We start from the raw sequence: 72,089 nt of genomic DNA on the forward strand, positions 1-72,089 counted from the left end.
CGAATAGATTTCAACAGGCTAGATCATACAAGCCGGGAAGGCAATTCAATAAAAATTGGAGGGGAACACAGTCCTCCTTTCTCAAGAACAATAAGTCAAAGGCTACAGGAGGAGCACAGCAGAAGTCCAGGCCTTTTTGAGGGTGCGTCCACTCAGACAATACAAGTGGGGTCGAGACTACAGGCCTTCTGGAATGTCTGGGTGGAGACAGTACAAGATCCATGGGTGATAAAAACAATAAAAAAAGGACATGCTTGGAAATTCAGAAAATCCCCCCCATTGTCAAGATTCAGAGAAACTCGTCCTCCACAGGATCTTCAAAAATGTCAAATCCTACAGCAATACATAGATTCTTTAGTGGAAATGAATGCAGTGGTTCCAGTGCCATTGAATCAAAGAGGAATGGGAATTTATTCTCCATTATTCTTAGTTCCAAAAATGTCAGGCGGTTGGAGACCAGTGTTGGACCTGAAATTTCTGAACAAGTTCATAATAATACGTCATTTCAAGATGGAATCGTTGCAAACAATCATAAAGATGGTAAGAGTGGGAGATTGGATGACAACAGTAGATCTAACAGACGCCTACTTACACATCCCAATAAAGAAGTCTTTCCAGAAATTCCTGAGGTTTGCATTCAACAATCAACACTTTCAGTTCCGAAGTCTCCCGTTCGGAATATCTACAGCTCCTCGGACTTTTTCGAAAATACTATTGCCTGTAATAGCTCATCTGAGAGAGAAAGGTTTAAGAACATACCATTATCTAGACGATATTCTGTTGGTAAGCCAAAATCAATCAACGCTACAACATCATCTAGAAATACTGTTAAACGAATTACAGAAGCTAGGATGGATAATCAATTATCAGAAAAGTCAATTAATACCGTCACAAGACATGATCTTCCTGGGGGCTCGGTTTATCACTTACCAGAACAAAGTCTGCCTACCAGACGAGAAGTTAGCATTAATTCAAAAGAAAGTAAAGACAGCTTTATCACAAAGGACGCTTTCGGTCAAACAAATCTTGAGCTTGCTAGGGACCTTTTCATCTACAATCCCTCTGGTCAAGTGGGCCCACTGGAATCTGAGGAAGTTGCAAGCATTCTTTCTTTCTCATTGGAACAAGAGGAACATGTTCCAGAAATTGGTGTTACCAATAGATGTGAAGATCTCCTTACAATGGTGGCTCAGGAGAGACCATTTGCAGAACTGTCATCAGTTACAACAGGAGGAGCCGATACAAGTGACAACCGATGCCAGCCTAACTGGTTGGGGAGCACACTGTCAGAACACCTGGATCCAGGAAAAGTGGAGGCTTCCTCAGACAGGGGTATCCTCGAACATTCTAGAATTAAGAGCAGCCTATCTAGCTCTAAGGGGCTTCAAGCACCTTGTAGTCCAGAAATCAGTCAGCTTACAGATAGACAACACCACAGCAGTATCTTATGTAAAGAAACAGGGTGGGACCAGGAGTCGGTCATTGCTCAGAGAAACATCGCAAATGATGTCCTGGGCTCAGGAAAATCTGCAGAATCTGACAGCAGTGTACCTGCCGGGAGTCCGAAATATATTAGCAGATCACCTAAGCAGAACATTTGCGGACCCACACGAATGGTCATTGAACGACAAAGTCTTTCAAGAAATAGTCCACAAATGGGGAATTCCACAGATAGATCTATGTGCATCACAATCGAACACGAAGGTACGCAGATTCTTCACGAGGTACCCACATCCATTGTCAGAGGGGACGGATTGTCTGTTGCAGAAGTGGAAGTTCAATCTCGGTTATGCATTTCCCCCATTCCCATTAATCACGAATTTGCTACGCAGACTGTTGAGAGAATCGTGCACGATCATCCTTATACTGCCTTACTGGCCGAGAAGACCATGGTTCACTCTGGTGAAAGAGATGAGTGTCGAGGATCCACTAGTACTTCCAACGATTCCGGATCTGTTACATCAAGGGAAATTATTACACCCGGAGGTCGACAAACTGAATTTAATGGCCTGGAAATTGAAAGGAGGAAGCTGATAGCATTAGGGTGTTCAGAAGAAGTGGTCTCTACTATGCTAAAGTCAAGGAAGATGTCAACCAACTCGACATATCATAGAGTCTGGGAAAGATTTATAACCTACGCAGCAAGCAGAGGAATTGAACCACTTTTACCTCAAGTTCAAGATGTTTTAGGTTTCTTACAGACTGGAGTAGACAAGGGACTAAGCCTATCGGCAATAAAAGTACAAGTATCAGCTTTATCAGCCCTCACTAATGAAAAATGGGCTCTTCATCCGCTGATAATTCAGTTTATACAAGCGGTGCAGAAATTAAGACCGCCGAGGAAACCATTTTTTCCCCAATGGGATTTATGTGTTATATTAGAAGTACTGTCCAATGCTCCTTTTCATCCGATAGAAACATCTTCAATATGGAATACAGCTTTAAAAACCCTGTTCTTAACCGCTATTTCATCCGCAAAAAGAGTGTCAGACTTACAAGCGCTAGGTTGTACAGAACATTTGTTACAGTTTTTTCCCGATAGAGTGGTAATCAGGCCTGTATTATCACATATTCCAAAGGTTGCATCATCCTTCCATATTAACCAGGAACTAACCTTACCCACTTTTTCTGCAGAAAATGGTTGTCATCCGCTTGATGTAGGCAACAGTATTAAAGCTTACCTGGAAAAAACAGCCTCATTCAGACAGTCAGAACATCTCTTTATCAATGTTCAGGGAGCAAGGAAAGGCCAGCCTCTTGCTACAAGAACTATTGCAAGCTGGTTAGTAAAATTGATACAGCTAAGCTATAAGATGAAAGGGCTAGAGATACCAAGAGAGGTCAGAGCCCACTCAACTCGAGGTATGGCAGCATCATGGGCATCATTCTCAAAAGTTTCTGTCGAAACAATTTGTAAAGCAGCTAGCTGGTCGTCACCTCACACATTCTTAGCCCATTATCATGTCAACCCTGCATGTTTGACTTCATTGGAGTTTGGAAAAGCTGTTCTATCTGCTTCTTATAAATAAATTTTTGCATTTCCCTCCCTCGTCTCCTGATTTGTTATGTCCCAGGAGTATGCCGCCATTTCTGTCCAGGAAACCGGAAAATTGTATACTTACCTTCCGTAATTTTCCTTTCCTGGATCAGATAATGGCGGCATACGAATCCCTCCCTCTTGTCCATTCGAGGACTGATTTTCACGAGAATGGCAGGGGGGCCTGGATTCCTTTAATTTATAATAAAGATCTGTCCAATCGGGTTCAGGGGGTGGAGTTGAACCCAGGAGTATGCCGCCATTATCTGATCCAGGAAAGGAAAATTACGGAAGGTAAGTATACAATTTTCCGGTTTGTCGAGCAGCTTGTTGGAAGGGGGGTGACGGGGCCGGTAGCAGGATGGCCTCAGCTCTGTCCTCCGTGCTGCGCTGGGAAACTATGGAGCAGAGGAAGCACAAGGGACAGAACCTGTACTATGACCTGTTCCGCTGGAAGCTGCTGCAGCTGCCCCCAGACGTGCACAGGTTCTGCGATCCGCTGCTGTCAGCCCCCCGCAGGAAGGAACTGCTGCACCTGCTGCGGAGCCTGGAGGAGGAATCCAGCTGCCAGCGCCTGCAGATCCTCTTCTCCTTCTCTGTGCCTAGTCCTCAGGTGCTGGACCTGCTGTGTGCCCTGCACTTCCCGCTGGTGTCTGCAGGAGCTGTGAGTACCCCTGGCCACTCACCCACCTGTCTGATCCCCCTACTGTCCCCCTCTGCAGGCTCCTTCATCTAGAAATCATCCTCACAAGGCTTCTCATGTCTGGAGGCAAAGACGGTGTATTTATAGTCTAACTATTTATAGTATGTCTTCTTCAGGCACACCTGTAGAGCGAGCTCCAGGAAATAAATGGATTTTAGTTTTGTGTAGTGTGGGAAAGGGTGACTTGTGTCCATATAAGGGGGAGTTAATCCTTACTTCCTGCCCTTGGAACTTCTATTGTAGGGATGTGAATTCAACTAGGCAGTTTCTTTTGAGTACTTTCACATGAATGGCTGACAGCAGAACACTTAAAGTGACCCTGACGTGAGCACCCAAAAAGTTTAAAACCCACCAGTTTAGAGGGAATCCCATAGAGCCTTCCCAGTCCTCTTTCCGTGTCCTTGTTCCCCTGCTGTCCGTCTGGTGAAATTGTTCGACCCGCAGATTGAATACGTCTTTAGCCCTCCTTGGGCAGACTGTGGATGTACAAGGGGACATGCATACTCCAGAAGACTAATGGATCTGTACTGAACCCATCTTTGAAGGCACTTTGGGGATGCGAGTGCTTCCTAAGCCTGCGGAGGTGGCTATTGTGAATGCGGGGACAGCAGGGAAACGATGGAGAGAGGACTGGAAATCAGTGGTGTAGCAATATGGGATGCAGAGGTTGTGACCGCACTGGGGCCCCTGGGCTAGAGGGGCCCATTAGGGGAACCCTTCATCCATCTTATTAGGTTTTCATTAGTGCTATGCTGGTAATGAACACCTTTATCTGCGCATTGCATAGTGGTAAGCAATGCGCAACCGAAGTACTAGACGAATAGTGCGCTCCTGCTCGCTCCTCCGGGAGCTTACTGTGCAGTAAGCTCCCGGAGACGTGAGCGAGCACCCGCGTGACCATGGGCGCGCAGCCGCAGTCTACATAGAGGAATAATTAAACCGGGACTGGCTTCGGGTAACGGATGATCGTAGGAGGAAGGCATGGGACACGGCAGCTACAGGGGGCGATATAAGCCCCAGGTAAGTTTCAGTTTTGGGGTTGTTTTTCACCATCCGCAGAACCCCTTTAAATAAATCATAAGGCTTTCCATACTTACCCGTGGCTTCCACCAACTCCTTCCCGGCTACATGTCCCACGACGCAGCTTCACTTGCAGCCCGCGGCTCGGCGTCCCTGCCGGTACTGAGGCCGACCACAGGGTCGGGCTCGTACTGCGCCTGTGCAAGCGCCACTGTCAATCATGGCCACGTTGTTTGCGGTGTACTGCGCCTGCGCAGTACACTGTGGACAACGTGCTTGTGATTCACAGCGGTGCTTGCGCAGTATGAGATCGGCCACAGTACCGGCGGGAACACCGGGCTGCGAGCGGAGCTGCATTGTGGGACATGTCGCCGGGAAGGAGCTGGAGAAACCCATGGGTAAGTAGATTGGGGGGGTGGGGTGGCATGGATGGCCTTATGACCCCCCCCCCCCCCCCCGTAGCTGCTTTGTCCCACGCCTTCCTCTTACAATCATCCGTTCCCCGACACTGGTCCCAGTGTAATTATTCCTCTGTGTAGACTGCAGCTGCGCGGCCGTGGCCACACGGTTGCTCGCTTACGTCTCCGGGAGCTACGTGCGCAGTAAGCTCCCAGAGGCGGGAGCGCACTATTCGTGTAGTAATTTGGTTGTGCATTGAGGATGTGTTCCTGGCGCTCTCCAATGACATCACGGTGTGCCCACGTATTCAACACACCGTTTCCTTGGTGTAAAGGCAGGGGCAGGAGTACTGGGCATGCTGGGCTTTTCCTTCACTGATGCAGCCCTCCTATTCTTGGAAAACAGTTTTTGGTGCTGAAAGGCCTTCTTAAAAAGTATTTTTTCCCCACTTTTGAAAGTTAGGATGTTTGTGAGACCTGGTACTCACTGTTGATCATTAATGCGCTTTGCAAATGCTTTGTTCAAAAGGTCATAATTGCTTTTACATGATTTTTCATCGTATGAGACGCTCCAGAATATAAGACACACCTAGGTTTAGAGGGCAAAAACCAGGGAAAAAAATATAATTTAAACCTGGTGCGTCCATATTTCAGGAGCGTCTTGTACATGACCTCCCCCGAATGGTGTCCTGTCTTCCCCCCATGTGTCCTCCTGTCTTCCCCCATGTGTCCTCCTATATCCTCGTGTTACCCCATGTGTCCTCTCTCCTCTAAGTTCCATCTGGTCTGTCAAGCAGCCTGTTCTGCTTTAGAAGCGGTCTCCACTAGTAGCCATGGCCGTTTCTGATTTGGCTGCGGCTCCCATCATACTGCAAAGACAGCCCATATCGCTAAGCTGTGCTATGAAGAGGGTAGGTGCCCCACTGAGGGAACTACATTAGTGGTCTGCCAGGTGCATCACTGAAGGTGAGGCCAGCAATGCTGGGACACCAGTGCTCCCACCACATTGACAACTGAAGTAGCAGACAACTAATGTGGGTACGTAGGGTTAGACACAACCTTCATTTGTAGCGGAGTGCCTATGTTCAGATTTAGATATAAACAAGCTGGGCGCCTTAGAGTGCTTACACAGCACTGGGAAAATATTGGTGACTGCAGAGTGGCTTTAAAGACACGATCAAAGAATCCTAGCAGTAATCTCCATGTGCTGCTATTAGAGAACGTTACTGTACGCCAACTGCTGGATTGTCTGGAGATGAGTGTGTGTTGGCAGCTTATTACAACATGGCTGTTTGAGGCTGAGCAGCCCACAGTACCTCATGACTACTCTCAGGCACAGCTGCTCTCCTGGCAAATACCAGCATTGTGGGCTCAGTGTTGGCGCTGTATACGTGGCATCCTCTTGGCCAAGCTGCACAGTTTTCTGTCTCCTTCGGTGAGCGTGTCTGAGATTTGAATGCATGCTGATTCTGGGGCAGTGACCTGAATACCTTCAGCTTTATGCGCTGGGACCTGCGTGTGGCAAGCATCCACTGAAGTAAGCCAATTTTGGATTGGAATTGTATGTAGATGACCATGTGCTGAAGATTAAGACTTTTTTATTGTGTGTGTGCTTTATTCTCTCAGAGCTGGGATCCTAATAATTATTCTATAAAATAAGCTGCTCTGTAATAATAAACAGGCAATTCGATTTCACCTATTCACATTTTCTACACAGAGAAAGGCCAATACAGTAAAGGCATTTATGCATAGCTCAAGGACGGGTCACTGGGACCTATACAGCCCATCTCCTGGCAAAGAAAAATAAAATAAATCTGTGGAGTGCAAACATATTTGCCTCTAAGTCATTGGTGGGCAAACTTTTTGACTCGAGGGCCACATTAGGTTCTTAAATTTGACTGAAGGGCCGGACCCGAATAGGAGTGAGCACAGCGTGCAAAACGAGCTAACTGTAATGTAACAGTGTAACTCAAAGACAGTGGGCCTGAGTTTACTTCCAAAACACAGTTAGGCAAAATTACCCTAATGGTACTTAGACCACACACACACACACCGCGAATGTCAGCAGCCAGACCTCTTTAGCAGCAAACAACCCAGGCACAGCAGGCAGACCCCTGAGATGGCAAGACGCATAATTCAGCAGAATTCCCTCCCTTAAAAAAAAAACACATTTGGCAGGGTTTCCCTTTAATGTTATTTCTTTATGTCCCCTAATGTCCCTGCATCTGAAAATAGAAACAGTCTACTCACCCAACAGGTGACTCTCGCAGTGGCGTAGCTAAGAAGCTGTGGGCCCCAGTGCAAGTTTTACATTTGGGGCCCCCCAAGCACTCTATACATAACAATTGATACAGCGCACCAAAACCAATCAAGGACAACCACAGGTGCAAGAGGGGAAAAGGAAACCGTGTGTTATTGATTACTACTATTCAACACATCAATAGAAGTGAATATTATCAGCATAGGACCAATAAAGCGCTAATACTGTGCAGGGCTGTGGAGTCGGTACAAAAATCTTCCGACTCCGACTCCCCAGTTTCTGAAACCACGACTCCGACTCCGGGTACCCAAAATTGCTCAGACTCCGACTCCTTAGTCTAATACTTAACAGGGCTGTGGATTTTGTACAAAATTCATGCGACCCCCGACTCCTCAGTTTCTGAAACCACGACTCCGACTGCAACTCCGACTCCGGGTGCCCAAAATTGCCTCGACTCCGACTCCGACTCCACAGCCCTGATACTGTGGCAGAGGGTGGGCCCCTCTGGCTCAAGGCCTCCGACGCGATCGCAACTTCTGCAATCCCCTATTGCTACACCACTGGACTCTCGGCCTCCAACTTCGCTCCTTTTTTGTCATTTCAGCAGGTACTGCTGCAAATCTCCTGCGCTGACAGGTAGAGCAGGGCTACGGGGAAATGGTGCCCAAAACCCAGCACTGGAAACGCAAATAGACTCCAGAGGTGGGCTTCAGATGCCATTTTTCCGTAGCCCTTGTGCCGAAATCCACTGACTCCTGCAGCTTGGAACAGGTGAACTGGTGCGGGGTCCGTTGGATGCTGCAACACCAGTTTACCTTCAGGGGAGGCAAGATCTGCATTGGCGGGCTGGACAAAGAATAAGAGCAGGCAAATCTCCACCACAATAAATATTGGGGTCACGGCACAGCCCTGCAATCATGGATACCCAAAAAAGGAAAGAGGCTTACCAGCTGGTGACAACCCACATTATAAGGTTGTATCAAGGCTTTGGTAGGACATCAGGAAGCAACAGTCTGTCCAGGATCCACCAATTCAGCAATGATTCCTCTCACGAATGGATATCGGTAAACATCATAAAAAAACAAACGGCAACTCTAAGTGTAAACCGTTTAATATAGAGTTTTCATAGTAAAAAAAGCTTAAAAATAGCATAAAAACAAAACTTACATACGGGGCCCATGCAATGGGAACCCCGAGAAAGTTGCACGCGTGTATGGGTCAGCAATAAAGGACAGTATAAAGGTGCCGCCTGTCTCCTTCGCTGGATGAAATAGCCAAGTGTCTGGTTACGGGCCATGGGCCATAGTTTGTCCACCCCTGTTCTAAGCACAAGGGTTGCTCAGTAAGCCGACCTGTTGAGCATTTGGAGCATTAGCAAGTTTTGCCCAACTCCTTTCTGGCTTCAACTAGGATTTGAATCATGATCTCTACATCTAAAAAGCTGCCCTTAACCGGTACACTGTCTAGTCCCACTAGTTTCTGGTCACAATCTTTATTGCTTGAGACCCTTCTTTGAATGCCACTGTTGCCCTTGACCAGTGTAGTGTTTTTTCCCTCTGTAACTTCTGTGCACTTCACTGACAATTGGGTAGCCATCCTGTCAATGAAGGAAGTTTGTTTTCCAGTGCCATAGTGCTGGTGCTCAGGAGGAGCAGGTCACGGCGGCCATCTTGGAGTTCCTGAAGATCTATGATAAGCAGACATTGCCATTGGGGAAGAAGGGAAGCTTGAATTGGTGTAGAGGACTGAGTACCAAAGGAACACTGCCTGAGGAGGTGAGTATAATGTCTTCCTCAGGAGTTTCCTAGGCCAAAATAATCATTCCTGATGTTCTAGTCTAAAGTTTCACTGAAGATTGGAGTCGCACCAATTTTTTCGGTGCAATTTCCATGGGATCTGTCGTTTTCATGTCACAATTTAATTTGCGTTTCCAGTTTGTTAGGGGGGAAAAAGAATAAAGTAAATAGATGCAGGAAAAATGCAGTGCAAGGGCCCAGCTGAACTGTGCCATATTGCTTGTTCTACAGACTGCTATTACTAAAACCTCATTATGTCATTCAGTACAAGCCAACAGGTCTTTTCTCTGTGCAGGGCACCGGTTACTGGGAGTACCTGCTGCAGAGTCGAGGCCTTGATGTGGTGTCATTTGACCAGAACCATATATTTCCACCTGAGATGCGTTATACAGAGATTCTGGTAAGATGTCTACTATACAAGGATTGTGGAATGAGCATGAACGTCATCCCAAGCATTGCAGTATTTCCCCCATGTGTAATGATTGGTGGAGTGCACGCCTGCAGTCTCCTCAGTGCCTCCTCTTCACTCATCCTCCCGGTGTTGTGTGCAACTCTTCATGCTTTGCCAGGGCTTTTTTATATTCACAGTACTGTAAATTTTTTTACCTTTAGTTTTGTGAGTAATTGTATATTAAATCTAGAAATAATTTCAGGTGAAACTTGGTGGAGGTTGGAGCCGCCTATAGTAACACAAGCTGTATCTGAGGACTGGTGCACACCAAGAGCGCTTCTGAGCACTTTTAAAAACTCCAGCACTTTTGAAAAGGGCTTGGCTAATGTATTTGAATGGTATAGATCACTTCAGAGCGATGTGATTTTCTTCCAAACGCAAACGGGGGTCCTGCAGCATTTCTGCTGACTTCTGAGGCGATTCAGCCTCAATGTTAAGTATAGGAAAGTGGAAAATAGCTCTGAAAAGGGCTAGGGCGATTTTCCAAGCGTTTTTGTTACAGAAGCTATTCAATTACAGCTGTACTGTAACAAAAAATAAAAAAAACGCTACTCCAAAACGCTCCAAAAATCGCTAGGCACGATTACAAAATCGCTAGGCACATGCTTAGAATCGCCTAGAAAAATCACTTCAAAAAGGGCTGAGCATTTGCGATTACGCTAGCGCTTTTTGGTGTGTACTGGCCCTTATGCTGGATAGCAGTGGACTAAGGTAGAAAAGGTACCAGTATTCCTACCGGGGCTGTGGAGTCGGAGTCGTGGAGTCGGAGTCGGAGCAATTTTGGGTGCCTGGAGTCGAAGTCGGGGAAAAAATGCACCGACTCCGACTCCTAATGAGTTTGTAACTGTAATTAACCACTATACCCCCGCCCGTACGGATTTCTCCGTCCCTTTTTCCATCCTTTAACTGCCAGGAACGGAAAAATCCGTACTTTGCGCACTCTCGCCGCTGCCCGCGCTCCCACTCGTAAACACGCCGCCCGCCGCTAGTAAACACGCCGCCGCCCGGAGATCAATGAACGGGAAAATCCATTCCCGTTCGTTGATCTTAGCCCCGCAATGATCCGCTGCTCTCCGATGGGCAGCGCGATCATTGTGAAACGATACAAACTTACCCAGCCTCCAAGTACTTCCTCCAAGCTTCCGGCAGGACGCTTGGAGGTCGCATTAAAGCAAAAAGTTACTGTGGCCGTCTTGTGGCCAAATAGTAAAACTACACCCTACACATTTTTCACATACAAATAAATTACTTTTACACAAAAAATTAACTCATTACCTCCCACACTCCCAATTATTTTTTTTTTGTAATAAAAAAAAAATTAAAAAATGTACAATAAAAAAAATACATAAATAGTTACCTTAGGGACTGAACTTTTTAAATATTTATGTCAGGAGGGTACAACACTGTTACTTTATAAACTATGGGCTTGTAATTAGGGATGGACGCAAAACTGAAAAAAATGCACCTTTATTTCCAAATAAAATATTGGCGCCAAACATTGTGATAGGGACATAATTTAAATGGTTTTATAACCGGGACAAAAGGGCAAATACATTTCATGGGTTTTAATTACAGTAGCATGCATTATTTAAAAACTATAATGGCCGAAAACTGAAAAATAATTAATTTTTTTTCCCACATTTTTCCTATTTTCCCATTAAAACACATTTAGAATAAAATAATTCTTGGCATAATGTCCCACCTAAAGAAAGCCTAATTGGTGGTGGAAAAAACAAGATATAGATCGTTTAATTGTGATAAGTAATGATAAAGTTATAGACGAATGAATGGAAGGAGCACTGAAAGGTGAAAATTGCTCTGGTGGTCAGGGGGTAAACCCCCTCAGTGGTGAAGTGGTTAAAATAGAAAATATGATAAAATGTTCTATTTCTCAGATAATAGTCATTAAAAATAATGTATATATACAGTAATAGCTGTGTTCAGTCCACAAAAATAAATAAACCAATCAAAATTAGTTACTTGTGCTGCTTCAATAAAGCAGTCCCCTTATTTTTTAAGTCAGATATACATATCTGATTGTGACTGTACAGTATATATGATGTGTACACAGGAATCTTTTATATCTATCTATCTATCTATCTATCTATCTATCTATCTATCTATCTATCCTGTAAGTATATTGATGCTGGTTTATGGCTTTATGCAAATGTATGCACTCTCTTTGCTCATGAAATCAAATAAATTGATATTATGTTAAAATTTGGTTTGGTGACTATGAATTAAAGGGTACCTGAGGCGATTTAAAAGAAAAGCTTTATACATACCTGGGGCTTCCTCCAGCCCCCTTCAGGCCATTCAGTCCCTCGCTGTCCACCTCCACCACCTGGATCTTCTGCTATGAGTCCAGGTAATTCAGCCAGTCAGAGCAGTCTGGCTACGTGCCGCTTCCACAGCCAGGAGCGTTCTGCACCTGCACAATAGTGCTGTGCAGGTGTAGTATGCTCCCGGCGGCGGAGTGTGTGCATGCGCACTACACTAGACTGACTCAAGTACCTGGACTCATAGCAGAAGATCCAGGTGGCGGAGGAGGACAGCGAGGGACTGATTAGCCTGAAGGGGGCTGGAGGAAGCCCCAGGTATGTATAAAACTTTAATTTCATCTGTCTCAGGTTTACTTTGTTACACAGTAGTACTATTCTCTACATATGCTATCCCCACAGACCTGCAGGGAATCCACTGAGAATGTTGTGCACATTGAACACAGAGGTGTTGTCTATCACCCATAAACCTTGTTCAGATTGTGCATGAAGAATGTGTAATAGAGGAAGAATCTCATCATTCCCCTGCAGAGTACCTGCACCTCATTCTTACATGTACCCACAGTCACATTGCCTAGGGCCTGATCCATGTTCAGATGTGTAATAGAGGAAGAATCTCCTCATTCCCCTGCAGAGTACCTGCACATCATTCTTACATGTACCCACAGTTACATTGCCTAGGGCCTGATCCATGTTCAGATGTGTAATAGAGGAAGAATCTCCTCATTCCCCTGCAGAGTACCTGCACATCATTCTTACATGTACCCACAGTTACATTGCCTAGGGCCTGATCCATGTTCAGATGTGTAATAGAGGAAGAATCTCCTCATTCCCCTGCAGAGTACCTGCACATCATTCTTACATGTACCCACAGTTACATTGCCTAGGGCCTGATAGATGTTCTTTGTTCCGGTCTGTATCTTTTACAAGTACTCTTACCAAGGACTAGTTTTAGTCTAAAGGGAATAAATATAGTAGTCTCCATATCCTTCTCACTGCAGTTGTCTAGTAAAATTCCTAAGCGTTGGCAGTTAAGAGACGAATTTCACGTTACATACTGTTAATCAACAAAATTGTAATATGCAAATTAGAGGAGTCGGTGTAATCCTAAACTGAGGAGTCTGAGTCGGTGGATTTTGGACCGACTCCACAGCCCTGATTCCTAAAAGAGGAACTCCAGTGAACATTTTAGTGTTGGCAGGTGATGTAGCTGCTGCATGGTTTTTGGCAGTTGGAAACAGCTGTAACAGCTATTTTCCACAATGCAACAAGGTTCACAGACAGGAAACTGCCAAAAAAAGTATGTACTTTTCTTGTGGGAGGGGTTTCTTGTGGGAGGGGTTTCACCACAATATCAGTCTTGCAGCGCCCCCTGATGGTCTATTTGTGAAAAGGAATAGATTTCTCATGTAAAAGGGGGTATCAGCTACTGATTGGGATAAAGTTCAATTTTTGGTCTGAGTTTCTCTTTAAAGAAGTGACATTCACATTCAAGGTTGTGGTGAAAGCTTCTCAAATTTTATTATACACACGCACACGATCCAACTCTTTAATTTCAGGTGTAGAAAATTAACTGGCTGTTTGCTGGCACAACTTTTTTTTTTTTTTTTTTTCTCCCTTGTTTCCACAAGAGGTTATGGCCATTCAGTAGGTAAACCTGAAGTCCATGCAAACCGCTAGATGCACAGTCTCTATAGAGAACTTGAAGTGAGAAGGACACAGAGGTAGACCTCTTGCTGCTGTTTGGCTTCAGCTTTGCTGAGGGTCGGATCTTATTTAAGCGGATGCAAAACGGGCACGGTTAGTGTATCCGCCATCCATTTTGCATTTGCTTGCCCCATTTTCTCGTTTTGCTCCATTGCCTGCCCATTTGCTTAGATCACAACTCACTTGTCCTTTTAACCTCCCTGGTGGTGCATTTCTGTCTGGAATTAGGAGTCAAGAGCGGTACATTGTTTTTCAAGAATTGTAGGCCTCCAATTAAGTCATAACTCGCCAAAATATGCCAGAATAAAAGCCTGGTAGACATTCTGCATATAAATAAAAGACTAGAACACAAATGTATGAATAAACTTAAAATAGTGAAACTGTATAAATAAGGCAGGCAGAGAGTAGTCAAAATCCAGGCAGAAGTCGGTGCAGGCGGCGGGCAGAGAGTAGCCAACATCCAGGCAGAGGTCGTTGCAGGCGGCGGGCAGAGAGTAGCCAACATCCAGGCAGAGGTCGTTGCAGGCAGAGAGTAGTCAAAATCCAGGCAGAGGTTGATGCAGGCTGAGAGTAGTCATTTTAGGGTCATTTTAAAACGTTTCAGACCCTAAAATAAGGAAAAAAAATCATGCCGCCAGAGTCTCTGCAGCAGCCCCTGCTCTCACTCACCTCCCTGGGCTCCAGCGTTGCAATTTTACCTCCGTCTTCTGGGTGGTGCTGTAACTCTGTAGTGAGATTGATGACGGCGATCTCACCAGAGTGATTCAGAGCATAGGAGGACAGGAAGGAGAACGATTACCAACGTCTGGACCCCCCGGGAGGTGAGTGAAAGTGTACGCTGTAGTCTGCATTGAGCTCCAGCTTCCCTCGGCTAGCCCGAGCTACACTCGGGATTACCGCCAGAGAGGTTAACTGTTTAGACCCCAAACAAGCAGGTGTGTGTGATTCAGACAGTACTGTAGCCAAATAGCTCATCAGGGCTGCCAGGCAACTGGTATTGTTTAAAAGGAGAGAAATATGGCAGCCTACATATCCCTCTCAGTTCAGGTGTCTTTTAACCCTAACCGTACTTGTTAACCAATGCCTAACACGCCCACTACCCTATTCTCAAGATTAATATAAACCTTTCCTGCTGACCATTTCCATCCAGATATGCTTAACACTATCCTGTGGTCCAAAGCTAAGGCATAAAACTTTTCCCTTTCTTTAACCTCCTAAACAAGCAGGGCCAGTTCTGGCATGAAGCAAGGTGAAACGTTTGCATCAGGTGCAGAGATTTTTGTACTGTGAGCAAGGCGAAGAGGTCATTATTGGGGAAAAGCAGCATGTTGTTCTGTGTGAGGAGTCTGACAGTGAGTCAGGAGGGGGGAGGCAGGAGAGCAGCAGTGTTTCATTTGAATTAAATGAATCTGAGTAAATTGTCGGATGCTGTGTGATCATTCCAAATCGGGAAGGGGGGGAGGGGCCCTCGGGCAGCAAAAAGTTTAGCACTAGCCCTGCAAATAAGCACTAACTCTGACCCATGAATTAACTGGACACGGAGGTTACCCTCATTATCTGAATCCCCTCAAAATGGTAACAGCCAGTTAGGAGTCGCAACACTGCATCCTCCATGACAAAAAGTCATGTGTATAAAGGAATGGGGCCCAGAGGCCCTAGGGCGTGATTCTACCACTGTCTGATGCTGTTCATCTTGGAGAGGTAAATCTGTGCAGTAAATACTACATAAACTATTGCTTTATAGCGCATGTTCAATCAGATGCAAATAATTCAGAGCAGCTGTTCTTTTTTTCAAGTTGCAGGAATTTGCATACAAATCTGCAGCAAGGCAGAATGAATTGCACCGCATTGACTATTGCTAATAATTTACATGGCCATGCTAACATGGATACTGGTTGCAAGTAGGGGCGTAACGAAAGACCCTGCAAGGGATGCAGCCGCAGGGGGACCCAGAAGTCACAGGTGGCCCCGTTTTGAGAGACTGACAACTAAGGGCAAGGAGAGAAAAAGCTTTCTGCTCTCTGCACAATTGTTCTAATGACTGCATCTGCTCAGCCACTGAAAAGGAATCATACAAAGTTTTGCAGACTAAGATTTTTAGACAATCCCTATTTAGTTTTCAGCAGAGTCTTGTGTACAGGGTTGTTCTACCCCCAGCATTTTTAGCCCTCCCCAAATGCTGTGTACTGTAGTGATGCTGGAGGAGTCTGGGCACGGAGAGAAAAAGCTTTCTATTCTCTGCAGGTTTGAGGATTGGCAGGAGGGTGCACCATCCAAAGTTTCCAGTGATTTCTAGTTATACCCCTGGTTGCAAATGTGCATGTTTTATATGAGACTGATTCAATTGTGTTTTGTGCTATTGGCAATGTCTTTGCTTTTGCTTTCCTGCTATACATGAATGTCATTGGTTTTATTTTCTAAATCTTAACTGAACACAAGTGATAAAGGAAAAGCTGCTCATTGGATAGCTTGCAGATGCATGCTGTGTGTGTTGGTATTATTCTTTTTGTTGTCACACCAGTTACAGGACCCAGGTTCAGCTACTCAACATACAACTTGTTATGTCTAGACTGGAGGCCCTGAACTGCTAGAGAACTATCCAGACAGAGCCCTGTTCCTTGCCTGGCCAGATGCAGATGGTAAGTTGCCTTTACGCTGTCATCAATCTTAAAGGGTAACTTAAAGAGTAACTGTTAGCCCCAAAAATGAAATTTAAATCTGTATTGCAATGTTTTATTTACTTTTTAAGTGAGCCAAAAAGGCAATGCAGAAGTTAAAAATCAATCTAATTTTTTTACTATGTAGCCTTTTCCCCAAGCTCCGGACGCAAAGCCGCATATCAGATACTGCTGAGCATGCAGAGCATGCCTATGTCTGCCCGACCCCCCTCTCCCCCCCCAGGACCAGGTGCCGATATATTCTCACCCCAAACAGCTGACCGCTCTGACACGGAGAGAGAGCGGGAGCACTTCCAGCGCCGCCACCGCAGAGCAGCCGCCGCCGTGCATCATGCACGGCGGCGGCTGCTCTGCGGTGGCGGCGCTGGAAGTGCTCCCACTCTCTCTCCGTGTCTCTGAGCGGTCAGCTGTTTGGGGTGAGAATATATCGGCACCTGGTCCTGGGGGGGGAGAGGGGGGTCGGGCAGACATAGGCATGCTCTGCATGCTCAGCAGTATCTGATATGCGGCTTTGCGTCCGGAGCTTGGGGAAAAGGCTACATAGTAAAAAAATTAGATTGATTTTTAACTTCTGCATTGCCTTTTTGGCTCACTTAAAAAGTAAATAAAACATTGCAATAGAGATTTAAATTTCATTTAAATCAGTTACTCTTTAAGGATAGAAAAAAAAATGAGTTTTACTCACCTGGGGCTTCCAGCAGCCCCCTGCAGCCATCCCGTTCCCACGCAGTCCTGCTCGGAACCTTCTGTCCCCGCCAGCAGCTATTTCCGTTTTTCGGCGACAGGCGCCGACAGGCCTGGGAACGCTAGTGATTCTTCACGGCCACAATAGCAGTATAGAGGGCGCTATTGCGGCCAGGAAAGCGAAAAATCCCTCCTGTTCCCAGGCCTGTCGCCGAAAACGGAAGTAGCTGCCGGCGGGGACAGGATGATCCGAGTGACACTGCGTGGGCACAGGATGGCTGCAGGGGGCTGCTGGAAGCCCCAGGTGAGTAAAACTTTTTTTTTTCCTACTCTTAAGTGTCCTACATTAACGGTAATTCAATTTTTTTTTTTTTTTTACCAAATGCAATCTTTTGATGCGATTTTTTTATGATTGAATTGTATAGAAAATTTGCAGTTTATGAAGGGAATCAATAGTGAATGATTCTTTGGTCGATTGCTTTATAGGATAAAATCAATCCGAAAGTTGAAAAGTATGATCGGAGGCAAAATTACCAAAAAAATAAAAACAAAAAAAACTAAAAGAAAACCTGAACTGAAAATTAAGTCAAAATAAGCATACACAAGTCATACATACTTTCCATGTAGTCTACTCCTCAGTGTCTTTCTCCTGTCCCGCGTCCTGTTTGTTCACTGTGATCAAGGGAATTTTCCGTCCTCCATTTTGAAAATGGTCATTACCCATAGCAGCTTTCTGGTCCGCACACAGTTAAACTGTAACATCGCCCACTTGAGCCATAGGGAAACGTGGACATTACCTGGTACATCAGTTTTCCTCTCAGCTATAACTGACAGCAACTGATATTTTACTGACAGCAACTGGTGTATTTCAGATCTGACAAAATATTGTCAGAACTGGAAGGGATTATTGTCAGAAGAAAATGGTGAGCTTCTGAGAGGAACTGATGGCAAGGTAACTATGCAATGTTCATTTGAAGCTACCTCATGTGTTTATTTGAAATATTTTTACTCAGTACAGGTTCTCTTCAAAGGGGAACTGAAGAGAGAGGTATATGGAGGCTGCCATGTTTATTTCCTTTTAAACAATACCAGTTGCCTGGCAGCCCTGCTGATCCTCTGCCTCTAATACTATTAGCCATAGCCCCTGAACAGGCATGCAGCAGATCTGGTGTTTCAGACTTTAAAGTCAGATCTGACAAGACTAGCTGCATGCTTGTTTCTGATGTTATTCAGATACTACTGCAGAGAAATAGACCAGCAGGGCTGCCAGGCAACTGGTATTGATTAAAAGGAAATAAATATGGCAGCCTCTGTATACCTCTTACTTCAGTTCCCCTTTAATCCGGCCACCAGCAATAGCTGCCAGATGAATTGCGTCTTACCTCGAGTCCATGTCGGCCTGGAGGAGGAATAGAAATTAAAGGAACACTATCAAACCAAGTGGTCTAAAATGACAATGTACAAATAATGTCTAAGGAGCTATGTAAACATTTTCCTACTTTTCATGTTAAATATCAGAGGCAAAAGCTGTCATTCGTTGTGTGTAGATTTTGGCTACGTTTGGAATGTTTCCTTTGCAGAGGTATGACTCTCTGCAGTCTGACATGCTAAAACAGTTTAATATTGAAGCAGTTATATAAAAACAAAAGCCAATTACAAATGTTCATGTTGCCCATAAGATACATTTCCTCTGCTCTCTGTGTGAGAGAGCTCTGCCTGTCTCTGACTGAGCTCTCTGCACACACAGAGTTCACAGATGCACAGTGAGAGAATCCCCCCCCTTCTCCCCTCATGGCCCACTCTGGCATCAGATTACAGTAGACTGCTGTCAGAAAAGTGTGAAAGGAATTAGTTAACAGTAAACAGAGATAAGTATTCAAATGTATACACCAGTACGTAGCAGCACTTCCCAAACATTTCCTATCTCAATTGAAAAAAACATGTTAATTGATAGTGTTCCTTTTAACGGCATCGGGATGTTTGCATGATACGTTTTTCTGCTTTGCCTTTTGCCCAAATTTTTGGGATCCTGAGGTTGCAATTGCATCAGGGCCCTTGGTCCTCATTCCACCACTATATTAGTTTTTTTTTTAATCAGTGCAGTGCTGGCAATGTTCACCTCCTATATATGCTTTGAATAATTGTAATGCTGGTGGGGAATAGGGACCTTTTTTTTTTTTTTTTTTTTTTCTCATTTTCTTTTTTTTCTTCCTTCTTCCTTTTTTATGCGTTCATGTTATTGTTTTGTTTTCAAAACTTCCCTGCGAGTTGCACCTCCTTCCGCATTGCGACAACTCAGGGGGCATAGTATTTAACGCCACCGGGGAGTTTTGCGGAAACGGGAAGAGCTGCCAATTTGCTCACCTGGACCCAACTCACTGGCGATGCGTACATATGTATGCCCTTCACCGTGCATGTTTCTTTCATATTCAAACTAAAATGCAATACTATCTATAAAACAGTTACTAGAACCTAAAGTTATAGATCATCACAATTATATATGGACCGACATCCAATTCAGTATAACCTGAAGTAGTGCAGATCAAAGCAAAAACAAAAAAGGGGAACAAAAAAGTAAACAAGACCCCCAAAAAAATGTGTGTGTATATGTATGTGCGACTGTATACTATGATGTATAACTTCTGATATTTATGTTGTATTTAGTAGTCTACTAGAAAGAATCCGTAAAGCAGCTGTGCAGACAAAATTAAATAAATGATAGTCTGTTCCAAAGAGAAATAAAAGTGAGATGCTTACCTCAGTATAGGGAAACTTCTGGATAGTCCAGAGGCTTCTTGAACCATCCACAAGTCCCCATTTCTGCACTGGGTGCCCTCTGCACATATCTGACAAAGCAAGAGTTTGTCAGGTATGTTTTCGCGGCTGCACTCTTCTCCCTGTACGAGTGCGGCCATACTGCCCATGTGTTAGTATGGGCGCTTCTGTGCAGTAGCACAATGCCACTTGTGCTACTGCAATTTGCATGGAAGCCAGAATTTTTAGTTATCTACATTACCACTTTTAGCCATGTATACAGAGGATTACCAAGGCACTGTTGAACCCAGTGTTTTTTTTTGTTTGTTTGTTTTTTTGCTGGGTTTCTGATCAAGGCCATGGAGCTTCCAGCAGGACAATGACCTGAGTCTTCAGACTTTACCAGCACTTTCTGGGGTTTTGGAAGCAATCAAATTGGAGTCCAAACCTGAATCCCACTAAGCCTCTGTGAATTTCATTTTAAAAACTATAGTTGGATAAAGCTGTCCTCCAGATCTAAAGGAAATGAAGCAGTTTGAAAATATAAGATTTGTCCCGACTGTCAGTGGAGAGGTAATTTGTGACTGTAGGAGGCGCTTGTTTTGGTTGCTTGTAAAGGCTGCGCTACCAAATATTTAACCTAAAGCATGAATAATGTTCAGTCATTTTTATTATGATTTGAAATTATGTGTTAAAGGACAACCGAGGTGACATGATGAGATAGATGTGTCTGTATAGTGCCAAGCACATAAATAACTGGGCTGTGTTCCTCCTTTTTTTTTTTTTTTTTTTTTCTCTGCTTGAAAGAGTTAAACATTAGGTATGCAAGTGACAGGTTCTGTCCGGGTCGGGACTGGGTCAGACTATAGCATAACCCTCACTGATCGGTAATTACAGCCATAAAACACTTTCCTGTCAGTAAATGGCTTCTGAGAGCAGGAAAGGGACAAAAAGGGTCAATAATTCATAGATTTGAGCTCTGGCATACTTTAATGAAAGGTGTCATTGAGCAGAGACAATGAAACAGTAAAAACTTAAAAAACTAGATTTACATAAAAAATAAAACTGTAGGATATCTAAAAAAGTAATTTTGTTAGGAGAAGGAGGATAGATGCAATTGTTTTTCTCATCGGTTTATATTCACCTCGGATGTCTTTGTAGCCTCCCTGGCGGTATGGACGAGCTGAGTTCGTCCAGCAAAAACTTGCAAAAAGTGGTAATGACGAGCTGAGCTCGTCCATGCCGACAGGGAGATTTCCTGTTTCTCTAACCCGCCGGCTGCCTTTTTTTTTCATCAGAGGGATTCCCCAGGATGGCTGGATGCCTGACTGCACGCTGTGGGTAGCGATCTGTGCTACCCACAGCGTGCAGAACAAGCATCCAGCCACCCTAGGGAATCCCTGGGCAGCCAGCGGGGCAGAGAATGTGCGGGGGTTCCCCCTTGTATGCGGAGGCTATGTGGAGGGGGATCCCCCTCTGTGCGGGTGGGGGGATCCCTTTCATAGATGGCTATGTGGGCGGGGGATCCCCCTCTGTGCGGGTGGGGGATCCCCCTTCAATGATGGCTATGTGGGCGGGGGGGGGGATCCCCCTCTGTGCGGGTGGGGGGATCCCCCTTCAATGATGGCTATGTGGGCGGGGAGGGGGGGGATCCCCCTCTCTGCGGATGGGGGGATCCCCCTTCAAATGGAGGAGACAGTGCGCTGCAGTTGTCGCTGGAGAAATCCCTCGGGTGAGTGCACACATTTACTCAACGGGCTGAGACGGGGGGGGGGGGGGAATCGGGAGGGAGGGGGTTTGGAGGGGGGTAGGCCACCCAAATAGCCACCATTTGAAGGGGGATCCCCCCCATCCGCAGAGAGGGGGATCCCCCCCTCCCCGCCCACATAGCCATCATTGAAGGGGGATCCCCCCCACCCGCACAGAGGGGGATCCCCCCCCACCCACATAGCCATCATTGAAGGGGGATCCCCCCACCCGCACAGAGGGGGATCCCCCCGCCCACATAGCCATCATTGAAAGGGATCCCCCTCCACATAGCCTCCGCATACAAGGGGGAACCCCCGCACATTCTCTGCCCCGCTGGCTGCCCAGGGATTCCCTAGGGTGGCTGGATGCTTGTTCTGCACGCTGTGGGTAGCACAGATCACTACCCACAGCGTGCTAGGATGGGGGGGGGGGGAAGACATCTGGCAACCTATAAATCTGGCTAAACACCTGGCTCACTATATACCTGGCTGCACATCTGGCTACCTATACATCTGGGTCTTATACTCACCATTGGCGTGCTGATCCCTCGTCTCGTACCTCTGATAGCTTCCCCAGTGTCTTCTTCCATGTCCCTTGGCGGATTTTGCTTCTCCCTCGGCGATCACATGTCCCCCGTTGATCGGCGCTGATGACACCAAGGTCATCGGCGTTGATGACAACAGCGTCATCAACATCTTGCAGAAAACACTTTTTTAAATTCAATACAATAACCTTTATTGAATTCAATTTAAAAAAAAAATTAATTGCAAAAAAAAAAGGTTGAAAATTATTGGAAATTAATTGAAACACTTTTTGCACAGAAACCCTGGGGAAATTAAACGCCAGGGTGGTTAAAGAACAAACGACACCCATGCTAACCTAGAAATAAAAAACACATATATAAGTAGATAAATACTACTTCTACTTACATCACAACAGATGTATTGTGCTATCCACGTAATGATTCCTGTGAATTTTAAAAAGGAAAAGCAGAAAATCCTATTCTAGGCAGTGGCCATCTTGCCAAGCTAATGCTGACATCATATCCTCCCTGACTCTTGTTTTCCCCCCTCCCTTCTCTTGCTCATTGTGTATTCATTAGCTGCCCTCCTCCCAGAGTCTTCAGACACTCCCACTGAGGTGTATACTAGGAACTACACTGTCTTATCCTCCAATCGTTGAGTCACCTCAGCCTTGCTTGTAAACACAAGTGAGCAGAGGTGTTTCAGATAAGAAAGCTAGGCAGGGAAATAAATGGAAGAGGAGAAATATATTATAGATAAAAAAAACTCCCAGCATTCAACTCTTTGGCACGGTTTTGCAAGTTTTGAATGCAGGATTAGCATCTTTAGCACTTAATACACTCAGACCAGTTGCTGTTGAAATTTGATTTTTATGGTGACAATACCGCTTTAAAGGAAACAAAATCTGATGGTTACTCAGAGCCTTTAGGTTAAAATTATACTTTACACCTACAAAAAAGACACTTATGGAAGACACTTATGGCTATCACAAGAACACAAAGCTTCCCCCAAAGCCCTCCAGTGCTTTCAATGGAGCAGCAGACCCGTTTCTAGGGGCCGTGCGGGCGCCCTGAACGCTATTGGGAGGGGGGTGCTGTAATGGAGGGGGGAGCCGCAGCCGCGGGGAGGGCAGCCCGACCTCTCCCTCCCTTCCTCTCCCCGGGCCGCTCTCTGTGCTCCCCCCTCCAGACTGCAGAGTTAATGCAGGGAAGCGCTCACTGTAAATAGCTACTTACCTCCCAGATTCCAATCGCCGATCACTCACCGCCGGTCTCCTCTACAGAGTCGGGTATACACACACTGCTTCCTGTTAAACAGGAAGCAGCGTGTGTATACGCATCTATGCAGGGCTGCCCTCCCCGCGGCTGCGGCTCCCCCCTCCATTATGGGGGGGGGAGCACGTACCTACCTCACCTATACTGGGGGGCAGCTACCTAATCTAACCTATACTGGGGGCACTTACTTATCTAACCTGTATTGGGGGAACCTACCTGCCTAGCTAGCCTATACAGGTGGCAACTATACTGGCTACCAATATTGGAGGCACCTAACTAACCTATACTGGGGGCACCTACCTATCTAACTTATGCTGGGGGCAACTATTCTGGCTACCTATATTGGAGGCACCCACCTAGCTAACATGTACTAGGGGCACCTACCTATCTAACTTATACCCGGGGCACCCTATCTAACCTATACTGGAGGCACCTACCTGGCTAACCTATGCTGGGGGCAACTATACTGGCTCACCTATGCCTGGCTACCTATACTGGGGGTACCTATTCCTGGCTACCTATACTGGGGGTACCTATTCCTGGCTAACCTATACTGCGGGCACCTATACATGGCTCCGCGAGGGGGGGCGCAATTTTTACACCCTCGCCCTGGGTGTATTTTAGCCTAGAAACTGCACTGTGGAGCAGCCTCCTCTGCAGCTCGTAAACTTAGCTGTTTAACTTGAGTTAAAGGTTAAGTCTGTGTTTGCCCATTGTAAAATCTTCCTCCTAGATTTACATTTTTATGATTTATCATAGATGGCAACATCTATAGTCCTGCCAGGTGATCTGTCCGGAGTGTTTGTTTACTGAGAGTTCTATGCAAAGAGGGAAAAATTGCTTGCCAGTTAGAAAAAGCCATTATTCCCCACAATGCAATGAGGTTCACAGACCGCAAACTGTCAGGACTATAATAGGGGTTTAACTATAATATCAGCCACACATATCTATTATCTATTATCCACACATAATCTATTTGAAAAAAGGTAAAGATTACTTGTGGGAAAGGGGAATCTGCTACTAATTAGGATGAGGTTCAATTCTTGGTTAAAGTTCCTCTTTAAACCATAATACAGGGGTTGGACAAAATAATGGAAACCCCTTGAAAATCAACAAAATGGGCTTGATTCACAAAGCAGTGCTAAGTGTTAGCACGTTTGTGAAAAGCCCCCCTTCACGCCTAAACTCAGTTTAGGCGTGATAAAATCAACTTGCGTGCAAAGTCCCATGCGCAAAACGTTAACGTCGCATCCGATGCACCTTTAAGGTCGCATGGGGTGCGACATTAAAGTCGCACCCCATGCGACCTTATAGGTGCAGGGGATGCGACATTAAAGTCGCATGGCGGTGCGACGTTTTGCGCGCACCAAACTGTGCACGCGCAAAGTTTTGCACGTGGGACTTTGCGTGCAATCTTATTGTCAAAACGGTGCTAACCTACTTAGCACCATGCTTATCACACCCAAAGGTGCTAAGTAGGTTAGCACAGCTTTGTGAATCAAGCCCAATATACTTTAATATGGTGTAGGTCCACCTTTTGCGGCAGTTACAGCCTCAATTCTCTTAGGTATTTATTCATACAAATTGTGAATTGTTTCCACGGGAATTTTAGCCCATTCTTCACTTACAACACTCTCCAGTTCTTGGAGGCGATGGCGGCGGAAATCGACTTCTTACTTTAATCTCTAAAAACGACCATAAATGCTCAATAATAATGAGGTCTGGGGATTGTGGTGGCCAGATGAGATGCTCAACTTCATTAGAATGTTCCTCGTGCCATTCTTTAACAATTCTAGCTGTATGGATTGGGGCATTATCATCTTGAAAGATGGCATTCCCCTCCGGAAACAGTTCTTTAACCATAGGATGAACTTGGTCGCCCAAAATTCCTAAATAGTCTCGGCTGTTAATTCTTCCATGAAGGGAAATCATTGGCCCGTCGGATTTCCAAGAAATAGCACCCCAGATCATCACGGAACCCCCGCCATGTTTACGGTTGGGAGAAGGCAGTCTGGATAAAATGCTTCTTTTGGCTGTCTCCAAACGTACACTCGGCTGGAGGTCGAAAATAAGGTAAACTATACGTTAGAGAAAATCAAATTTTTTCCACTGCTTGAGGGACCAATTCTGGTGGTTTCTACACCACTCTAAACGCTTTGAAACATTTGTCTTTGAGAGCAGAGGTTTTCTAATTACAGTTGTTCTGTGGAATCCAGATTTGTGCAGCTCCCGACTAACCGTTTTTGTGGAAACTGGGTTCTGTAGGTGTTCATTCAGCTCTGCAGTGATTTTAGGAGCCGTAGTCTTGCAAGCTTTTCTAACCATTCTATTTAGAGTCCGACAGTCTCTCTCAGAAAACTTTGACTTTCAGCCACAACTGTGCTTTGCTGAGGACGTTTTTCCTTCTCTTTCAAAGGCAGTCATTACTTTTGAGACAGCACCTCTTGAAATACCAAGCATTCGGGCAGTTTCTGTTACAGTAGCACCTGCCATACGAGCACCAACAATTTGGCCTCTCTGAAAGTCTGAGAGATCTGCCATTTTTATAAATTATAACCAACTTTTGTTTTAAATATCTGTAAAAAAACAATTATTTTAATTAAACATATTAAATAATAAACAAAAAAAATTAACATATGTCAAGATTTGATTGCTTAAAACATGTTCAAAGATTATGATGCAAAAATGTTAGGCGTTTCCATTATTTTGTCTAACCCCTGTATATGTATATTTTAGAGACTTTACACAGCCTACAGTATAGTTTTGCTTAAAGGGAATAATTCTATTACATTCTGATTTGTGTTGTTTGCAGTACTGCATGTATGTATGGTCAGTAGAGGGCAGTATTTAGTCACATATGAGTAGTATTCTGTCTTGTTTCAGGAATACTCTTGCCAATGACACATACCTTGATGGGTTTAGCTGATTAGCTGCATGGGCCACAACTAACATTCTGGTTTCCACTACACATTTTTAGGGTAGACTATTGGATCAGTTCTGTGTCACACTGCAACAGTAATAAACAGCTGAGTACGGGCTTATATAAAAACAAGAGAAGACCGGGAGCCCATCTGGTATATTATCACTATTATTCTGAGTAAGATCTTTAGGTAATTAGAGATATGCTCACAAAGCAGGGTTGCAGACAAGAGGCAACCACTCTACGTCAGCATGTGGAGAAGTATCGTCTCTACTCGGTCTTGAAGTTGTTGGGTGAAGGTCGCAGCTCCTTAAAATTGACCATCTAAAGGTGGTTGACTCCCCTAGCGCGGGGTAACAAATAGATAGCAGAGTAGTAGGCGGCACCCAGACAGATTAGGTATGTCTTGATGTTAGCAATATTTCTTTAAAATAAATGAATATAAATAAACCTGGTCCTACCTTCATTATTCAGTAGGCTTTGGTAAAATAAAAGGACATTTATTGAGCACTAAAAATGACAACACATTTCACGGTGTAAGTCGCTTCCTCAGGTCGAATACAATGCCTGAAGTTGCACCTTCTCCAGTTGTGGGCGCCTAGTGAGTGAGAACCAAAGTGGAATGAGGTCCATGCACTCTATTTTTTTTTTATCTGACTTTATGACTCCACCATTAGAAACACTGGTCAAAAGGTATCCATTGGAGAGGTGCAAGACAAAAACAACTGCTGAAGAAGAGGAACGTAAACCCGTGACCAACATTTCCTTAGAAAAAAACCCAGCTTAGTTATCCCAAAATGTTTCAAATGATGGTCTGTGGACTGATGAGTCAAAAGCAAAACTCCTTTAGAAAAGGAGAACCTATTAGGTAGATAGTGGTCTACTGGTAGATCGCAAAGGACACTTAGGTAAATCCCACACTGACGGGGGAGCGGCGTGCACAAATGGGATCGGCAGTCGGGGGGGGGGGGAGGGGGGGATGGGTGGATGAGGATGAGTTGCTTGGGGGTCAGGGGTCTTGAGCCTCTGTAAACACACGCCTGATTATTGCATGAGGCAGTTGTCATGGGCTGCCTCAGCCGACTTTAGTCAAGCGTGTGTATGAGGCTCTGAAGACTGACTGGATTAGCTGCTTGTTTCAGGTGTGTAATTTGAACACTACTGGTTCCAGAAAGATCAGTAGGATGCCAGGCAACTGGTATTGTTCAGAAGGAAATAATTATGGCAGCCTCCATATCCCTCTCACTTCAGGTACTTTAGGTTTCTTTTATTTATGATGTTGGTTCCTGTAGCTGTACTTTTTACTTCAGTGTTTCCTGTTTTCCAGAAACTTCTCGCTTCTCCCTGGAGTGCCTGGCTTACTTCCGAGGGCATACGCTGTTCCACGTAGGTGAAACGCTTGGTGAAACCTTGTCTTCCAATCCCTGGGGACAATCCACATCACGTGACTTCCAGCTCGCACTGGCTGAAGATTTCTGCTGTGTGAAGCGAATCCGGCTGCCAAACTGGCCTGGCCATGTGGACTCTTTTACCATGTGGAGGAGGAAAAACCCCCAGTTTGTGCTCTGCGATGGTGCTCATTTCCAGTATGTGGACACACAACTGGAGGTAGACCAGTAATGAAAACTAAACACTTGCCTTTCAAGATTCAATACAGCTTCCCCTGGAATGTCACCTGATTGTCGTCTGTGTCATGGTGTACGCTCCCTACCTCTACCTATTGATAGGAGGATCTTCCATTGATTGTACCGTCATGAATGTAGGACTTGTTCAGTGTTGCTAAAAAATCTTCTATTGAGCTGACTTATCAGTTAAAGGGAACCTGCGACAAAAAAATGGCTGCCATTTCTGCACCATGTGCAATGTAACTGTGAGGCTGTTAATCTCATCCAAGCTCTTACTTAAAGTATAAGTGTACTTACAACATTCATCTACCAGACCTACTCCTAATTGTACCCTGATCACTAATACAATTAGGAAGCATTGCTGATTCTTCCCTGCTGGAAAAGACTGTGAACAATAGGAAACACAACCAATGTGTTCTCTACAGTAGAATTACAGTCTGTTAGTACATGCAATGGAAAACCGGTTTCCCAAATCCTTATTGATGATCTAGTTATCCTACCTGTCTTTGACCTAAAGCAATGTTATTTGTAGCAATATCGCAATTCTACCCCTGGTTACAGTCAGCTAGTCCTGGAAGTATTCATCTTGCATAATAATGTAATACCTACTTCAGTAAGAAAGCTTTGTAGTTTGAATAACAGTCTGCTGCTTACAGTCAATGTAGCTTGCTCGCAGAACCTCCCTGCTATAAATCTCATCCTTCTGCACTTGGAGATCAAAGAATGATGTGCTGGCAACTCACTGCGACACAAGTCAGTAAATGGTCAATAGAAAAATAGGGGAGTGCGGTAAATCACCAGTAATATTTTGTGAGCGTACCTACTTCCTCAGGATCTGTGCCAGTTGGCAGTAAACAGAAGTACAAAGAGCAGCAAAGTGTTTTCTGCAGCCTGTAACATGTTCATGCTCTTACATATTCAACATTTTTTTTTCCTGATTGATAATGACCTTGGTTGTGAAAGAACACTAACTAGGTAGAAACAAGGCCAGGCAGTTGCAGTTGGAGTGTGGGACCACTGCCTGTAAACTAAGGCCTGTTGCCTTTTTTAAATCTGCAAATAATAAACTACCTTATAAATGAATTATTTTTGAGCTTTTAAAGGACAACTGACGTGAGAGGGATATGGAGGCTGCCATATTTATTTCCATTTAAACAATACCAGTTGCCTGGTCTATTTGGCTGCAGTAGCGTCTGAATAACACCTGAAACAAGCATGCAGCTAATCTTGTCAGATCTGACAATAATGTCAAACGCCTGATCTGCTGCATGCTTGTTTAGGGTCTATGGCTAAACGTATTAGAGGCAGAAGATCAGCAGGACAGCCAAGCAACTGGTATTGCTTAAAAGGAAATAAATATGGCAGCCTCCATATCCCTCTCGTTACAGTTGTCCTTTAAATACTAAAGCTACGTTCAGATACTATATTTTCTGAGACAAACACAACTGATAATGAAATCTTAAAATTTGAGTGGGGCCTCCTCCTCATTGTGGCTTATTTATTTTGCTAGGATCAATACACACATACAATTTTGATTGTCCAACCATTAACAAATTTTACCACACCCATGCAGTATGAGGGACAATTGATTACAAATGACAATTACAAATGACGCAAGTTTCAGAGATACAACATAGCCTTCATGTTAAAAAATATACACGTGTTTTTTATTACATATTTTTTGTTAACCCCCTTGCCGTTGCAATTCTGGCGGCAAGGGGGCAGCGCAACACTTTAAAAAAATTTTTTAAATCATGTAGCGAGCCCAGGGCTCGCTACATGATAGCCGCTGACAAGCGGTATCCCCTTATCCACTCTGATCGCCTTCGTTCAGAACGGGATTTCCTGCTGGGCTTCCCCGGTCGCCATGGCGGGAATCGGCGGTGAGCGGTGGCGATTGGAAACTGCACGCAACTAGCAAAGTGCTAGCTGCGTGCAGGGAATTTTTTTTTTTTTTGAATCGGCTCAGCGGGGCCTGAGAAATCCTCCTACGCAGGTTACCCCGAGCTGAGCTCGGGATAACCGGCAAGGAGGTTAAATGTTACAGTATTGTATAAACAGGGTCGGACTGGGCCATAACCACTTCACAACTGAGGGATTTTACCCCTGGAGCACCAGAGCAATTTTCACCTTTCAGCGCTCCTTCCATTCATTCGTCTATAACTTTATCATTACTTATCGCAATGAAATGAACTATATCTTGGTTTTTTTTCACCACCTATTCAGCTTTCTTTAGGTGGGACATTATGCCAAGTATTATTTTATTCTAAATGTGTTTTAATGGGAAAATAGGATAAATTTGTGGGAAAAAATCATTATTTTTCAGTTTTTGGCCATTATAGTTTTTAAAGAATGCATGCTACTGTAATTAAAATCCATGAAATTTATTTGCCCATTTGTCCCGGTTATTACACCGTTTAAATTATATCCCTATCACAATGTTTGGCGCCAATATTTTATTTGGAAATAAAGGTGCATTTTTTTTTTCAGTTGCTTCCATCCCTCATTACAAACCCATAGTTTATAAAGTAACAGTGTTAATACCCTCTTGACAAATATTTAAAGAGTTCAGTCCCTAAGGTAACTATATATATATTTTTTTTATTGTAATTTTTTTTCTTTTTATTACAAAAAAAAATAAAAATTGGGGGTTGTGGGAGGTAATGAGTTATTTTATAATATAAAACTATGTATTTATATTTGAAAAATGTTTTTGGATGTAGTTTTACTACTTGGCCACAAGATGGCCACAGTAATTTTTTGTATTGTAAGTGTTATGAGGCTGGAAATTTTTTTTTTTTTTCCCCCACAATGATCGCGCAGCTTCTCATGGAAGCATGCCGAGCATTGCTGCGGGAGTTTGATAAACGAACGGGAACAGTTTTCCCGTTCATTGATCTCCAGGCGAGCGGCCGGCGATGTGCACAAGAGCGGGAGCGCGGTCAGCGGTGGTGGTGCGTGTATCTACGACCCTGGTTGGGAAAGGATGTTAAAAGGGGCGTAGATACACGGTACTGTGGTGGTAAAGTGGTTAAGGGCCCACCAGGAAAGCTTCAGCCCCCCCCCCCCCCCCATATTTTGGGCTCACATACGCATGTACTGTAGAAATTTCACACTATATACATAATTTGTTAGGACATTTAGATTGTGGTAGGGAATAGATTGTGAGCACTTCTGAGGACAGTCCCCAACTGGGAGATAAAAAATAAATGGGTGTCACCACGCACTGGAACATGGACGTGGTCATGATGGGTCATGGGCAGACTTAAAAATACACAAAATAACAAAAAAAAATACACAAAATAAGTAGCGGTGTTATTCACAGAGATTGGGTCCGACCAGATACATTTTAGATAAAATAATCAAGTAGTTACATGCCTCATAATTCACCAAGCAGTCAAATGGCGCAAAATAAAAATATTAAGTAGTCCAGTGCTGTCCAACTTCACGGGCATGAAGGGCCATTTTTTTCCCAGACCACATGGTGGAGGGCCGACCTTCCCCCCCCCAGCCCCCCTCCCCCCTCCCCCCCAAAAAAATAAAAATAAAAATGTAGCAGCAGTTTCCATATACAATGCAATCAGATTGGCAGCAGATTCACCACAAAATGCAACCAGATTGGCAGCAGATTTCCCAAAAAAAGAGGGCCTGGCGGGCAGGTCTATAGGTGTCCCCAGTTTAGGTAGGCAGGTCTATAGGTATCCCCAATTTAGGTAGGCAGGTATATAGGTGTCATCAGTTTAGGTAGCCAGGTATAAAGGTGTCATCAGTTTAGGTAGGCAGGTATAAAAGTGTCATCAGTTTAGGTAGGCAGGTATAAAGGTGTCATCAGTTTAGGTAGGCAGGTATAAAGGTGTCATCAGTTTAGGTAGGCAGGTATAAAGGTGTCATCAGTTTAGGTAGGCAGGTATAAAGGTGTCATCAGTTTAGGTAGGCAGGTATAAAGGTGTCATCAGTTTAGGTAGGCAGGTATAAAAGTGTCATCAGTTTAGGTAGGCAGGTATAAAGGTGTCATCAGTTTAGGTAGCCAGGTCTGTAGGTGTCGCCAGTTTAGTCAGGTGTATAGGTGTCCCCAGTGTACTTAGCCAGGTCTATAGGTGTCCCTAGTATAGGTAGCCAGCTCTATAGGTGCCCTCAGTTTAGCCAGGTCTATAGGTGCCCTCAGTTTAGTCAGGTCTATAGGTGTCCCCAGTTTAGCCAGGTCTATAGGTGTCCCCAGACTAGGTAGCCTGGAAGGAGGAGCAGCGGCAGGCACAGAGCAGCGGGGAGGGGGGGCAGTCCCCACCTGGGGGCCCCAGAGCGTGATTGGACACAACAGAGAAGACCAGAGCAGTGGCACGCAGAGCGGGAATCAGGAAGTAGTAAGTTGATCGGTTCTCCACTCGCTGCCGCTCTGGTCTGCCTACCACTCTGATCTGGAGGGGGAAGCATGGAAGGGGGGGCCCCCAGGTGAGGGAGCTCTGTGCCTGCCGCTGCTCCTCCTTCCTGCACTGTGCCCCCTCCTGCAGTGCTCGGGGGCCACTAAAAGGGAGGCCTACCAGGCGAAATCCCGAGCTCCCGCCGGCCCTGTCCAAACCGGTGTATAAACTATTATATATTGTTTAAAACACTATAAAAGCACATTGAAAACAACTGAAAAGATAGTTTATATTATATGTTCAAACCCAGAGTTGTCCAAAAGTCATTTTTCTATATGTCACAATATTTAACTACCTACAAATTCAACTTGCAAACAATCTCCTGGAGCAGAACCTGTTTGTAAGTAGGGGATCGCCTGTACTATGACCAGATTGTGTAGGTAACCTCTTCTGCAGGGCCAGACTTTCCATAAGGCACTGTAGGCTTGTGCCTTCAGGTGCCCGATGATGGAAAGGTGGCACGCTCCCCTCCCCCTGTGCCTCCCTACTTCCCTGTGCAGAGTTCCGAGCACAGAGTAAATGAGGGGGTGCGCATCCAGCTCTCTGCATTCCACTGACAAGAGCTCCCTTCAACTGGGGGCATCTCAAGCAATCTAATAATTGGGGTTACCTCTCGCTACCTAATACTAAGGTGCACTTGTGCCCACCTATGCTGGGCAGGGGAAGTAGTGGTGTGAGGTCAGCCAGAACAGCTGTAAGTTCTTGAAGGGTGAAGTCTAGGGAGCCAGAACATCTGTGTCTTTAGGCTCCTGTGAAGTAAATCCAGGCCTGCTCTCATGCTATATGGAAGTGGTAAAATTGTACTATAAAAATTGGATGTGTGTACCAGGCTTTAGACTATTGTTGTCCTACTATGGGGCACCTCTTGCTTGTCCTTTACCCCACCTCCTCAGTCGAATTGAACCGCCTATATAGCATTAACTAAACCACAATTATTCCTCACATTGTCACCCAAAACCATTACTAATGTTAGTTTATGTGACCCTTAGTAAAGGATGATGCAATCCAGGCAGCAGCAGCCACACCCTCAAAGCTTAAAAAAAATAATAGTTCTCATACATACGGACAGCACGGTGGCGTAGTGGTTAGCTCTCTCGCCTTGCAGCACTGGGTCCCTGGTTCAAATTCTAGCCAGGGCACTATCTGCAAAGAGTTTGTATGTTCTCTCCGTGTCTGCGTGGGTTTCTTCCGGGCACTCCGGTTTCCTCCCACATTCCAAAAACATACAGATAAGTTAATTGGCTCCCCCTAAAAATTGGCCCTAGACTACAGTACTTACACTACATAATATAGACATGGCAATGGTAGGGATTAGATTGTGGGCTCCTTTGAGGGACAGTTAGTGACAAGACAATATATATATATATATATATATATATATAAATATATATATATATATATATATATATATATATATATATATATATATATATATATATATATATATATATATATATATATATATACACACTGTACAGTGCTGCGTAATATGTTGGCGCTATATAAATACTAAATAATAATAATAGTTCTCATACAGCTTCTGGCCAAGTGATCCACATTTTTTTAAAGCCGTATTTATTGCAGAAGCTTCAGTTAATACAGAATGCTATGTCATTCCTCACTCTATATGTTAGCCCTCAGGCTGATCCTACTCTGGTATTGTATTAATGCATAATAGGATTTTAGTGATAGTTTGAATTTAAAGTGGAATTCCACTTTCAGTAAAAAACACAAATCGACCATTTTTGCCTCCCAATCCATGTTGTAACTCAATGTTCCCCCTGCCATAATTTTTAAAGACTACCATTCTGTCTCTGAAGCACTTAAAAAGATTTGGTGAACTGAGAATGGACCACAAAAATTCCCAGGGCACACCCTTTGCACCTGATAACTCCTGAAAGACTGCGATGTGCTGTAAGCGCCAACATGTTTCACTGATTCCTCCTCTGCTGTAGGTTGGTTCTGCTTCCTGGTTGTGTGCTGCAGTGTCACCCTCTTCAGCATAATGCTCAGCTAATCTGAAAAACCTACAATTTCAAAATGTAAGGTATACAAAATTAGAAAAGGCAGATATCCTAAGGAAATCAAAGTATGTCAGTGGCAATTGCAGACAGAATCGTATGCGTTACCCTGCATTTTCTGCCCTTTTTCAGTTCAGTCAAAGAGTGCTGCCAATTTACCATATCAGTCCAGATATTAAAGATGAGTAACAAGGGCTCCTGCTTTATGCAGCTAATTACTCATGCAGAGAGATGGTACAGTCCACACTACAAAAAGGAGAAATGTAAAGGAGTGCAGCTCCTGGACAGTTATTGGCTATTTGCAAATTGAAATGGAAAAGTTCATTATTAATAAAACTGTGAAAGAGTTGTGTAGCAAAGTTATGTTAAAATGGCACTGAAGTGAAAAAAAACTCATGATATAATGAATTGTATGTGAAACTATGAAACAGAGCAAAGCTAATGAACCTTAAAAGGCCCCTGCAGTAAAACCTTATCTGAAGTTGCCTCTCAATATTTATTTGATGTATAAGTGCTTCAGAAAACAGCAATGCCTTCAGCCCAAGTTGGGTCTTAGAGCTTAGAGAAGATCTTTTGCATAGATAACTGAAGTTTCTTAACTCTTCCTGTACTGGAAACAATATGAGACTCTTTTCTGTGCTGTTAAAGAGGAACTTCAGCCTAAACAAACATACTGTCATTAAGTTACATTAGTTATGTTACTTAAAATAGATAGGTACTATAATCTCTTACCCCCCCTGTTTTAAAAGAACAGGCAAATGTTTGATTTCATGAGGGCAGCCATCTTTTTGGTTGAAAGGAGGTGACAGGGAGCATGAGTCCTCTGTGCTGATCACCCCTCCCAGTTGCTAGGCAACATAAATAACGACATAGGAAATCCCATCATGCTTTGCACAGCATCAGGGGAAAAAAGCCCGGGCAGTTTTCTTTGATGGGTGGAGCTTAGCTAAAAATGGTGCTTTGGTAAGAAAAACAATGTTCTGATGCTGTGAAACTGTTAAAGAAACACCAAGCCTTTTCAGTTCTGCTGAGTAGATTTTTTAGTCCGGAGGTTCACTTTAACCACTTAAGCTCTCAGTCGTTTTCACTTTATGCATCCGAGCAATGTTCACCTCCCATCCATTAGCCTATAACTTTATTACTACTTATCACAATTAACTGATCTATATCTTGTTTTTTCCGCCACCAATTAGGCTTTCTTTAGGGGGTACATTTTGCTAAGAGCCACTTTACTGTAAATGCATTTTAACAGGAAGAATAAGAAAAAAACGGAAAAAATTCATTATTTCTCAGTTTTCGGCCATTATAGTTTTAAAATAATACATGCCTCCATAATTAAAACCCACGTGTTGTATTTGCCCATTTGTCTCGGGTATTTCACCGTTTAAATTATGTCCCTATCACAATGTATGGCGACAATATTTTATTTGGAAATAAAGGTGCATTTTTTCCGTTTTGCATCCATCACTATTTACAAGCTTATAAAAAAAAAAGAAATAGAAATATTTCATCTTTACATAGATATTTAACCACTTGCCGACCAGTGGATTTCGGTCTGATCTGTGCTGCGTAGGCTCTACAGCCTGCAGCACAGATCAGGTTTTAGCCAGGGCGATCAGACTTACCCCCTTTTTTCCCCACTAGGGGGATGTCCTGCTGGGGGGGTCTGATCGCCGCCGGCTCTCTGCGCTTTGCGGGGGGGGCTCTTCAAAGCCCCCCTCCGCAGCGTTTTCGGTGCTCCCTCTCCCTCCCTCCCTCTCCCTCCCTCTCTGAGCTGCGCAGGACGGATTTCCGTCCTGCGCATTGTAGGATAGGCTTCAGCCTATCAAATGACGGCGATCCCCGGCCAATCAGAGGCCGGGGATTGCCGATCTGCCTTACGGCGCTGCTGCGCAGCAGCGCTGTATGTTGTAAACAGCGGGGATTTCCTCCCCGCGTGTTTACATTTTGCCGGCGAGCCGCGATCGGCGGCTCTCCGGCTGTTCACGGAGACAGCCTCCGTGGACGGACATGGAAAGGCCGTTCGAGCGGCCGTTTCCATGGAAACCCGCAGACGACCAGTTTACGCCAATCGGCGTTAGCTGGTCGTCAAGAGGTTAAAAAGTTTAGACCCTTAGGTAAATATTTGTGTTTTTAATTTTTTTTAGTGTAATGTTTTTTGTTTTTTCTTATTAAACATTTTATGTGGGCATTTTTGGGAGGGATGTAAATAGGGTTTGATTTAGGGAAATATATTAGTTGGTTTAATTTTTTTTTTCTTTACTTTTAGATGTAGTTTTACTTTTTGGGCACAAGATGGCAACCTTGAGTTTGTTTACATCTCGTCACTCTAAGCGTACAATGTACGCTTAGAGGGACATGGGAATTAGAAAAAGCGAAGCTTCCGAGAGAAGCTGTCGCTTTTTCTGCGGGGGAGAGTAATCGGTGATCGGGCACCATAGCCCGATTCACTGATTCCTGGATTACCGAATTCGCGGCCGGGAGCGCGCGTGTACGCGCGCGATCGGCCGCCGGAGCGCGCTTGTCCTCCTTGACGTATAAATACGTCAAGGAGGACAAAGTGGTTAATGTTCTATTTCTTAGCTGTACTACACATACAATTCATTACCTCATAAGTTTATTTTCACTTCAGATTCCCTTTAACCAGTTCACCCCCAAGGGTTTTTATCCTAACGGACCAGAGCAATTTTCAGTTGTCAGCGCTCCTCCCTTTTATTCCCTAATAACTTTATTACTACTTATCACAAGAAAATGATCTATACCTCGTTTTTTTCGCCACCAATTAGGCTTTCTGTGGATAGTACATTTTGCTAAGAATTTTTTTATTCTAAATGCATTTTAATGAGAAAAACAGAAAAAAAAAGAAAAAAAATCATTATTTCTCAGTGTTCAGCCTTTATAGTTTTAAAATTAAACATTCTCCTGTGGATAAAACAAACACGTTTTATTTGCCCAGTGGTCCCGATAATTAAACCGTTTAGATTATGTCCCTACCACAATGTATGGCGACAGTATATTATTTTGAAATATAAGTGGTTATTTTTCTGTTTGTTCTGGCCATAATTACAAGCCCCTATGTAATAAATTAAAATTAATTTTCCCCCATAAAATATAGAATAAAAAAAAGCTGAGTCCCTAAGGCAACTATTTATTTTTTTTAAGCTGATTTTTTTTTTTACAAGTGTTTTTTTTGGGGGGGGGGGTTGGAAGTGTAATTTTATTAATGATGTGTATATACTTGAAAATGTATGTGTTTTGTAGGTGTAATATACTTTTTTGCCACAAGATGGCGCTGGTGAACACTCATAGGACGTGTTCACTTTTTTTTTTTTTTTTTTACACACTTTATTAAACTGTTACATTTCCTGTTTATGTGAATGGACGTAGCCGCTGTTCGCGGTCACGTCCATTCACTCCAGGCACTGCGATTGGGTAGAGGACTGTTCAGTCCTCTTCCCCAATCGCCCAGCACGGGATCCCGACGGTAATGGCGGCGGTAGCGGCGGACACACGGCGGTAGCAGCGGCGGGAATGCGCGACGTATTAAAACGTCATGTTGCTGTTAATAGCGGTAAGCATGACGTTTTAATACGTTAGGATGGCGGTAAATGGTTAAAAGTTAAATTTAAAGTCTGTTAAAATCTCTCTGTAAAGTTAGTCCTATACTGAAGTGATAGTTCATGAATTACTTAAAGGTGCTGAAAGCTAAATCACATGGAGGGTTTATATGTCTTTTTGGAAATATTTGCACTGTGTGCTGCATCAACAACTAAGTCTCACTCCCCCTGCGGGAGTCTGTTTGTATTGTATTGCCAATGATTATAATATAAAGATATACAAGAAATCAGCAGATGGCTCCTCTCTTTCACGTTTTAGTGGACTGGTAAATCGAAGAAGTGTACAGTACTTACAATCTCTAATTGTAAACTCAGAATAATGCAGTTATAAAGGTAGCCATATACTTTCCGATTCCCTCCCCCCATCGATATCTTGCCGATTTGATGACTCTGATTCTTCTAGAATAGATCAACCATGATTGATCAAATCATTTCATTGCTCCCGATTGAAGATATCGATCGTCAGTGTGTCGGCAGCGGTGGCAGATCGACAGCCCATAGCATTGCAATGCATTGAACAGTGTAACACTGTGGTTAGATTTTTAGTAGATTTCATGCTGAAATCTGCTTAATCTATGCCTAGTGTGTAGCTGTAATAGATCTCTCTCAGATCAGATTTCATCTGACTGGGACCTATCTGATGGTCGAATCTGGTGGCCACCTTTAATGAGCTGCTTCCTTTGGAGAGATATATGGACCCCTGGCTCAGGAAAATTCTTTCAGGTCATATTTATCTATTGTCTGTATACGGCCTAAAGAGAAAACGTGACCAAGTATTTGAATTTCATCCCAATCAGTAGCTGATACCTCCCTTTTACATGAGAAATCTATTCCTTTTCACAAACTGATCATCAGGGGGCTCTGTATGGCTGATATTGTGGTGAAACCCCTCCCACAGGAAACGGTGAGGACCATGGTCCTGGCAGCTTCCTGTCTGTGAACCTTGTTGCATTGTGGGAAATACCGGTAGCTGTTAACAGCTGTTTCCAACTGCCAAAAAAGCAAGCAGCAGCTACATCACCTGCCAGCAGTAAAAATGTCACCATGTGACAAATGTCAGAATGTAAATCAGGGATTTAAAAGATTTTACAATGGGCAAACACACATTTATACATAATTATTGTAAAAATTAAGCACTTTTTTTATTACATGATTTTCACTGGAGTTCCTCTTTAACTTGCACTCTCTAGTCATTGCTCTGCGCTATACTTCCTGTTCCTAGAAGTGTGCTTCTCACCTCCTTGGCCCAGGCAGGAATAGAAGCTGATATACAGAGATTAACGATCAGACCTGATTACAGATGTGTGAGTGCAGTTTTCACAAAGACCTGAGCATCGGGGAGGGTTGCATGGATACCTCGTTGGGGGAGCCTGGCAGAGTGCAGGGGTATTAGAGCTGCATAGAATGCAAAGTATATTCAGGCTGGTATGGAGAAGTGTTCATAAACAAGACTTTTAGGGAGTGTTCTTCATATCTCTTTAGGGTGGCAAATTCTGTAATGCATTATATTCTCCTTAATTAGCAGGGACCACTTTAGGAGTTCTATTATAGACCTATAAGCATGCATATCCTTTAAAGAGGAGCTGTAACTAATAAAACCCCCCTGGGGATACTTACCTCAGGAGGGGGAAGCCTCTGGATCCTGACAAGACTTCTCCAGTCCTCTGATGGCCCGGCAATCTCCTGCTGCAGCCCTCCGAACCGGGGCAAGGTAAATATTTCCCCACCGCAATCCTGCGCTGGCGCACTGGCGGCTCTCCATTCGGGCTAAGGCGGACATAGCTAAATCAAATTGGATCCGCTCTACTGCACAGTCACGATTCCTTTGCAGGTATATACAGGTGCTCTTTAACCTCCCTGGAATTATGATTATTTCCAGATTTAGGGCTGGTGCACACTACAAGAGCTTTTTAAACGCTAGAGATTTTAAAAGCTCTTGCCAATGCAATGCTATAGTGTATTTTTTACAAAATCACATCGCTCCAGTGTGAACACACACATAGGATAACATTAGTAATAGCTTTTAAAATTACAAAGCGTTCAGAAAAGCTCTTCTGGTGTGCACCAGCCCTAAGGGCCCTTTTCCACTAGAGCGATTGTGATTGCTGAATCGCAAAATCGCAAATTGCTAGTGATTTTCAAATCGCTAGAGTTGTTACTTTATCATAGAAATCACGAGAAGTATTTTCCACTACAGTGATTCGATTTGGAAATCGCTAATCGCAAATCGCAATCGCTTGCTGGAGCGATTTTTACAATGATAATGCAATGCAAATGAAAATCACAAATCGCAATCGCATAACAGAATTAATGAAAAATCGCAATCGCAATCGCTGGCGTTTGTGATTTGTGATTGCGATTGCTAGTGGAAAAGGGCCCTAAGGGACCATTCACACTTGAGCGTTTTGCCGGTGATTTTGGCAAAACGCTCTAAGCGCTAGTGTAATAAAAGTCTATGGGCCCGTTCTTGGGCGATCTGCACTAATCGCCGCAAATTTCCCAAAAACCCGAAACGCAAACACGCAGCCTGCACCATTTTCAGGTGATTTCCCGGCGATCGAGTTTCAGTGCTATAGAAGCGCTAAACGCGATCGCGGAAAAATGGTCACAATGTTCAGTGATTTTTCCGTGTGAAATCGTGGAAAAATCACTCCTGCAAAACGCCGGCAAAAAACACAAGTGTGAAGGGGCCCTAAGGGTCTAAAAGCCTTGCAATTTTTTCACACGCTTTTAGACCCTAAAAACAAGAAGGAAAAAAAAACCCATACCACAGATCTGAAGCAGCTCCTGCATATAACTCACTCAGGCAAGGGATTACCACTGTGAGCTTCGGTATTACCGCTAAGGAGGTTAAGATTTAAATTGCACTTTTTGGTATTATTGGCAGCTGTCAATGTATTTCCCTATGGGAAAGGTGCTCTAACTATGGTCACATTGCACAAGTGTTTTGTTTTTTTTCTATATGTGTGAGGGCTCTTTTACACTACATGCGATTCTGATTTTGATGCAATTTAACATGAGATTCTGATTTTGAATGTGATTACAAATAAATCCTGCATGCTGTGTTTTTCTTCTTGTGTAGCGTCCAGTGAAAATCAGAAATTGAATTTGCGATTTGCAGTGTGAAAGAAGCCTCAAAGTTATGTACCTGTATATTCTACCTAGTCTTGTCATGCTTAGTTTCCAATTTATAATAAATATGCTGACATTATAAAATGAATTTTCATTCAGATTTGCAACCCTGGTTGATACAAGTCAGTGACGTGGACTGTGAGGTGGGAAAGATGTGTAGGTATGTTTGGTGTCTAAGCTGTACATTTCTTTCAGACAGTACCTGCACAGTTACACTAGAAGTGCAGCCAGTGATATTAGAGCAGTGTATTTGTATAGGCACAGTCACTCTCTTGCTGTACAGTAGTATACCACAATAAATAAGTCAAAAATTGTTTAATATTGGTAGTTTAGGTTTAAAATAAAGGTTAGATTAGTGCTAGGTCTGGGTGAGTGGTGGAGCTCAAGTGAAAATTAGGTTTGGCTAAGGGTTTGGTCAGTTTTAGGCAGGGATCGTTCATTTAGATTGTTAGAGTACTTGAGGGAAACAATGACTAAACCTGTCTTGACAGTCTCTGTCTAAATCATACATGTCAAACTCTGGCCCTCAGAGCCATTCAATTTGGCCCTCAAGTGGTTTCCCCACTTTGCATTATGTTTGGCCCACTCTAGACCACCATGGAAGCTATACTGGAGATGAAGCCCTAAAACACAAGAGAAGCCATATGGGGGAGGTAGGGGGGAAAGCTCTAAACACCATGGAACTGTATAGAGGAAGAAGGACCACTAGACACCAGGGAATTGTATAGGAGTTGTGGGGGGGGGGGGTCATTAGACATCTGGGAACTTTATAAGGTAGTAAGTTGGCCAGTAGACATTGAGGTTTGCCCACGACTAGGTCTCGGTGAACAATGTCTGCCCACTTTTTATTTGAGTTTGACACCTCTGGTCTAAATGATGATGATGAGTGTTAGGATTAAATACCTACCTGATCTGATGTCTTCGGGGTCACAGGTGATGCTGCGCCCCCCCCCCCCCCCCCGCGCGATGACAGCTATGTTTCTGAAGACTGCCAAAGCTCTTCGGAAAAGCCTCAGCTTGTGTGGGCGTGGCCATGTAAAATAGGGGGTGTGGCAAGAGGCTTGGCACCCAGTTTGAAGAAATAATGCCCAAGCCCAAATCTGAGAAGAGGCGGAGCTATCACCTGCCTAGAAGGATGACGCCACGACATGTAAGCCACTCCCTATAGGCCTCCATCATTTTGACAGAGCCTCTCATGCCAAGCTCTGTCTGTTTTACCACAAGTACTCTTTAAGGTGCCCATCAATGAGACGAACATGATTGTACAATCCTACTACTTCTATGTGATATGAGGGGCTATCTAAAGTATCCCCTTACAGTTCATTAATTCAGTTTACCTTTCTACTACATAGATTTGAAAGGTTGTACAATCAAGATTGTATTATTGATGGGCACCTGTGGAATACAACCAGCAGTCTTGCCAGAATATTTGTGTCTGTAGATATTTGGGAAGCTGTATAACCCCAGCAAGGCATTATGGATTTCCTGTGGTGCTGTAAATAATAGAGGAGTATGAGCTGAGACTTACCTGGAGGATTTCCAGTGTCTCCTGTTGGATGCAGTGTATGGATGAGCACTAGTTTGCAATGGCAGACAGAATTAGCACTGGCATTTAGCATAGCAGTTCACCAAGCAAACATACCCGTATAATCACATTCAAGGGAGTCCTCATGAATCCTGCAGGTAGATGTACCTTCATGCTTGTCTTTAGTGGATATTTTGAGTAGAGATCATAGATTACAGGTTTACGAACATACCATGGTTTCTCATACATCTGCAGCTCATATCTCTGCCATTAAATATATATATATGGACAGGTACTCTTGCAGATCTGTTGGATATGTGAGCCACTGGTGTTTTTTTATACTACTAGTGTGTGCTGCTTTCAGCATGTTTTAATCTTTGCTAAACAGACAGCCACTTCCTTTGATCGGTTAGTGTTATGCCTCGTACACACGATAAGATTTTCAGGCAGATTTCCCGCTAGATCAATTATCAAAATGTCTGATCTGATTTTGATCTATTTTCTATTCACTTCTATGGAAAATTGATCGAAATCAGATCGGACATGAAAGTAATCGATCTGGCAGGAAATCTGCCTTAAAATCTCATCGTGTGTACTAGGTGTAAATCTTTGGGTGACTGTTGGGTTAGGGTTTGGCTGCAGTGCCTGGTTACCTTTTTTCACTCACAATTGTTGCCAAATCATCATGCGGAAACCTACTATGCCAGTCTCCCAGTGCTGAAATATCAAATGCAGTCGCCTGTCTGCTCTATGATGTGCAGCTGATGCTGAGTGTCAAGAGAATGTCTTTGCTGGATATGCTGATTAAAGTACACTTGCCATTACATGTCACTGCAGAGACATGGGGCCTGTAATCCAGACTCTGCGAATAAAACTGGCCTTTCCTAGGAGGTCAGGATGGCTGCCTCCCGGGTTCTGCAATCGCAGGCATCCTCTTCATTTTCTATCCATATTCAGTTGTGAAATCATTTTTGTTGTTCTGTTGCATGGGAATTTGGCAGAAGACACATTGTTGGTGATATAATGGTGATGGTCAGAAGCAAAAAGTTTGTATAAATGTAATTATGAAATATTTTTTTATTTGTGTGTTCAGTCACTTTAAATAAATGAGTTGTATATAAAAAGTCTTATGAGTTGTAATGCTGAAGGGCAGAAGGGAAGCAGAACCCATGTTTTATTGAAGGGACCACATAGGGAAACAACTGTAGCCATCGAAAGATGGGTATAAAGCAGCTCTTCAGAATGATGCTAGTCACTTATGGAACTGTGCAATATTCCTGTACAGAATAAACAAGAAAGAATTAAAACAAAGACAACATACATTTGTGAGGAATCGCCTGCTATCCTGTCTGACAGGGAAATGGTGTGGTCGTTGGTAATTTTTGTTAATGCTATTTTTTTTCTCCCTAATCTAACATCGGGAATACTATATTTTTTGGACCATAAGACACCTAAAACATGTTCTGTTCAGAGATCCGTGTACATTATGACGATTTATGTATTCTCAGAAGCATTTTGACTCATTTCAGGTTAAAAGTGGTAATACAGCCTATGTAAATCATGTGAATCATGTACAGTGACAGGCCTGCCGTACGATCAGAGGGTTTCCTGTAAGAAAAAGGAAATTCTCTGGGTTCCTTGGAGTTGCTCATCACTTATGCCTCAACTTTAGCATGATTTATTCACGTGTCCTTTCATGCTGCCACCATTCACTGCCATTAATAGCGCAAGTGGCAAAGGAAAGACGCGTGGAAAGCTATCATACACACTATAAGAGTACTTGCAGGATTGGTTGAATTCAATCACAGAACGTTGCCTACTAGTGAAAAAAAGCCTTTGTGTTGCCAGCAGCGAGTGTGGATAGATCCCCTAGCTGTAATGGTTTGCCCACTGAGGAAGGTTTTGTTTTTTTTTTAGTTTTGTTTTTCTTTTGCGAGTGGGGGGGGGGGGGGGGGGGGTAAAACAGGGTATTTTGTTGCTATGGCAGCTGGTGCTTATTGGCAATCCCATAGATGCAATGTTAATTGTGGCTATGAGTTGTTTATGGTGTTGGTTTTTGATAAGCGTTCCAAGTCGTTCAGTGGGTTTGGAAAGCTGCGGTAAGCAGGGTTTTTTTTTTTTGGTGCTGAATAATTGGCAAACCTCCTGAGAGATGCGGCTAGTTTGGCATGTGATGCATTAAGATTGGCAGGCGGACAAAACATTAGGATAGTGTGAGACGGATTCGTTTCTGGGCTAGTGTTTAGTGTAGGGTAGTGTTAGGTGTATTGGCTTGTAATAAGCAGTTCAGCAAGAAAGTTAGTGTTAGGTGCATTGGTACAAGGGATTGTATTAAAGGACACATCTGGGGTTTAAAAAAAAAAAAAAAAAGATCTACTTACCTGGGTCTTCCTCCAGCCCCTGGCAGCCTATCTGTCCCTCGCCGCACCTCTGCTCCCAGCTGGTGTCCCGGGTCCCCTCCATTGTAAAGGTCTTCTGCACCTATGTGTGTGCGTGGCCGTGCTGCTCGCGGTCACGTTCCTGTAGCCCTGAGTGTTCTACACAGGCGCAGCACTTCTGCACCTGTGTGTGCGCTTGGCCATACTGCTCGCGGTCACATTCCCGTAGCCGGGAGTGTTCTGCACAGACGCAGTACTTCTGCACCTGTGTGTGCGCGTGGCCGTGCTGCTCGCGGTCACGTTCCTGTAGCCCTGAGTGTTCTACACAGGCGCAGCACTTCTGCACCTGTGTGTGCGCTTGGCCATACTGCTCGCGGTCACATTCCTGTAGCCGGGAGTGTTCTGCACAGACGCAGTACTTCTGCACCTGTGTGTGTGTGGCCGTGCTGCTCGCGGTCATGTTCCCGTAGCCGGGAGTGTTCTGCACAGACGCAGCACTTCTGCACCTGTGTGTATGCGTGGCCGTGCTGCTCGCGGTCATGTTCCCGTAGCCAGGAGTGTTCTGCACAGACGCAGTACTTCTGCACCTATGTGTGCGCATGGCCGTACTGCTCGCGGTCACATTCCTGTAGCCGGGAGTGTTCTGCACAGATGCAGCACTTCTGCACCTGTGTGTGCACGTGGCCGTGCTGCTCGCGGTCATGTTCCCGTAGCTGGGAGTGTTCTGCACAGACACAGCACTTCTGCACCTGTGTGTGCGCTTGGCCATGCTGCTCGCGGTCATGTTCCTGTAGCCGGGAGTGTTTTGCACAGACGCAGTACTTCTGCACCTGTGTGTGCGCGCGTGGCCGTGCTGCTCGCGGTCATGTTCCCGTAGCCGGGAGTGTTCTGCACAGACGCAGTACTTCTGCACCTGTGTGTGCGCTTGGCCATACTGCTCGCGGTCACATTCCTGTAGCCGGGAGTGTTCTGCACAGATGCAGCACTTCTGCACCTGTGTGTGCACGTGGCCGTGCTGCTCGCGGTCATGTTCCCGTAGCTGGGAGTGTTCTGCACAGACGCAGCACTTCTGCACCTGTGTGTGCACGTGGCCGTGCTGTTCGCGGTCATGTTCCCGTAGCCGGGAGTGTTCTGCACAGACGCAGCACCTCTGCACCTGTGTGTGGCCGTGCTGCTCGCGGCCATGTTCCCGTAGCCAGGAGTGTTCTGCACAGACGCAGCACCTCTGCACCTGTGTGTGTGTGTGTGGCCGTGCTGCTCGCGGCCATGTTCCCGTAGCCAGGAGTGTTCTGCACAGACGCAGTACTTCTGCACCTGTGTATGCACTTGGCCATACTGCTCGCGGTCACATTCCTGTAGCCGGGAGTGTTCTGCACAGACGCAGCACTTCTGCACCTGTGTGTGTGTGTGTGTGGCCGTGCTGCTCGCGGTCACATTCCTGTAGCCGGGAGTGTTCTGCACAGACGCAGCACTTCTGCACCTGTGTGTGTGTGTGGCCGTGCTGCTCGCGGTCACATTCCTGTAGCCGGGAGTGTTTTGCACAGACGCAGCACTTCTGCACCTGTGTGTGCGGGTGGCCATGCTGCTCGCGGTCACATTCCTGTAGCCGGGAGTGTTCTGCACATACGCAGCACTTCTGCATTTGTGTGTGCGCATGGCCGTACTGCTCGCGGTCATGTTCCCGTAGCTGGGAGTGTTCTGCACAGACGCAGCACTTCTGCACCTGTGTGTGCGCGCGTGGCCGTGCTGTTCGCGGCCATGTTCCCGTAGCCAGGAGTGTTCTGCACAGACGCAGCACCTCTGCACGTGTGTGTGTGTGTGTGTGTGTGTGTGTGTGTGTCCGTGCTGCTCGCAGTCATGTTCTCGTAGCCAGGAGTGTTCTGCACAGACGCAGCACTTCTGCACCTGTGCAGAACTCTCCAGGCTACATGAGAGTGATGGCGAGCGGCACGGCTGCACGTTCACGCAGGTGCAAAAGATGCGACCTGCCAAGGTCGGCATCTGCAACGGAGGAGACCTCGGGACACCAGCTGGGAGTGTAAATGCAGCGAGGGACAGATAGGCTTCTAGGGGCTGGAGGAAGACCCCAGGTAAGTAGATCTTTTTTTTGTTTTTTACCTCAGACCTTTTTTAAGCATAGGGTAGGGGAAGGTTAGAAAGCCACCATCAGGGATGAATGATAAAAAAAAAAAAAAAAAAAAAAAAAGTTTTATAACCGAACAAGTATATCGTTAATATTGTCACTGTTCTTCTTATTTTTGGAACTGCACACACCAAGAACTCTTAACGTTAATACAATATACACAGAGCCGGATTTGTACTCTTTACCACCCTAGGCCACTGTCACCAGCCACCCCCCATAGTATAGGTAGCAAAATGACCCCCTTCCCCCTTTCCCTCCAGTATAGGTAGTCAGATTACTCCCTTAATCTCTCCTTCCCAACATTCCTCCTTCTGTATAGGTAGCTAGCTTGACTTCACACAGCAGCAGCCATCTGTGTCATTATTTCTCCACTTGTCTCCAGTGCAGAAGCTTCCTCTTCCCTTCCGTCTCCAATGCTGCCCAAGTCCATAGCCGCCAGACACAATACAAATGTGCACAGAGAGCAAGGTGGCTCCTGCACAGGCAGCCAGCAGCAAAGTACCGCGGTCAGGCGCTCGCCTGATCTCCCTGCATTGCAACATTTGCAAGCTTGTAAATGCTACACCAGTTTAGCCTGCTGCTTTGGTGCCCTTCATCCTGTGGTTCCCTATTCCATGGCCTTTTTGGCCTTGGCCTAAATCCGGCCCTGAATATACATGCAGGTGGGGATCCCCAGAAACACATAAGAATGGACTCGTACTGGGGGAAGTTCACAAAGTCATGGGTGCAAACATAGGTGGCAGATTCACTCATGCTTGTTGCAGACTGAGACAGAGCTGTTTGTTCTGGCCAGCTGCTTTCTGTGATTGAATACAACAGATCCTGTAAGTGCTCCTATAGAGCTTGTTTGTTAAAATTTGCCATACTCTGCATCCGTTGTGCATTATTTCAGCTGGTGGGCAGGAATTTCCTGTACAAACAGATAATGGTTTCATTTGGTGTAGTGGGTTGAATTGGCAAAGGAGCCTGCGGTACATGTGGAGAGGTTTCCAAGAGCACCCAATCAGATTTCAGCTGTTGAAGTGTGTACACATCTTTGATGGATGTCACCCACTGGGAATCAGGACCCACCCCTTTAGGTAACATCGCTGGGATGGGCTACACAGATGCGAATCAGCTGTGTAGCTGAAGACGTGTACTGTTGCTGTGAATGCGTGACATCATGTGGTGTGGGGGGGGGGGGGGGGAGGAGGAGGAATCTGCTGTTGCTGGGGGTGAGTTGATTTGCCAAACGGAGTGATTTTACATGGCGGGTTGGGAATGCCTAGGTACATACGCCTGATTATTGGCTGAGGAAGCCGTTATCAGCCGCCTATGCTGACTTAAAGGAAGCCAAAGACAATAGAACATAAGTTTTATACATACCTGGGGTTTCCTCCAGCCCCATGCTCACAGACCGCTCCCACGCTGCCGTCCTCAGCTGCCTGCAGCTCCGGTACTGGGTCCAATAATTCCTTCCAGCCACGGCCGGTCTGTGCAAGAGAAGTGTGCCCTCTATGTATCTCGCCGGCGACTGCCAGAGAGGTAAGTAGAGAGTGCACTTCTCTTGCACAGACCGGCCACGACTGGCTGAAGTTACAGGACCCAGAGCTGGAGAAGGCTGAGGACGACGGCATGGGAGTGATACGTGCGCATGGGGCTGGAGGAAACCCCAGGTATGTATAAAACTTTTATGTTCTATGGTCTCTGGTACACTTTAAGTCATGTGTGTATGTTTAACCACTTAAGGACAGAGGTGATTGAAATCTACGTTTTGGTGGTTACCTGGCTGGCAGGGTGTAGATTTCAATCACCGCCGCAGCATGCATCTGCCATTTTCGTCGCTCTCGCCGCTGAATCCCCGCTGTGTCTCGCCGCAGCTCACTTGCTCTGCCTGTCTCTATAACGGCAGAGCCCTGTGAGCGGTCAGGAGCCGATTTCATTGGCTCCTGGCCGTGTCTATCAATGAAAGCAACTCCCATAGGCTTAAATTGATACACGGTCAGGAGCCAATGAAAGTGGCTCCTGACCAGCTCACATGACTCTGCCGTCATAGAGATGGCAGAGTGGATGTCATGAGGATCCCGGCGTGCAGCTGTGACGACGGTTGCGTGGGTATATGCAACGATTCGTCGGGATTCCATTGTTATTGTACCAGCGGTCTCTGGTTCTTAAAGAGACACTGAAGCGAAAAAAAATATATGATATAGTGAATTGGTTGTGTACTATGAATAATTACTAGAAGATTAGCAGCAAAGAAAATATCCTCATTTTTATTTTCAGGTATATAGTGTTTTTTCCAACATTGCATCATTCTATAATATGTGCAGATTACACAACACTCAGCATTCAAAATGATTCTTTCAGAGCAGTCTGTGAACTAATGACCTCTCCTCTGGCAGAGAAAAAGTAAATAGTCCAGGAACAGTTGAGATAATAAAAGTCAGATAACAGCCCTCTCCACGACCTTGAAAGTCGTAGCGCTTATTGGCTTTTTTGCATAGAGATAACAACTGGAGTTTCTTAACTCTTCCTGTACTGTAAACAATTAGACTGATGTATCTGATCTTAATGTTTTATTTCTTAGCTGTACTACACATACAAATCATAATATCATCATTTTTTTTCCGCTTCAGTGTCTCTTTAAGGGGGCAGAGGCCGCTGGTACATAAATGGAACCTTAAGTGCCCTTTTCCACTAGCAATCGCTAGCGTTCGCGTTAAGCGATTGCGATTCAGGAAAGTACAAAATTTCCCGGCGATTGCGATTTTGTAAAATCGCTCCACGGCGCGATTGCGCTTGAGTAAAAAACGAATCGCGGTAGTGGAAATTTCCTACTGCGATTCCTATGTTATAACGCAAACTGTAGCGTTTTTAAAATCACTAGCGTTTTGCAATTTTGCGAATCAGCATCGCAATCGCCGCTAGTGGAAAAGGGCCCTTACTGAGAGGGATATGGATGTTTCCTTTTCAACAATACCAGTTGCTTGGCTGTCCTGCTGATCTCTTTGGCTGCAGTAGTGTCTGAATCACACACCTGAAACAAGCATGCAGCTAATCCAGTCTGACTTCAGTCAGAGCACCTGATCCTGATCTGCATGCTTTTTCAGGAGCTGTGGCTAAAAGTATTAAAGACACAGGATCAGCAGGAGAGTCAGGCAACTGGTATTAGTTTAAAAGGAAAAATCCATATCATTCTCAGTTCAGGTTCTCTTTAAAGTGGACCCAAATTAAAAATACAAGATTTCAGAAATAAAATCTATTTTCTAAATTATAATAATAAATAGCAGCATTTTTTTCAGCTGGATTTATTGGAGGAACCCCTCCCTCCCTTTCATATTGCCTGGACAGAATCCGGCAGACTGGTGGAGGAGGTGGTGTCTGGCAAAGGAGGAATTGCTAATGGCTGCCGCCTGTATAACCCTAGTTATGAAAAGAGAAGGGTGAAAAGCATGCACTGAAATGCTCATAGGCTTGAAGGAGTGTTTATTTATCTTTGTATGTGTCAGAGTGGTGCAACCAAATATTTTGAATTAAAAAATTGTTTGGTGTGGGTCCGCTTTAAAGGGAACCTTAACTGAACGGGGGGTAAAGAGTTTTACTTACCTGGGGCTATTACCAGCCCCCTGCAGCAGTCCTGTGCCCTTGGCGCCGCTCTGGAATCCTCTGGTCCCCCGCTGTCACTTAGTTTCGTTTTTGACGACTCACCAGTCGCCGGCCGCCATGCGTATTATTGGACGCATTCACCAATGCAATTAGCGCTATTGCGGACCGCAACGTGTACAAAAATACACGTTGCCCCATATCTACGCGTGCGGAATGCGGCAACGCGTATTTTTGTACGCGTTGCGGTCCGCAATATCTACATGTTGAAATGCCCGTGTGGCTTTGCATACATTGGGCAGACATCAAATCCATTTAAAAAGCGTTTTCAAAGGCATCGGAGTGACATAAGGGTGGCGTGGAGATCTAAGGAGAAAAATGAGGAACAGGACTATACCAAGCCTGTAGCGATCCATTGTGTAGAGAACAATCCTAGGGCCCATCAGCTTAGAGGGGTGGTTATCGAGCAGGTTAAGAAACCGAAAAGGGGAGGAGACTGGGAGAAGAGACTTTTGCAGCTTGAGGCCTTTTGGATTTTTGAGATGGGAACTGTAGCTCTCACGGGCCTCAACAGCAATAATCCACTGACATGTTTTTTGAGGGAAAGATGATATTCTAAATATTTTAAGACATGTGATCCGTATAATATATACATTTTTTGCAGGTTGATATGACTTGTTTTTAATCACACTGTTATATGTTTTTGTGCAATGTTGTCATTGTGACGTTTTCTTCTCTTTTCTCTTCTTCCTATAAATAGGTTATGAACATTGGAGCTTGACTTGCCCCTTCATGAATGTCCCCATGCCACCAGGTGGTGAGTTTTTCTTTAAATTTTTGTGACCAGTTATTTCCCAGTTATGGATTCTATTGTGTCCGTGTGAACATGGGATTTCCCTTTATCCACACTGATAATGACTGGCCTACCGACCATTTGATGAGATACTGTTAGTATCACTGATAATGCGAGTTGCCAGCGTACTGGTTGCTATGGCAACGTTCCTGGTGTGTCAGGAGATTGCGGAATGGAGCGCAGGGCTCCAGAGCCTGATACGCATGGAAGGTAGTGACGATGTATACAGGAAGCCACAGCGTGGATGCGTGAAACGCAATGTGTGTCTCCATTGGAGCGCATGTGTCTTAGGAGGCGGCCGGATGAGTGGGACGCATGACACATGTTTACATGCGGCGGGTCACACGCATGCTTGGCCGCCTGGAGCGCATGACGCTCGGCGGGCGGCCGCCGCCTGATTACGCGGAGCTCACCGATTGGTTGATGCGACGCGTGGAGCACGGAGGCGGCTTTCCAGCCCCGCACTGCACTCGGGGAACGAATAGGATATCCAGTGACAGCATGGACATAACGGCTTGGGGGCAGAGTCTAAATTTAAATCATACTGGCATTTTTACAGCTGGCATCACCTGGGACAGTGGGATCAGATCGAAGGGGTAAGATTCATTACCTTAGTAGTACTGTGTACACTTAATGTTTTTTGGATGCATCAATCAATCTGATGTTTAGTAAGTTTAAGGAGAAGCATAATGTTTACTACTGTCAATCATTGCATGATGTTGTGAGGTCACACATTTGTAGGTGGGGGATTGTGTTGTGCATATGGTATAAAAAGTTGGTGGAGTTAATGTGCTATGTAACCACATGCCTTGATAAAGGGGGACCCTGTGTGGCCCCGAAACAATTTTTGGTGATTGTGTGGAAACTGGCACAATAAATATATGTGCGTTGAAATTTGGTGTGCTGATGATTGCTACTACTTGCCCCGTTCAGTTAAGGTTCCCTTTAAGTAGTTAAAGAGGAGAGAAGATTCTGCTATGGATGGCTTTCACCTTCACTGCCTTGATATGTCAGCATACTACAAGTCACTAAAACCATCATCCTTTTTATTTAAAGGTGAATTGAAAGAAAAAAAAATGATAAACTTACCTAAGAAGAGGGAAGCCTCTGGATCTTGCAGAGGCCATCCTCCTGGAGTGTTGCAGCTCACGGACCCCTGGAACATATCCAACAAGAGCTTGTCGGATATGTGATTGCAACCGTGCTCCTCTTCATGCTCGAGCAATGCTGTACTGCGCCTGTGCAAATACAGGTGTGCCTGCGCAGTAAGCTGGACTCACCAAAGAGGAATGCAGAGGTGAACTAGAGTCAAACTCAATCATGTAAGGGGCCAAAATCTAAAACCTAGCGTAAGTCACAAGCCAATTTTTTAAAATCAGAATTTAACATTTATTGAACAGTCTCAAACTAAGTGGCGTAACTATAGCGACCATGAGGGCCTGCTCCTCCCCCTTCTGCAGAGTAGCGCAGTGGAGCAGTGTAATATTTACCTGCTCTAGCACTGCTTCGCTTCTGCTCTGGTCTTCCTGACAGCCACACCCTCTATGCTTCCTGACAGCCACACACTCTATGCTGCATGCCTCAGGCTCCTGAGCTGGGCCGCCATCAGAAATTTTTGGGCCTCACACTGGGCAAAGTAACTGGGCTCCCCTCACTCCGCTCTGCCCCCACAGGGGGGGAGGGGGTTCGAGTGGAAGCTCAACCCTCCCCCCACCAAGGCAGCACATCTTTAGCTCTGCCCATCAATGTACAAGGACACTGTGCACTAATATGCCAGTGCTCCTAGGGCACATTGGACATGGCAGACGTGAGCCAAAGTATATACTAAAGGATATTGGGGCTTTCAAAATGTTTGCTGCCTTTCCTTTGGCCTGTGGGATGATACACAAGGCGCAATTTTAATTTGTTTCATTAAAAAAGTATCGAACATCTGTATTCTGTATTTGCCCTCTTCCAGGTATGTAAAAATACTTTTAATTCCCCTGAAAAGTTGGCCCTGCATCCTCCTATTATTTTCAACAGCTGGATTTGAATATGAAACAAGAAAGATAACTGGTTACTATGGACAACAGCTACAGACAGTGGCATACCTAAGAAGCTATGGGCCCCAATGCAAGTTTTACCTAGGGCCCCCCCAAGCACTCTATACATAACATCTGACACGGCACACCAAAACCTGCCAAGGACAACCACAGTGTCAGAGATGCAAGAAGGGGATGGGACACAATTTAATGATTACTACTATTTAAAGAATCAATAGAAGTGAATGTTACCAGCACAGGACCAATAGAGAGCTACTATTGCGGTTGCCCCGGTAGGGTCGCAACCTCTGCACCCCGTATTTGTATGCCACTGGTTACAAATACCTCCCACACATGAGACTCTGGGGCTGGGCAGTGGCGGACAAAGCCAACCTTTGCAGAAGATATACAGGGGGTCCCATGTGAGTGGGAGTGACCATAATAGATATTGGGTGGTTCCAAAAAGTGTCAATAACCTAAAAGTATGTGAACCTACACTGCATTCTGTAAGCACTGAATTAATGTAGCACATATTTTCTACTTATTCATTAGGTCTCATACATGATTGGGCCACACACAATTATCGCTGCTCCTCATGCAGCAGTGTCACACAGTGTTGCCAACTGCCCGTAAATTTACGGGCAGCCCGTAATTTTTGATACAAATTAAGCTGCCCGTGAATTCCGTAAGGAATTCAGCAGCGTCCGTAAAAGGGCGGCCGATTGGCCGCCCGCTCTGTTGCAGGAGGTCAGCAGCGCAGTGGAGGAAGAGCTGTGGGCAGCGGTGGAGAAGGGGGGCAGGTGGAGAAGGGGGGCAATCTCCCCCCCCTTCTCTCACCTTAGTGCTCTCCCTCCCTCGCTGACTGTTCCCCTCCTGATCTAAGTGACGAGTGGCTGGCAGTGGCGTTTGGCAGCGGGCGGGACTTACCTTCCGTCTCGCTCCTGCGCCGGAAGTTCTGCTGCTCTGGTCTAGACCAGACCAGAGTAGCGGCAAATCATCCCGCGCCGGCGACGAGACGCAGGTAAGTTCCGCTCGCTGCCGCCTGCCACTGCCAGCCACTCAGTCACTTAGTTCAGGAGAGGAGAGCGAGCTGCTCCCCTCCTGCTTTGGGGGGTCACCTGGCTACCCATGGGCACATATACATCTGGCTACATCTACTGGGCACATATACATCTGGCTACATCTACTGGGCACATGTAACCCTGGCTACATCTACTGGGCACATATACCTCTGGCTACATCTACTGGGCACATATACCTCTGGCTACATCTACTGGGCACATATAACCCTGGCTACATCTACTGGGCACATATACCTCTGGCTACATCTACTGGGCACATATAACCCTGGCTACATCTACTGGGCACATATACCTCTGGCTACATCTACTGGGCACATATAACCCTGGCTACATGTACTGGGCACATATAACCCTGGCTACATGTACTGGGCACATATACCTCTGGCTACATCTACTGGGCACATATAACCCTGGCTACATTTACTGGGCACATATAACCCTGGCTACATCTACTGGGGACATATAACCCTGGCTACCCATGGGCGCATATACCTCTGGCTACATATACTGGGCACATATAACCCTGGCTACATCGACTGGGCACATATAACCCTGGCTACATCTACTGGGCACATATAACCCTGGCTACATATACTGGGCACATATAACCCTGCCTACATATACTGGGCACATATACCCCTGCCTACACATACTGGGCACATATACCTCTGGCTACATATACTGGGCACATATACCCCTGCCTACATATACTGGGGACATATACCTCTGGCTACATATACTGGGCACATATATCTGCTGGCTACATATACTGAGGACACTGGCTGTTTGCCATTATGTGCATTTACTGTTGAAAAGCTGTCTCTTATGTGCATTTACTGGTGAAAAGCTGTCTCTTATGTGCATTTACTGGTGAAAAGCTGTCTCTTATTATGTGCATTTACTGGTGAAAAGCTGTCTCTTATTATGTGCATTTACTGGTGAAATGCTGTCTCTTATGTGCATTTACTGGTGCAAAGCTGTCTCTTATTATGTGCATTTACTGGTGAAAAGCTGTCTCTTATTATGTGCATTTACTGGTGAAAAGCTGTCTCTTATGTTCATTTACTGGTGAAAAGCTGTCTCTCATTACGTGCATTTACTGGTGAAAAGCTGTCTCTCATTACGTGCATTTACTGGTGAAAAGCTGTCTCTCATTATGTGCATTCACTGGTGAAAAGCTGTCTGTCATTACGTGCATTTACTGGTGAAAGCCTGTCTCTTATGTGCATTTACTGGTGAAACGCTGTCTCTCATTATGTGCATTTACTTGCCATGCCCACTTTAGTCGCCGCAAATTTCCTCGAACGTGTTGCCCCCTACCCATTTGACTGCCCCCTCATATGTGCCAGTCTAGAACCGGCCCTGTACCCCTGCCTACATATACTGGGCACCTATACCCCTGGCTACCTGTTCTGGGGACATCTCTCCCCCTGGCTACCTGTTCTGGGGACATCTATATCCCTGGCCACCTATTCTGGGGACACCTATAGACCTGCGGCTACCTATTTTTGGGGAACCACTGCTGTCAGATTAAATGTATTTTGGGGAACTGCTGCCAGATTATGTGTATGTTAGGGGAATCGCTGCTGCCAGATTACATCTATTTTTTGGGAACCACTGCCATATTATCTGTATTTTGGAAGAACCTCTGCCAGATTATATGGATTTTTGGTGAAATGTTGTAAGATTACATGTATTTTGGGGAAAGGGGGGGGAAACACTATGGCAGAGCTCAAACTTCCCTGGCAGACCTTTCACAGCAATATTAAAATCATGTATATTTGGCCCCACCCATGACCATGCCCACATTCTGTTGCGTGGCCACCATTTTTTCGGCGCGGCACAGGGGGTTTTGTCAGTAAAAAAAATCTTTTGCCAGTAAATTTTTAGGTATTTGGCAGTAAAAAATAACGTGAAAGGTTGGCAACACTGGTGTCACAGATGAAAATTTGTAAAATTTTAGTCTCATCTGACTAGAGCACCTTCTTCCACATGTTTGCTGTGTCCCCCACATGGCTTGTGGCAATCTAAAAATGGGACTTCTTATGCTTTTCTGTTAACAATGGCTTTCTTCTCGCCACTCTTCCATAAAGGCCAACTTTGTGCAGAGCACGACTAATAGCTGTCTTATGGACAGATTCCCCCACCTGAGCTGTAGATCTCTGCAGCTCGTCCAGAGTCACCATGGGCCTCTTGACTGCATTTCTGATCAGTGCTCTCCTTGTTCGGCCTGTAAGTTTAGGTGGACAGCCTTGTCTTGGTAGGTTTACAGTTGTGCCATACTCCTTCCATTTCTGAATGATTGCTTGAACAGTGCTCCGTGGGATGTTCAAGGCTTTGGAAATCTTTTTGTAGCCTAAGCCTGCTTTAAATGTATTAATAACTTTATCCCTGACCTGTCTGGTGTGTTCTTTGGACTTCATGCTGTTGTTGCTCCCAATATTCTCTTAGACAACCTCTGAGGCCGTCACAGAGCAGCTGTATTTAGACTGACATTAGATTACACACAGGTGCACTCTATTTAGTCATTAGCACTCATCAGGCAATGTCTATGGGCAACTGACTGCACTCAGACCAAAAGGGGCTGAATAATTACGCACACCCCACTTTCAGTTATTTATTTGTAAAAAATGTTTGGAATCATGTATGATTTTCATTCCACTTCTCACGTGTACACCACTTTGTATTGGTCTTTCACGTGGAAATCCAATAAAATTGATTCATGTTTGTGGCAGTAATATGACAAAATGTTGAAAACTTTAAGGTAGAATACTTTTGCAAACCACTGTAAATAGCGCCAACATCTTACGCAGCGCTATACAGAGTATATATTGTCTTGTCATTAACTGTCCCTGGGAAGAGCTCGCAATCTAGTCCCTACTATAGTCATATGTCTATGTATGTATCGTGTAGTGTATGTATCATTCTAAAGCCTTTTTTTCAGGGTGAAACCAATTAACTTATCTGTATGTTTTTGGGATGTTTGAGGAAACCACACTGCTCAAAGAAAAACCCTAAGCCCTAACCAAATCAAAGGGTGTTTTGCTTGTGACAACAAAATTGCCAGAAATGGCATTGTTAAAGGTGATCTTTAGGCCTTAGGCAAGTCTCCCTAACACTGCTACTGCATATAGAGCGCGTCCTAGTGGCTGCAGCTCTGGCGCTTTGAGTCCGCCAGGAGAAAAGCGCGATATAAATGTTATTTGTCTTGTATTTGTCTTGTCTTGCTCTCGGTTGAATTTGAACCTGACTCAAGAACTACAATGCATTAGCTCCATCCTGCTTCATATCATATCTTTTAAACAATGTATGATCAGATTGCATCTTGCTCTTTGTAGATACTGTTCCTGCTGGACTTATAGCTACCTTAATTCCTATTGGGAATGCAGGGGCAGTAGGAAAAATGCCATTGGTATATTGCCTCCAGCTATGGGATAGTGGTCTAGATTTAATGACTGGGGCCATGCATTAACATGTTCAACCTCACATTGAAATTGACTTGCAGTTGAGGACCAGCAAGGCCTTGTGACTGGAGTGGTGTCAGAAAGATTAAACCGCTCTCTTGCCTGAGGCCTCTACAACAAACGAGAGCTTAGTGTCTGTACTTAGGTACAGCACATATTCCCACAGATCGAGGTGGAGGGAAAGCTTGACCCAACAGCTCACCCTCCACTGTAGAAGTGTGCTAGTGTTGGTATGCTAACTAGCACTTAGGATAAAGGGCCTGCTTATTTTAGTTTTGCTAAGGGCAAGCAGATAATGAATAATAAAAGTTTCTTCTCTTCCCTGTACTTGAGTTGAGATCCTCGTAAAACAAGGAATGTGAGAAGTACATCTTTTTAAATATGGTCTGAGGGGCACAGAAGAATCGGCGTCTCTCCTTTCTGCTGAAGGCCCCTGAGGAATGATCACTGGAATATTCAGTGTCATTACAATAATGACCATTGTAGGAAGTTGTTACATTTGCAGCTAGTCAAACACAATCCAAGAAGTTAAACTAAATAATCAACTATAAGACCTTGGACCCACTTGAGTGGTTTTGGCAGAGTTTTTGAATTGTCAGCAATTCCAAAAAGCAGTCATTTCAAAACCAAATTTGCAGTGATTTGTGTGGCTAAATAAATAAAGTTTAATAAACTGACCGGGTTTCCTGATGTCCAGCTTTTGGTGCTTAGCCCCGCCCCCTAGCAGAAGAGCTCCTCTGCCCTTCACTAATTGGGTATAGAGAAGGGCCTATGACCTCTAGGGGCGGGGGCTATGTGCCAGAAGTCAAACATCTGGAGACCGGTAAGTATATTAAACTTTATTTAAATCAGATAAACTGTGCAGTAATTTCCAAACGCTATCCAAATCTCCCTGTTGATCACTGCACAAAGTGCTTGCATGATTGCAAGTGCAGCATCAATCCCTAGTGGGTCCCAGGCCTAACAATGATTTACTGGAAGAATATAAATCATAACAAAAGTTATGGTTTGCCCCATGTTATCGCTATGTGTCAAAACATGCTATAGGTGTATATTTAGAGATAAATATTACATAATCTGTGTACATCTTAGCTCAAAGTAATTTCAGAAAATAAACGCACGCACGCACGCACGCACGCACGCACGCACGCACGCACACACACACACACACACACACACACACACACACACTCTTTTTTAGAGTATGTGAGCTTTTAGGAAAAGAGAGCACTTGCTGGTATCACTGTAAGATGTCATGTATCCTTGAAGGCTGGGCCTTTGAAGACACGCAGGAGCGTGAAACGGTCATCAGGGATTCAGCCCCCCATACCCCCCGGCCAAAACCCCACAGCCTTCCAGAGTGGTAATGTGCAGCCATACAGGACAACTGTTATTACAGTGAGGAGTCAGGAGTTATGTACACTATTTAGAGAGTTCCTGTCTAAAATGATTGTTCCTGACCAGTGGAATAGCTAAGTAGCTAGAGGCCCCAGTACAAGTTTTACATTGGGCCAGAGGCGTATCTAGAGAGGTACAGGCACGGCTTGAGCCATGGACGCCACAGCACCATGGGTGCCATGCCTGCTCCTGTGCTGCACCCCCATGCCTGCCTCTGTGCTGTGCAGCCATGTCTGCTCCCTTACCACCCTGTCACTCAGACCTCAGATCAGATTAATTCTGTTATCTGGGGAACATGGCTACTTAAGTTATATATGTAGGGTGCAGTTGGTTTAGTGTTAGAAAACAGGATGTAGAGGGAATAAGAAGAAATATTTCAAAAAAACACAGGCAACCATGACACGTATGCTCGAGAAAGCATGCTGTTTTTAGAGGGGAAGGAGGCTCTGACCAGGGGGGCCAACTTTCAGTGTTTGCCATAGGCTCTATATTACACAGCTACGCAGGGCCGGCGCTACCATAGAGGCAAAGGGGGCAATCACCCCAGGGCCCCAGAGCATGTTGGGGCCCCCAAGGTGTCGCCCCATCTTAACTGTTGCTCCCCAGGGCCTCCGCAGAGTCTTTGGCAGAGTAGCGTATCACCTGAGTTGGCTGGCAGATGAGACACTACACTGCCAAAGACTCTGCAGGGCCCAGGGAGCACAGTTAAGTTGGAAGGTGATTGGGAAGGAGAGTCAGCAGCTGGCTCAGGGGCCCAGAGGGGAATTTTGGCTGCAACAAAAGGCCCTTCATGCCGCTTTTGGGTCGGTGGTGTCTGTTGGGGGCCCCCAGGCTAATTTTGCCCTGGGGCCCCATTGTTATTAGAACCGTCCCTGCAAATACGCCCCTGCATTGGGCCCCTCTAAAGCAATTGATATGGAACACCACAATCTGCCAAAAACAACTGCAGTGAGTGACAGAGAGTTGTAAGCAGGAGGAGGAGAACAGTTTGCTGATGATTACCACTATTCAAAGAACATATAGAGGTGATCATTTCCAGCATAGAAACAATGAAGAGCTAATACATCAGTTGAAAGAGGGCCCTTGATGGGCCTCTCTGGTCCAGGGGCCCTGGTCCAGTCGCTACCTCTGCATTCCCTATTGCTATGCAACTGTTTTTAGGCATTTAGGCACAGAAATGTTGCTTGGTGCTCTGAGAAAGAGCATGTTTCTGTTATTCAAAGAGGAAAGGAGGGGGGACTAGCAGAAGGCAACAGAATAAGGTTAGATGTGAGGCCAACAACATTAGAGAAGAATCATAAATATAGGGAGCTGAGATATATCAATTAACATATTTATTTATCAATTAGCACATATCAAAAATACATAATTCATATCCACATGATTAAAACCAATTAAAACTCATAACCTATAGAACCAACCTACGCAGGATAATTAATTGAGGGTAGTATATATTCAGGTGCACCTATTTTTACCGGTATATGTGTATATATATATCTCTTCAGGCCCCTTTTAAATCCTGTTCGGTTAGACTATAGAACGTCATCCATTAGGGAAAGCAGTATCTTCAATCCACCCTGTATATTTCTTTGAGCAAGCTTCTTATCCATCCATGAGATACACCCCCATTACTAGTAGCAATCAGCTACAAAACCTTGCTCGCCTTAGACTAGTGTTGGGCGAACACCTGGATGTTCGGGTTCGGGAAAGTTCGCCGAACATGGCCGCAATGTTCGGCATGTTCGGGCCGAACCCCGAACTCCCCGAACATCCCGCTTTTGGGGGCCCTACGGGGTCGCAGGCATAAGGGGGGAGCATGCCCCGATCGCGGGGGGGGTCGGAAATTCCCCCCACCCCCTCCGCTAGCGCTCCCCCCTCTGCCCGCTTCCCCATTCAAAAGTTAGGAAGTGAAACTGTACCTGTGCGGCCGGTAGTGGGTGACTGGCAGTGGGCGGCACTATGGAGAGACTGAGGAGGAGGAGGAGTCCGGAGAGTGACGCGTTGAGGGAGGCCGGGCAGTGGGCGGATCAGCAGTAGTACCGTACTACTGCTGATCCGCCCACTGCCCGGCCTCCCTCAACGCGTCACTCTCCGGACTCCTCCTCCTCCTCAGTCTCTCCATAGTGCCGCCCACTGCCAGTCACCCACTACCGGCCGCACAGGTACAGTTTCACTTCCTAACTTTTGAATGGGGAAGCGGGCAGAGGGGGGAGCGCTAGCGGAGGGGGTGGGGGGAATTTCCGACCCCCCCCGCGATCGGGGCATGCTCCCCCCTTATGCCTGCGACCCCATAGGGGGCCAGTATTCGGGCGAACAGGGCCCTGTTCGTGCCGAACAGGGGCCCTGTTCGGCCAGGCAATGAGCCGTTCGGGCGAACCCGAACAGTTTGGCCGAACACCACCAGGTGTTCGGCCGAACGCGAACATCACCCGAACAGGGTGATGTTCTGCAGAACCCGAACAGTGGCGAACACTGTTCGCCCAACACTACCTTAGACTACAACCAGAGCAGCAAATCATAAAAATGACATTTAGCAGGAATTTTCACTAACAGCAGCATAGGATTGCATTAGCTGATTTTTTCAAAGCCGCCTTGCATTGGGTCGGGTCGGCCAGACAAGCCTGGTACTCACGTGCCCTGTCATGTTAGCAGGGACTTGGCCATTGTTGCTGTTTCCAAGTAAGTCCGCATTCTCCTTGCGGCCGGACGGCAGGTTCAGCCGCGTTACGAGGTGTCCGGGAGTCAGGCTGAGCTAAGGAGGAGGGGCGGAGGCAAAGGGTGGATCGCTGCGGCCAGCGTGGTGCCGGGATGACGTCACAACACGTGACGCGTTTCGCCAATAGGCTTCCTCAGACGTGTATGGGCGGAAGTAAGGGCGCATCGTACTTATAGTCGCTTCAGATGCCGCCCTCTTCCATTACGTATTGCGTAGATATCACTTATGTTGACGCCTGGATCCAGAGCACCATCTAGTGTCTATTTTGAAAATAACAGGCAGAGCAACCACAAATAGGGAAAATAAGTATATATTTTATAGGAAGACCTTTAGGTTCATATCGCAGTTCAAGCCATTTGGTTGCATAGAGCCACATTTGTAGATCCAAAAGGATTCTTTTTTTAGGAGCTGCCGATCAAAGTCTCCCCTTCTTGGGCTTATATTTAATTTGTAAATTCCTTTTGCCTTTAAAAATCTTGGATCAGAATTCTTTTAAGGAGGACTCGTCTTAAGAACAGTTGAATATCTTTATACGTCTCAAATTCACAATTAGCCTGTCTAGGGCAAAAAGATAACTGCAGTTATATTGAAGATTTTAAAATGGAAGCAGAAGACCTTAGAACTAGATTACTAGCTAGAGGGTATCCAAAACATATTATTAACAGAGCCTATTACAAGGCCCTCTCCAAGAGGCGTTCTGAATTATTATCGAATAAGCCAACCACTAAGGGGGCCAGTAACCATCCAGATATTGTTAGGGTAGTGACTACCTATGGATCTCATTATAATGAGGTCAGAGATATACTTTGGCACTTGCTAAATAGGGACCCGATCATTAAAGGGACTCCGAGCAGTGCGGAAACTATAGAAAGATGCATATCATTTTAAAGCTCTCTTTGTCCTCTTTCCAATCATATATAAACCGCCGCCCTACGCCTCTTAGTTTTCGCGATTTTCGCGATTGAAATTGCTGCGGCCGCGATTTGAATCGCGAAAATAAAGAAAACTAAAAGGCGTAGAGCAACGATTTAGGGGTCGTCAGAAAGGGGAGAAAGAGAGCTTTAAAATGATATCCATCTTTCCATAGTTACATTGTATTACACAGGGCGACTTTTTCTCAAAGTCAGCAGCTCCATTCAGCAGAAAAAGTCGCCCTGTGTAATACAATGTAACTATGGAAAGATGGATATCATTTTAAAGCTCTCTTTCTCCTCTTTCTGGCGACCCCTAAATCGTTGCTCTACGCCTTTTAGTTTTCTTTATTTTCGCGATTGAAATCGCGGCCGCAGCAATTTCAATCGCGAAAATCGCGAAAACTAAAAGGCGTAGGGCGGCGGGTTATATATCATTGGAAAGAGGAGAAAGAGAGCTTTAAAATGATCTGCATCTTGCCACAGTTTTCGCACTGCTCGGAGTCCCTTTAAGGAACTGGTGGGTCACTATGCCCATATAGCGGCAAGACGTGGCAGAAACCTTTCGGATGTGCTGGTGAGTAGCGAGTTTAAACCTAAGAACCGACCAGGAATTGTGAGAAGAAATAAAAAGGGGATGTTTCGTTGTTGTAATTGCCCTATGTGCCCATATATGGAAAAGGGAGATGCTTTTCCTAATCATGATGGCTCCGAAACCTTTAGAATTAAGGAATATATAGATTGTGGTACAGATAAGGTTATATATCAGCTGAGATGTAGCTGTAATAAGATCTATATTGGCAAAACCTATAGGCCTATGAGGGACAGGATACAAGAACATGTTAATAATATTAAGTCGAACTATGAAAAAAGCCCTGTAGCTATGCACTTTAAAATGTTTCACAATTCAAATGGCTTGAACTGCGATATGAACCTAAAGGTCTTCCTATAAAAAAATATACTTATTTTCCCTATTTGTGGTTGCTCTGCCTGTTATTTTCAAAATAGACACTAGATGGTGCTCTGGATCCAGGAGTCAACATAAGTGATATCTACGCAATACGTAATGGAAGAGGGCGGCATCTGAAGCGACTATAAGTAGGATGCGCCCTTACTTCCGCCCATACACGTCTGAGGAAGCCTATTGGCGAAACGCGTCACGTATTGTGACGTCATCCCGCCACCACGCTGGCCGCAGCGATCCACCCTTTGCCTCCGCCCCTCCTCCTTAGCTCAGCCTGACTCCCGGACACCTCGTAACGCGGCTGAACCTGCCGTCCGGCCGCAAGGAGAACGCGGACTTACTTGGAAACAGCAACAATGGCCAAGTCCCTGCTAACATGACAGGGCACGTGAGTACCAGGCTTGTCTGGCCGACCCGACCCAATGCAAGGCGGCTTTGAAAAAATCAGCTAATGCAATCCTATGCTGCTGTTAGTGAAAATTCCTGCTAAATGTCATTTTTATGATTTGCTGCTCTGGCTGTAGTCTAAGGCGAGCAAGGTTTTGTAGCTGATTGCTACATGTAATGGGGGTGTATCTCATGGATGGATAAGAGGCTTGCTCAAAGGAATATACAGGGTGGATTGAAGATACTGCTTTCCCTAATGGATGACGTTTTATAGTCTAACCGAACAGGATTTAAAAGGGGCCTGAAGAGATATATATATATATATATACATATACCGGTAAAAATAGGTGCACCTGAATATATACTACCCTCAATTAATTATCCTGCGTAGGTTGGTTCTATAGGTTATGAGTTTTAATTGGTTTTAATCATGTGGATATGAATTATGTATTTTTGATATGTGCTAATTGATAAATAAATATGTTAATTGATATATCTCAGCTCCCTATATTTATGATTGTTGAATTTGTACTAAGTTAATAGGTGAGACAGAGAGTATAACCACTTTTTAGGTTGATATCCCACAGTATTTAATGGGTTTATTGAACATTAGAGAAGAACACCTGTACGCACTCTAGATTAATTATTGTTTGTTTCAGCTTTGAAGAATCTATAGTATATACATATCTTAAGGAGCCCCAAGCCTTCAGTAGAGCACCCTGCAAGGGGTTGCGGACCGGTAACCAGAATTTGGGATATTGAATTCTGAACGCCCAAATTCTCCCAAACATCAAGTTCTGCACTTTCAATACCAAACAAGCAAACAGGGACAGGGGGAGTTCACTTACGTGCGCTTCACGTTACACGTGACGCCATTGATTCCACCTTCCAAAACTGTAAAGAGGAAGCATCAGAAGCATTGGAGGGATCACCGTTATGGCCGCTCTGAGCCCCCCCAAAAACACTCTCAGTATAGGTAGATAGCCAGTTAGTGCCCCCAGTGTTAGTAGCTAAGTACGGTTGCCCCCAGTATATGTTAGTCAGGCTTTCTTTTCCCAGTATATGTTATCCAAGTACTGTTTCCCCCAGTATAGGTTGGCCAGGCACTCTCTTCACTTCCTGTTTCTGCCTGGTGCTGCCCCCAGACTTCTGCCGCCTGAGGAAGTTGACTCACTTGGCGTCATGGGTGGACTGGGCCTGGTGACATTTATCCACCATGAGGCGCACTAAGTGAACTCTCCCTGATGCTGTCCGCTTGCTTGGTACTGAAAGTGCGTAAGTGTGGTGATTGGGAGCAGAGGCATGTCTAGGGAAAATATCGCCTATGGCAAATACTGAAGTCCACCCCCGGGGAAGGAGATGTTCCCTCCAAATATTCAGTCTCAGTAACATTGGTTGTGTTCAAGGTAAAGCATGGCCTGTAAGAATGGAGCATCGAAACAGCCTATACATATCCCCCAAATAACAGTTAGGCCTCTTGCACACTGCACGCGATTCAGATTCAGATTCCGCTTTTTAATCCGTTTTTACATCCGATTCAGATTCTGATTTGCAGTTTGCTCCATGCACACTGCAAATCTGAATCTGATGTAAAAACTGATTAAAAAGCGGAATCTGAATCGGAATCGCGTGCAGTGTGCAAGAGGCCTTAGGCAGCTTGTCTCCCGAAAAGATGTAACCAGGCAGCAGAATGTCATCCAGATAAAAACTGGATTCTGTATGGAGAACAGCAGGGATGCTACGGAGCAGTGCCCCCAGTAAGTGGCACCCATGGCTAATGCCATACCTGCACCCAGGGCCAGATTTACCATTAGGCACTGTAGGCCCGTGCCTACAGGAGCCTGATGATGGAAAGACAGCTCACTCACCTCCCCAAGTTCCTCTCTCCCTCCTTCCCAATGCAGAGTCCTGATGTGAGTGTAAATGGTGGGGCAGCACGGTGGCGTAGTGGTTAGCGCTCTCGCCTTGCAGCGCTGGGTCCCTGGTTCGAATCCCAGCCAGGGCACTATCTGCAAAGAGTTTGTATGTTCTCTCCGTGTCTGTGTGGGTTTCCTCCGGGCACTCCGGTTTCCTCCCACACTCCAAAAACATACGGATAAGTTAATTGGCTCCCCCTAAAATTGGCCCTAGACTACAGTACTTACACTACATAATATAGACATATGTCAATGGTAGGGATTAGATTTTGAGCTCCTTTGAGGGACAGTTAGTGACCAGATCTATATATATATATATACAATGTACAGCGCTGCGTAATATGTCGGCGCTATATAAATACTAAATAATAATAATAAATAATAATAATAATAAAATAAAAATAATAATAATAAATGACAGGTTACTCACCCTGCTCTCTGTGTTCCACTGGTGAGATCTCCCTTCAGTCAGGTCAGGGGCACCTCTAGCTAATTAACCATTTTCGCCTTTTGGACATGGCTTTCATGTCCAAAAGTCTGCTGCACGTGTCTGCGTGCTCCCATGCCACCACCACCCGGTAGCCCGGAGATCAATGAATGGGAACATTGATCTAAGTCCCCGGTAGAAAAACCGAAGGCTTCTTTTCAGAGGCCGCGGTCTTTCTGATAAAAAAAAAATCCTCCTTGTGCTTCCTGTAAGCGAGCACTCTCACTTACAGGATGGGAAGTAAACAAAATCACTGTGGCCATCTTCTGGCCAAATAGTAAAACTACATGCACATACATTTTTTTTCACACTTAGCATAATAAATTACATTTAAAATTAACTGTTTACCACACCCAAAAAATACCCAAATAAAATGTTTAACTAAAAAAAAATAATTAAAAAAATACAATAACACAGAAAAAACATAAATAGTTACCTAAGGGTCTTAACTTTTTAAATATGCATGTCAAGAGGGTACATTACTAATCTAATATTTTTTAAATTATAAGCTTGTAAATAGTGATAACGCAAAACTGAAAAAATGCACCTTTATTTCCAAATAAAATATTATACATTGTGATAGGGACATAATTTGAATGGTGTAATAACCGGGACAAATGAGCAAATAAAATGTGTGGGTTTTAATTATGGTAGCATGTATTATTTTAAATCTATAATGGTTGAAACCTGAGCAATAATGAATTTAATATTCCTGTTAAAATGCATTTAGTAAAAATAATTCTTAGCAAAATGTACCACCCAAAGAAAGCCTAATTGGTGGTGGAAAAACAAGATATAGATCAATTAATTGTGATAAGTAGTGATAAAGTTATTGGTGAATGAATGGGAGGTTAAAATTGCTCGGATGCATAAGGTGAAAAACAACTGAAGGCTGAAGTGGTTAATACTGAGGTTCCTCTAGCTACCTAATACTAGGGGACACCTCTAGCTGATTAATATTGAGGGTACTTCTGTCTACTTAATAATAAGGGAAACCTGTAGCTACCTATGACAGGCAAGGAAGTAAGGGAAAAGTGACATCTGGGACAGACAGCACACTTGCGGTGTGGTTTGGTGGGGTTTGTAAGTTCATGTAGGACAAAGTCTAAGGTGCCAGGACATCTGTGCCTGTAGGGTCCTGTGAGGTAAAAAACGGGCCTGTCTGCACCCCTGTAGCTACACCTCTGTTCAGGTGACTTTGGGAGTTCGGAATTCAATATCCCAGATTCGAACACATATTATAGAATTGATTCAGAACTCGCTTCATAAAATAAATATGTTTCCAGTCTTACAAGGCTAGATTTATACATTTTGTGCTCCTAGGCCAAGTAAGTTGTGGCTCCCCTTTTTTGTGCAGCAGAGCCCCTCCCATTCCACGCGTATCTTTCTCTTCCATGTGTATCATCCATGAATTGTAGCCCCTCTTTCATAAACAGCTCCCTTGGGCATCAATTTCCCTTTTTTATGTGTTGCTCCCCATATTTAGCTCCCCTTTCATATGTAGCAACCACTCTCATGTCCAGGTGCCCCCTTAAAGAGTAACTGTTAGGCATAAAATCTAAAATCAATTCTCTATAAGTAGCTGTTCTACAAGTAAAATGGATGCTAAAGAGGCAATATAAAAGTCTAAAATCAATCTCACCTTTTTCCTGATTGATGTTTTATTCCTCATGCCCCCTGGCTCTAATGTGGTACGCAGAGTAGCAGCCGCAAAAGAGAAGTGACGTCACATGCAAATTCAGCCTTGATTGGCTGAAGTCTATGTCACTCTCGTCACTGCCAGCTGCTAGGGCGCAGGAAGGGGGGGGGGGGCAGAAGCTGTCCCCTGACACTGTCCTCGGCCCCCCTCCTGCAGTGTGCCATGTCCGTGCTCCAGACGCATCTTTCTCCCCCTGCATGCCCCCTCGGCATCCCTTCTCCACCCTGCACTATTACAGAGCAGAGCGGGGAGGGATAAAGCCAGCACACACAGACTCAGCTCCTTATGGTTCCACGCGCTATACTCTCTGCACTGCCTCCGGTGGTAAGCACGGGAACTTCAGTGCTTGGAACTATTAGTAGGTGAGTCAGTCTGCGCTGCCTTTTTCACTCCCTGCTCTGCTCTGTAATAGTGCAGGAAGGAGAGGGGATGCCAGGGGGAATACTTAAGCATATGGGATCCAAGATGGCCACCACTAGAACCAGAAGTCACTGGATTTTACAAACGTTGTAAAATCTGAATAAAACAGTGGACAGCGCAATACATCTGTTAAGTAAGTAGAGAAAGTAATTATCTACTTGCTTATGTGTTTTTTTTATTAATGCATTGCGTGGCTAACAGTTGTTCTTTAAGCTGCAGCCGCCTAAGGCCAGGGCCTTTGTGGCATTTCCAGAATTCCAGCCTTGCAGTCTTTACTACTACATATCTTGTTTTACCGTACCATCGTATGATCTTTTCATGGATGCTGTGCTCTGTAAATGCATCATGTACATGATGGATCATGTACAGTTAAAATAAAGCTTTTAGAAACGTTATACACATAACCGTGTTTTCAGCATACTGTATTATAATGTAAAGATAGCATTTGGTTGCTGGTGTTGCTGACAGTCTGTAGACGTTGTAGAATGTCAGACACATACTCGTAATAGCGACTGGTTTGAAATTATGTGTCATAAAAATGTGCAGAACAATGTGACGTAACTGTGTGTGTCTGGAAAGTATTTTGGAGGGAGTGTTGCTGCCTGTATTCAGGGTTGTGTATAATGTATGATGAGTGCTAAAGGCACCTGCGGCTGAGATGATCTCATGTGCTCCTGGGGAGAGGAAAATCAAACACTGTGCAGAGGTGGGAATACATTGCACTATTGTTACCCCCACCCCCCCCCCTTATATGCCAGTGGTGTCAGCACTCACTCTTTCCCCTTCACCTACAATGATAGGAATGTTCAAAGCAGACCTGAACTCAGAACTTCATCTCAGCTCTAAAAGATAAGCAACAGCAGACTTTACACGAGCATCATCCCTCATTTGGAACTCTCTTCCACAGCCTGTACGTCGTGCTCCAAACCTGGACATCTTCAAACGCACTCTTAAAACACACCTTTTCAGACAAGCTTATAACATTTTATAGCCCCTATTTACTTATCTGTTCACAATGTGATCAGAGGCAAAGGGACACTGCCTCATCCATCCTCCACCCCCTCACCTAGTGTGTCCCCCACTACCCTTTAGATTGTAAGCTCGCAAGGGCAGGGTCCTCCTCCTAATGTTTACTGCAATATTTGTGCTGCTTGAGACTCTGCTGTACATTTTGTGGTTGTATCTATGTTCCCCTTGTCATCTTATTGTGCTTTGTAAAGCGCTGCGGAATATGTTGGCGCAATATAAATAAATAATAATAATAATAATATTTAAAGAAAAATAATTGATTTGTTACTGCTGATACAATCCTGCCATAAATCTGCAGTTTGTCTACGTCCTGCTTTCATGGAAGCAGACATATTGTTAACATCCTGTGTTTACAAATAAGGTCTCTGCCGTGGCAGTCAGCTGACACAGCTAAGGGATTAAATTACAATTTGGGCTTAGTCACAGATGAGGGGGAATTAGACAGGCTAAACTCTCTAAATACATACAGGGTGCATTTCTATACATTTTCCCTCTGTCCAGTGCAAGAGTTCAGGTCCACTTTAACTGAGCCAAGGCTTCCAATCCTTCACCCTAATATTGGGTGTACATTCGATCTGGGCAGATTTATTGTTTTCAATATCTTTATATGTAGACGTGTGAAAGAGACCAGCTCAAAGGGCAACTTTATTTGCAAGGTTTTCTGCAGAAAGCATTAATAATACAACATGCTATTTTCAACAGGGCAGCTGCTGTCATTGTAAGTATACAATGGCTAAAAGGCCACTAGCACACAGAACCCAGTTGGCTTTGCCTGACCTCCACTGCTGCCCAACTATACAGCCTGCTCTCCTAATCAATGCTGGATTTATAATGTTTGTACCACTATAGACCAATGTACTCTTTCATGTGTAATATCCATGTAAAACGACCCCTTTCTTTCATGTGCAGCACCCCTCTTCCATGTGTTTCTCCCCCCATTTGCAGTCTCCCTTCCCCATTTGGGAGAGTGCAAGAAGAGACTCTATATGCCAGCAATCCTGTTTCCATGTCCAGCTGCTTCCTCGGGCATCGGCCACCTAAGGCCTGGGCCTTTGTAGCCTTTCCAGTTATCCAGCCCTGCATACTATCGCAACAATAATCCTATCAGAAAGCATTGAATCCAGGTGATACCATTAATTGGTTAACTTACTCAGAGAGTCAATAATTAATGTCTGCTATTCTTCCCACCATCTCTGTAAATACAGGAATTGATCGGAAAGACAGGAGACATTGTGAGAGTTCCAGAATAGATGCCAGCTAGTTAAGGAATTTGAAGTAAAGTCAGGATGTGAAAGGATTGAGATAAACTGTATAAGGGTTATTTCACGCTGAACATGTATGTATGCAGCATGGTGGCGTAGTGGTTAGCGCTCTCACCTTGCAATGCTGGGTCCCAAGTTTGAATCCCAGCCAGGTCAACATCTGCAAGGAGTTTGTATGTTCTCCCTGTGTCTGCGTGGGTTTCCTCTGGGTACTCCGGTTTCCTCCCACATCCCAAAAACATACAGATAAGTTAATTGGCTTCCCCCTAAAAATTGGCCCTAGACTACGATACATGCACTACACAATACATACATAGACATAGTACTATAGTAGGGATTAGATTGTGAGCCCTCAGAGGGACAGTTTGTGACAAGACAATATATACTCTGTACAGCGCTGCGGAATATGTTCGGCGCTATATAAATACTAAATAATAATAATAATAAATATATATATAGTGACCACTGGTGTGATTTGATTGTCACCCTTAAAAGTTTCCCAAATTCCCTGGAGAAATTTTTTTTTATAGATTGAAGCATGGGGAAACTAATGAGACCAAGACTGACACAATCTGACATTGCAGCCGGAATAAAAAGCACTTTTCCCCGCCAACATTTTCAAATCGATTTTCTCAAAAACTACAATTTCTTTCCAAAAAACATTTTTATTCTACATGTTCCAACTAGTGAAATTAATAAAGTTGGCACCATTAAAACCTCCCTGGCGGTTTATTTATTTTGCCAGGGAGGCTGAAATGGGGTTTTTTTTAAATAAAAAAAAAAATATTTCATGCAGCCAACTGAA

The 72,089-nt window shown here is 44.8% G+C and overlaps 1 protein-coding gene across 1 annotated transcript; it reads left to right on the plus strand.

Moving 5' to 3' along the window:
• The first annotated feature begins 3,374 nt into the window (after positions 1 to 3,374).
• LOC137544916 (uncharacterized) lies at positions 3,375 to 27,908 on the plus strand. The gene is made up of 4 exons (XM_068266013.1): positions 3,375 to 3,701; positions 9,510 to 9,614; positions 16,221 to 16,290; positions 27,562 to 27,908. Exons 1-4 carry the CDS (start codon positions 3,399 to 3,401, stop codon positions 27,852 to 27,854), a joined length of 771 nt encoding a protein of 256 aa, XP_068122114.1. The 5' UTR covers positions 3,375 to 3,398; the 3' UTR covers positions 27,855 to 27,908.
• The last annotated feature ends 44,181 nt before the right edge of the window (positions 27,909 to 72,089 follow it).

This window comes from Hyperolius riggenbachi, chromosome 2 (genome assembly GCF_040937935.1).
Source record: "Hyperolius riggenbachi isolate aHypRig1 chromosome 2, aHypRig1.pri, whole genome shotgun sequence".
In the NCBI taxonomy this organism is placed as follows: domain Eukaryota; kingdom Metazoa; phylum Chordata; class Amphibia; order Anura; family Hyperoliidae; genus Hyperolius; species Hyperolius riggenbachi.

Excerpts from the sequence above, each read along its gene's own strand:
- LOC137544916 (XM_068266013.1), top strand. The coding sequence starts at position 3,399 with ATGGCCTCAGCTCTGTCCTCCGTGCTGCGCTGGGAAACTATGGAGCAG. Across the intron at positions 3,702-9,509 it reads CGCTGGTGTCTGCAGGAGCT|GGCACCGGTTACTGGGAGTA; the intron begins GTGAGTACCCCT and ends TTCTCTGTGCAG. Across the intron at positions 16,291-27,561 it reads TGCCTGGCCAGATGCAGATG|AAACTTCTCGCTTCTCCCTG; the intron begins GTAAGTTGCCTT and ends CCTGTTTTCCAG.